Source organism: Neltuma alba, unplaced genomic scaffold (assembly GCF_004799145.2).
Source record: "Neltuma alba isolate B1F8T4 unplaced genomic scaffold, ASM479914v2 tig00000130_pilon, whole genome shotgun sequence".
Classification (NCBI taxonomy): domain Eukaryota; kingdom Viridiplantae; phylum Streptophyta; class Magnoliopsida; order Fabales; family Fabaceae; genus Neltuma; species Neltuma alba.
Window position 1 is genome coordinate 9193 of NW_021631929.1, and position 72089 is coordinate 81281.

The following is a 72089-nucleotide window of genomic DNA, read 5'->3' on the forward strand; positions in this document are numbered from 1 at the left end:
AGGAGTCTTGCAAACCAAAGTGTGTGAAACCATTGCTGGAATATCAGGTATGCATTTTGAAAATTTTCTTTTTGATGTTTAGGATTGGAGGCCATATCATTTCAATGACTAATCAGCTTTTGTCTCAAAGACATAAACTCAAGGTCCTTTTACTTTCAATCAGTTATAGACAGGGGACACTTGTGGCATCAAATGATTCTGAAAAATTTCACTTTTGAAATTTCTTATTTTATTTTGCACACACTGGTTGTGATATAGAGTAGAATGTGGGTCCCAGAGAATTCAGTTGATCAGTCGTTCACAATCGAGAAGGAAACCAAAATGAACATGAACAAAAATAAAGACTCATAAGGTGGGTAAACCTGTTTAAGATAATACAACATTTGGTTTTAACCAGTGAAATCCCACTAAATTCTGATGAAAAATCTGCCATGAGGAAATTTAGAATGACAGGGATGCTGTTGGTGTATTATAGGGTGGGTGCGTAGGGAATTGAAGATGACACTGAATGGATAAAATTTAGTTAATTAAGCAAAAAGATTGGATCTAGTAGAAGGGGCTAGTCACTCGTAATATGACAAACTAAGGTTCGAATTTCTATTGGGTGAGATGGCTATATTTAATACCCGATAGTACCTAAAAAAAGATTACCTCCAATAGGAGAATACCTGTACTTAGTAAAAAAATTAGTTAATTGTAGAACAAAAAGATAATCACTAACCATGGCAAGAAATAGGGAAAACTATTAGAAATGCGATGTAGATGTAGAAAACAATTATTTGGGCTGCAGCTCTCCCATTGTTTGGGCTTTGTTTTGCACCATGGTTATTTAAATTGGATCATATAAATCAACTCAACCAGTAAACCGGTGGTTTTACAAACCATTCAAACTTGTTTTCTTCACCTTGCTTTCAAAATTAGAAGTTGGAAATGCAATCTCAAACTTGGGATGGAAAGAGTGATCTTGTGGATTTTCCATTTCCCAAATCTTCACGCGAATGCAATTTTTGATGCTAGATAAAGTTCAATTCTTCTACTTCCTGCGTTAAAAGGATCCAACATGACGAATCTGGGCACAAACATTGCACAAGACAATATTTTGATTATTGGTCATGCATTGACAAATGTGTAAGTATCACTTTATAGAATATATTGAACAACGTTAGAGTCACATTCGTTGGTACTAGATTTTGTTGTGTTGCTTGAGACACGAATTAGTAGGATGAGAGTAGCGCGGGTTATCCGTTCGTTGGGTTTCAAACACTTTGAGTTAGTGGAGGCTAGAGGCTCTAGGGGGGTTTTGGTTGTTTTGGAATGATGTCCACCTTAAAATTGAAGTTTTGTTGCGACATTCACTGTTCCTTCGTTGTTATCGTGTTTGCTATGGTAATTTGGTACCATGGTTTTTCACTCCTGTCTATGCAAATCCTCATGAGAACCAATGGCAAGAGCTTTGGGAAAAGATTGATGAGATTGCTGGAAATACGATAGAGCCTTGGCTATTAGCCGGGGACCAGAACAAAATTTGCAATCACTTGGAGCAAAAAAAAGGTGGGAGAGTTAATGAGAGCAAATGTAGGTGATTTTGCGAATGGATTGAAGGTAATGCACTAACTGATTTAGGCTCTTGTGAGCCTTTCTTTACTTGGAAGGGACCTAAATGGCAAGGGCAAGAACGAGTTTTCTAGAGGCTAGATCATTGCCTTTGCAATGTTGAGTGGCAAAATTTGTTTCTAGATACAGGAGTCAAAGTAGGTATAAGGTTGAGTTCTGATCATCATCCCTTGATTGTTATTACTTGTCTACCGAAATTCAGTAGAAATGATGCTACTTTTCATTTTGAAGCAGCTTGGCTTTGTCATAGCAATTTTAAACCAATTTTGCAGGAACACTAGCCGAGAGGAGGTGTGGTGCAAGGTAATGTTAAAGATTTACAAAATGCTCTTGCTAGTAGGAATAAAGAGATTTTTGGCAATATTCAATTCAGAAATAAGCGATTGAATAGAAGAATTAAAGAGATATAGTGCGGTGCTAATTGCTTTGAGAACCTTTTTTGTGAAAATTGGAAAAAGAACTTGAAGAACAGTTGCTGGTTGATCTAAAGCTGGAAGAATTATTGTGGTTTCAGAAGTCTAGAAGTAGGTGGATCAGACAGGGTGACACTAAGTATTATCACAACAAAACCTTGGTGAGAAAAAGATGAAATAGAATCCGTAGCTTGAAAAATAACGCAAGGGCTTGGGTTGAAGAGGAAGGGACTATCTACAAACATTTTCAATATTTTTATGAGAAGCTTTTTAAAGAGGCTGTTGTTTCCAGAACTTTTGGCATGTGACTTGACAAAGGTGGGGTTATATATCAAGAAGTGAACTAGACAGAGTAGGAAGAAGAATTGATGATAAGGAAATAAAAAATGCTCTCTTTGAGATTAGGGGACTAAAAGCATTGGGAGATGATGGATTCCCTGCAATCTTCTATCATAGGAATTGGGATGTTGTAGGAGGGGAAGTGACATAGTTGATTAAGAAATTGTGGATGCGGCCTGAGTTAGTTAAAGATCTCAATAAAATCTTGTTTGTTCTAATCCCAAAAATTGAGAACCCTGAATTCACGTCTCTCAGTTTAGACTGATCACTTCATGTGATGTGTTGTATAAAGGATTAACTAAGTTGCTGGTATGGATAAAATTGCTTTCACCTTTCCAGGGTAGTTTTGTTATAGGCCGAAATATTGAAGACAACGTCATCATGGCTAAAGAAGTGGCTCATACAATAGGAAGGATGAAAGGCAAGAGAGGTTTTATGGTCACTAAAATTGACCTTGAAAAGGCATATGATCATTTAAACTAGGATTTTTTGTTGAAGGCCTTAGAGGAAATTAATCTACCTCAACATTCGAGCTTATATTTCCATTGTTGAGATGCAGATTATGTGGAATGGTAGTAAAAAAGAGGTTTTTAGACCATCTAGATGTATAAGGCAACGAGATCTCCCCTCTACATACCTATTTGTTTTAGCTATGGAGAAATTATCCCATATTATTGCTGACTCTGTAAATTGTAGAAAATGGAAGCCTATAAAATTGGGACGCAGTGGAACTTGTATTTCTTACCTCCTATTTGCAGATGACTTTCTTCTATTTTATGAGGCATCTGAAACTCAAATGCAACATGTTCTTGAGTGTATGGATCTCTGTGGTGCTACATCTGGACAGAAAATCAACTATCAAAAAACTACAATCTTTTTTTCTAAAAATGTGGATCCGTCTAAACAAAACCGGCTTTCGGGGCAGAGTGGTTTTCAGAAAGAGGATTTGGGCAGATACTTGGGTGCTAGAATCACCTACCCAGGAGCAAAATTTTAGTATCTTATTGACAAGGTTCAACAGAAGTTAAATGGATGGAAGTCTCAAACTCTTTCTTTGGTTGGAAGACTCATGCTGGTACAATCTGTTACTTCGCAACCAGGTTATTTTCAAATGCAGCATGATTTTATTCCAATTGGAATATGTAATGAAAGTGAACATATGCAAAGGAATTTTATGTGGGGCTCTGCAGATGAAAAGAGAAAGTTAGATGTTGTGAGTTGGGAAAATGTTTGTAAACCTAAGGAGGAAGGAGGATTTGGAATAAGGAGGGCAAAGGAAATGAATGACGCGCTGTTCGGGAAGATTGGGTGGAATTTAATCACTAATCCTGAAAGTCTTTGCTCACGGGGTGTGCTAGCTAAATATAAAAGGCAAGCTGACCTGATGAGAGAGGTGGATGTTAAAAATTCTGATTCTATTTTATGGAAGCGAGTGGGAGATATGTGGCTGACGTTAATCCAAAACGTTGGATGGGAGGCAAGAAGAGGAAATAAAGTGAAATTCTAGTCTGATTGCTGGCTAGTAAAAGAAGGCAAGTTGATTGATCACTGTGTAAGGGATCCAGAAAGTTTGGATATAGATCTTGTAATGGAGGGGGCTATTGATAATCAAGGAATTGGAATTGGCAGTGGTTGAATGAAGTTCTTCCTGCTCACATTGTCAATAGATGTCATGCTATCCCTCCTCCCTGTTTGGAGGACAGTAAAGACAGAATTGTTTGGCTAGAAACCCAGAGTAAGAGCTAGGTGGTAGCCGGCATGTATAAAAAAATTAGTGAACATGGAAGCAGGTCCAAGGAACCGAATATGGAGGCTCATTTGGAATTTAAAAGTGACCAGGAGAATCCAAGTTTTTCTCTGGTTGGCTGTTCAAAACCGTCTCCTCACTGCTAAGAGATGGATGAAAATATGTGGAGGAGATCCGAAATGCATGAGATGTAGGGTGGCTGCTGAGGATCTTCTTCATGTAATGCGAGATTGCCCTGAATCTAAGAAAATTTGGACTGCATTGGGTGTCCAAGCGGCGGATGGCTTCTATAATGAGACCCTTGCTAGATGGTTTATACGGAACTTGGATGGAGGAGGTGAGTGGAGTATGACGTTTGGAATATGCTGTTGGATGATATGAAATTGGACGAACAAAGTATTCTTTAAAGAAAGTTTTACTATGCCTACAAGACCTGATATATGTACCAAGAAATATGTTTGGGAATGTACGACTCTCACTGCGAAGGTAAATAAATTTGGTATGGCTAAGATTGAATCTGGATGTTAAATGGAAGTTTCCTCAACCTGGTTGGATTAAGTTGAATTTTGATGGATCCGCTAAAAGGTGTCCTGGACCCGCTGGTTGTGGGGGAGTTTTGAGGAGAAATGATGGAAGCTGGGTTTGTGGATTTGTTAAGAACATAGGCTGTGCAAATGCTTACACTGCTGAGCTATGGGAGGTCGTCCATGGGTGGGAGATTATATTGCGCAGGAATTAGGCATTTCCAAGTGGATCATTGAAGGAGATTCTCTGAATGTGATCAATCTTCTTCAAAATGCTTGGAGAGGAGAGTAATGCCAGAATAGAGTCCTCCAACGCGCGCTGAGGAATTTTCAGAGGAGGGTACAGGTTGTTTTTTCTCATCCGTATAGAGAGGGTAGTTTGTAGCTGATTGGCTTGCTAACTTAATTTTATCTCTTGGCTATTATTTTGTGTAAATTTGATAATGCTCCATCTAAAGGTATCTCTAATTTGTTGTTAAAAGACTTGGTGGGGGTTCCTACCCACATTCTTGTTTAGAGGATGAATAAAAGATGAGTCTGGACATATATATAATTTGAGCAGATTAAAAAAATAAGTTAAGTTAGTTATTTGTAATAAATAAGTGTTATTTTTCTTAAAATATTCTTGTTAATCAAGTGTATTGGCTATATATACTATTACTAAAAGGACTCCTTTGGGAAAAAATATACAAATATGAGAAACAAAGTGAATTAGGGTCTTATATTTAAGAGCAAAGTAAAAGTCAAATGAGGTTTTATATTAAGGATGAGAGGTAGTATTCTATTTAATGAGGTTCTAATTAACGTGGGGACGATAACTATTTCCATTGTTTTCCTTTACGTGTGGCTTCAACATATATGTCAATCTGTATTCTGGTGTTTGTTGAATAGACACAATAATTGTTATTATTTAGACATTGGTTAAAAATAGAGCAGACGGAAAAATACGATAGATTTATTTCTGCTGCTACCCCATAAGTAACAAACACAAAAATAAAATTATTAAATTAGCATGTGTTTTGCACTTGTACGTGTGTGATACTCAATAAAAATGATTTTTAAAATAACAAGACCATAACGTTGTTTGAAAACGTAAGTACATAAATATTCTTCTTAATCTATTATACAGTAAATCTTACATTTGTAAGCTGAGTACTAATATAACAAAATAGAAGCTTCAGGGATACTACTTATTATATTACTATTTATCTGAGTCACGATGGCACCTAGCCGCCAAGAGTAGTTGGCAATGTCGTGTTGAAAATTGTCGTACGGACAAATCTGGTTTGCGTGTTTGATTGCTGCTTCTATCTTAAAGGGATTGGTAAATCAAATTTAGATGAACCAAAAGTCCAAAACGCAACCTTCCCATTCATTAGATTATAATTATTTAAGTCAATTCGTGACTTCATCAATCAAATTAATGGAGGGTTCTCGTACGTTTTCTTTTCTTTTCTTTTTTCCTCAGAAAAACCGTAAATATTACTCTATTTTATAAAAAAATAAATAAAGAAAAATTGTTTAAAGGAACCAAGTAAAATCTAGGAGAAGCACGCAACTTGGCCAGCATATCATCCTCAGAGTTCTTTTTTCTTTCAACATGTTCATATTGAACCATTTCTCAAACAGACTATGATTCTCAACCCCATCTCATTTTATTAATAACTCATTTTACAAAAATTTATGAAGCAATTAATTTTTTCAATAATTCTCTTAGTAATTATTATAAATATATTTACGGTGGAATTTTGTGAACATTAAATACAATTTTATTAATTTTATTTTTAATTAATTGTATTATCTTTTTCTTGTACTATTTCTTTTATCTTTTTCCTTATTATTTCTCTTTATCACTAATATCTTATAAATAAAGGCATATTTGAAAAAAAAAAACTTCCCTAGTCCTAAATATAAGACCCACTTTGTAGTGTAAATTACACTACAAAGTGGGTCTTATATTTAGGACCGGAGGAGTAGTATATTTCTTATATATTTGTAAGAGCTCCTCTAGTCTTAAATGTAAAAGCCAATTAAGGAATTAAATGCAAAACTTTAATGTACTTTATCACTCATATTTATTATTTTTCAAACTAATTTATTTAACTTATAAATTGATATCTAATCTAATGTTACATAGAAGTAATAGATGAAGATCATGTCATATTAGTTAAAATTAAGTAATCTACTTAGCTTTCTTGATATATCTAAATTAGTTGAGTAGTTTTTATATTAAAGATAAGATGGGTAGTTTTTCTAATTCATGCATTATTCATAAAATATTATTAACAATATTATAACGGTTCTTATTACCAAATACCCCATGCAACCCAAAATCAATTTCAAAAAAGCTATTTTACAACAGAAACATATTAGAAAAATAATACAAGAATTGCTAAATTTGTGCACCAGACTCTCCAATAATTTTGCCTTAACCTTAAAATGCCTTTAAAACAGCCATGCGCGCAACCACAAAAAATCCCAAACTTATAAGAGAGTACAAGGTGGGGTTGGCGGTGCGGCGGATGTGGCGAGCGTTGCCTCGCCAGCGTTTGGAATGTTGATATATAGCACGTTTGGGGAAGGCACCGGTAGTTGAGTCATCTTTGAGGTTTTTGAGCGGAGGGTGGCTTCTCATGGCAATCGCTTTTGGCATCATAGAATTTTTAGATGAGTTCCGATCAGAAAACGAACTAGTGTGTGGATGTAATTAAATGTAGGGTGTTTGGATACCTCCAAATTAAAAAGCACTTTTTAAAAATATTTTTTCACAAGTCAAGATATAACTCCTCATACTTACTCTTTTTATCATAAAATTACTTTTAAAATTATGGTTCATGCTAAATGATATGCTTGTTTTCTGATGTCAAAGTGATGATTATGATTAGGGTTTTGTAATTATGTGTAGTTTGGTGGCTTTTTATTCAATAAAATGATAATTCAGCTGCAACAAACAATTATCCATATTGATGTGTTTTTATAGAACGATCAGTTTAAGGTTCTTATTATATATGAACGTATCAAAATGGTAAGATTAATTCTTTCTTTTGTACTCTTGGCTTTGATTTCTCATTTCATCATCTTGATGCCTTTTTCAGCACTGTGATGCACAGAATAGATATATGACTTGCAAGTTTTAGAAAGCTAAATTTGCATTTCTTTCTTGTAACCCTTAAATTCTATTGAATTGTGTAAAGCAGATTGAATGAATAATAGTAGCAGTAACAACAGTATTAAAAGTAATAGTAGTAGTAGAATTGGTATCAAATGAAATGTATAGATAACTTTTTTTTTATGGCCATGTAATTGGATGAAATTTGATTAATGCTGGGCCTAATTAGAGATAACCCTTTAAAAGACATTTTTAATATTCATTTAGACTATATCACCCCATAAAGAGAAAAATACAAATTCAAATTTTATGAAGTATGCTTATTAGGAGGGCTTTAACGTTATTATACTCCCCCTGACAAAAATTAATTTCAAGTACAAAGTGACTTGGGAAAACTATGATCACTTTATACCCCCCCCAAAAAAAAAATCATTTAGACTAGATATCTCATGCTTACGTGATCAAAATCCTCTTCTCTAGAACTAATGTATATGGGTTAAAAAACTCTAGTTAGAGAGATTAGAGTCCAAGAGGAAACAAATTTGCGACTCCTTATAAATCATATATATATAATATTTTTTTCTAATTATATTATATTAAATTATATAAGGGTTATTTTATGTTGACATTTCTATGTGCATCTCACTCTATCTTTGCCATCGAGATAACTTCAGGAGTGGTTAATTAATAACAATGAATGATATTGAGGGTCAAATATACGTGCTCTGGACATAATTTTTATAGGAGTACTAAAGCACACTAGTCTCCTTATTATTTTACCTTAATTGTTACAATCATCTCCTTTGACCCTCAAAATTCAAGAGAGTTAATTATTAATTCAACAGTTAGTCGGCCGTTAATTACATATTAAGACCAAAATTTTGAGATGAAATTTTGAAATATTTATTTATTAAAATTAATTAAGATGAAGAGGCAGAGGGAAAATTATTATGATATATTTTGCGGGAGGTGAAAAATCAATGTGCGTCAATGATACGAGTGAGTCGTCTCAACTATTTTCTTACTTGCCATTTTCTTTTTATTTAATAAATATTTTATATTTTATTTGTCGGAAACTTGCTCAAAATACTAACATTACAATGTCAGATTGACTTACTGCGTGGGTTAGCTTTAGATATCTCCATGAAGCAAACTTTCTAGACGCCCAATGGCCACGTGTCTTTTTTACGGGCAATGTCATTTGTTGTGTTTAAAATGACAACATTTTTGAATTAAAAAAAATAGGAGTCTTCCATATTGTACTTTGATAACTTTACTTTGTTGAATTATATATGTTTTATACATAAATGTTCTATTTACTATATTAATTTTTATTCAAAATTTACATTTTGAGATTATATGTGAATATTTTCATATATCTAATTAAATTAGATTATTTTAATTATAATGGACTTGATCCCTGTTCTAACTCTTGAACTACTGCTTGTGGGTTGAATAATCAATCTGATTTTCCATACAAAATTTATAAAATAGCGGGTTTTGCCTGAAACTTTTTATTTAAAATATTTTAAGCTTAAAAAAATTGTACTTGTGTCAATGAATAGTATTTTAACATATAGTCAAGACTCTTTTCCCAAGTCCTCACCAACATGACAGTCACGTCTAACAAGAAAGGAATAAAAGTTTAAGACACGCAATTAAGGGATAAGATTTGGCGAAATTCCTCGTAATTAATGTGATGAATTAAAGCTAGAATTTTGGCTAAAGGGAGTGTTCACACTTAATATCTAATAATGTCTCAAATAGAATTGTTTCTAATAAAAAGATATTATGCTTGGAAAAAAAAAAAAAGTTCAGGGCACTCTTGCTAGAAAGTTTCAGGGATGGTAACTTGATCATCTTCTATCTATTCTGAATGTTATTATAATAAGGGAAAACCATATTGAAGGTACCTATACTTTCTCTCAATTTTTAATTTGATACCTATATGTTTTTTCTCTTTAATTAAACATTTAATTTTATCTTTTTAGCAACATTAGCTCTTATAACTTTGTTCTATTGATATTTTTAGTCTCTACATAAGGATTAATGATGTTAATAGAGGAAAAATAAAGATTTAGTTAAGAACAAAAAACATATAGGTACCAAATTGAAAATTGAACAAAAGTATAGGTATCTCCAATATGGTTTTCCCTTATAATAAAGTATAATAGGTTTTTACTGTACATGTATCGTAAATATATCTTTACTTAGTCAGATATTCATATAAAAAATATATTTTTATTATAAATCTAATATAAATTTTTTTTACTGATTTAATATAATTTTTTTTAATTTTAGCCTGTTTACTTTTTTATTTTTAAATTATATGGAATTATGTTAGATTTTTTTATTTATACATGCTTGAAATCCGCTATTAATTTTTCAAATGACTTATAAATACTGACATGTATGGGGTGATAAATTATGAAATAAGATATTTTGATAAAATTTACAATTTACGCAGAGTGGAAAATTAATAAATAATTTCGTTCATATTATTAACCAGACTAGCTTTTAAATTTCACGGGGTGAAAGATTATGAAATAAAATAATGTGCCATTTCTATTTTTATTATGTATAAAAATAATAAATTTTAAAAATAAAACAGGTTTTTTTATATTTTTAATATGCACAGGATCATAAATTTTGAACCGCACGCTATTGCTTATATTTTATAATTTTTACTATGCCCGAAGGTAATAAATTTTCGAATAAAATATACAGTTTAGGTTCATGCACAGAGGTAACAAATTATAAAGTAGAATGAATTATAGATTTTACAATATCATTTTAACATGTTTTTTCAATTCATGTATTTAGGTTTTAATTTTCGCCAAATATGCATTTTTAAAGTCCCCGTTAATACATCCAATCCATTGGATCCTGACGCAACCCACTTAGTCAAAACCCGTGCGTCGGATTATCCAAATGAATCCTATCAAGACATTAAAGAAGCGCTTGGATGCTACTGCGGTTCATATTTTAGGAAGCCTTCTAAAAAGTCTTTTTAGTCCATTTCATAAGACATTTAGATAATTCTGATAAGAATTAAATATTTTTTTATTTATATGCTCATACTACTTCTAGTTCTTAATATAAGAATTAGTTTGACTTTTGATTTGGCCCTAAATATAAAACCCCAATCCACTTTGTCTTTCATATATATTTATTTATTTTTTCGAAGATAGTCGATATAGCAGTTATATATTATTAAAAGTTTTCATCAAATATTAAAACTAATATACTTGATTAGCAATGGTATTTAAAAAAACACAGCATCTATTTATTACACATAATAACTAATTCAACAAATTTTCTTAATTTACTCAAATTAATCAATTAACTTTTTTTGTATTAAGGACCGAAGGTAGTATTTAATAAGAATGGTGAGGGGATGAAAATTAATATAATGCTGGAATTAATATGATTAATAATAACATGGACCCTGAAACACCATAGATCTATAACCAAACCAAGCATAGACATACATAGAAGTAAGACCTATTTAATAGTATATAGTTTAGCTACGAAGCAACCTCCATTAATTTAGAAGATTCATAATAGATCAAGTTACCCAAGCAGTTGATCCACTTCCTGAATGAATCTCTTCATAGCATTGAGCGGTAAGGAGCATGGCACAACTATGCATTCCTCTCCTTTTCCATTCTGATATCCAACATAATAGCTTACCCCCTGAAAGTCACCAGCTCCGGTCGTCGGCGGTCCAGCGTACACGGCCTTACCCCACCCAAAATCCACATCTCTGAACCTAACACGCGAAATATCCGACGCACTCCATGTTCCACGCATTGTGAGGCCCGGTCGTCCTTTTATGACCATAAGATCAGCCACAGATTGTATATACTCCGCCGTTGCCTCAGCTTTGGCCTTCTTCACCAACTCTAAGGCATACCCTAGTGGATTTTCACAGAGCTTTCCTGCGGTTGTGACTGCAGCTGGATACACAAAAGCATTGCCATAGTAACCAGGTGGCAATAATGGAGGATTTGATTTGCCTCTTATGTTACTGACACACGTAAAGCGAACCTCCTCGGAGGACTCTAATTGCAATGCTTTAGTACGACAACGCCAGAGGAAAGCGGTAAGAGCTTCAAACCTCGTAGTGTGTTCACCATTATTGTAAGGGGAAAACAATTGACGGATGGCTTCTAGCTTTTTGGGTCCAAAGAAGAAAGAGTGGTGAACGATGCTTTCTTGGGTCCATATTGGATCATTGTTATTGGGGAGTTGGTCGTACTCACGATGCGTGCAAGTAACTCTAGGCGGATCCCTTGCTGATAGCAGCTCTCTCCGCCATACCGGAGCAACGGAAGGTGCACATGCGCCGCCGGCAATCTCTGCCACGGCGTTTAGGAATTGGAACATACCAGGACCATCACTTACAGTGTGATTTACGCGGTGGGCGAAGATGAATCCCCCACACTTGAGGCGCGTAACCTATACCAACATGTGCAACCATTAATGAGAGCATTCTTATATGTACTACTTCCCTTTTTTGTTATAAGAACTTGTTTGATTTTTAATTTGGTCATAAATATAAGACCCCATCCACTTTGTCTTTCATATTTATTTATTTTTTTCAAAATAATTCGTATAATAGTTGCATACGTTAAAGAATTCATTAATGATAATTCTAACTAGTATACATGATTAGCAAAGATATTTTAGAACAGACAATACCTATTTATAACAAATAACTAAATTAATTTTTTTAATCTTTCCAAATTAGTCAATTAGATTTTATATTAAAGACCAGAGGTAGAGAGAGAGTGTGTGTTTGTATAACTTAGATATGGTTGAAATCAAAGTGCTGGGGAAAGGGAAGACCTGGAAAGTTAAGAGGGGACAGTTGAGAAGTCCTTCTGAGCCAGGAACGTTATAAAGGAGTTCATCAAAGTATGGGAAGGGAGGGTGAAGAGGGTCACCGAATTGGTGAAGAGAGATATCAGCATCGGCCTCAACGAACATCACTCCTTCTCCATTACAATCCACCATAAGCTTGCGTCCAGCTCCTTCCCTGAGTCGACCTGCAAGTGGGTAGTAAAACACCAGAGCTTGAGCCAGTGCGTTCTTTATGACTTGAGCTGGGTCCTTTCCTCTCATGGACGTTTTGTGACCATAGAAGTGTATCCCCGGCATCTGAAATCGGAAACCATCTTGGTCATCTATGTCCGAAAGCAGTTTCAATTCATGAGGGGTGGGCTTCGCCGGAGCCACCAGTTCGGGTTTGCGCCGCCTCACTGTAAACACTAAATCACCGCCGGAAAACGCCGCGGGCAGAGCCATGTCATTAGACAAATTAACAAGATTGCAAATGGAAGAGGCGACCTAGTGCATGTGTTAATCACAATGAGCTATGTGTGGTGTTGGGTTTATTTTTGAGGGAGGTAGCAATATTTAACAAATATTTTATATTTTATTTCTCGGAAACTTGTTGAAAATACCAACACAACGATGTCTTATTAACTTACTGCGTGGGTTAGCTTTAGATATCTCCATGAAGCAAACTTTCTAGACCTCTAATGGCTATGTGTCTTTTTCACGGGCAATGTCTTTTATTGTGTTTAAAATGATAACATTTTGAATTTAAAAAAATAGGAGTCTTCCAGATTTGTACTTTGATAACCTTGCTTTGTTAAATTACATATGTTTATACATGAATGTTCTATTTATATATATATATATATATATATATTAATTTTTAGATAAAATTTTAAAAAAAATTACTGCTGAATTTTAAAATTTTAAATTAGTATTGGCTATTATATTCATAAAGAAAATGACTACACTCAAAAAATAAGTAACAACATATTTTTGTAGTAATTTCTGCTTTGAAAATTTGAATTATTTTATATATATTTAATTAAATTAAATTATTTTAATTATAGTGGACTTGATCCCGATTCTAACTCTTGAACCACTGCTTGTGGGTTGAATGATCAATTTGGTTTTCCATACAAAATTTATAAAATAGTGGGGTTTGCCTGAAACTTTTTATTTGAAATATTTTAAGTTTTAAAAAATTGTACTTGTGTCAAAGAATAGTATTTTAATACATCGTCAAGACTTTTCCTAAGTCCTCACCAGTCACCAACATGACAGTCACGTCTAACCAAAAAGGAATAGAAGTTTAGGACACGCAACTAAGGGATAAGATTTAGCGAAATTCCCCATAGTCAATGTAGTGAACTAAAGTTTGAATTCCGGCTAAAGTAACTGTCCATACTTAATACTACCTCCGGTCCTTAATATAAGATTTAGTTTGACTTTTATTTTGGTTCTAAATATAAGACCCCAATTCCCTTTTTCTCTCATATTGATGTTTTTTTTTTAAGGTAGCCCTTCTAACCATAATAGTTCTAGTCAATACACTTCATTAGTAAGGATATTTTAGGAAAGACACCACCTATTTATTACAAATAACTAACTTAACTTCTTTCCTTAATCTTTTTAAATTGGTCAACTAGCTCTTATAATTAGGATCGGAAGTAGTATCTAATAATATCTCGAACAGAATTATCTTTAATAAAAAAGATATTGTGTTTGAAGAAAAAAGTTTAGGACACTCTTGCTAGCAAGTTTCGGGGATGATAACTTGATCATCTTCTATCTATCTGTATATTATTACAATAAAGTATAATAATTTTTACTGTACATGTATAGTAAATATATCTTTGCTTAGTCAGATATTCATATAAAAAATATATTTTTATTATAAATCTAATATAAAAACGTTTTTACTGATTTAATATAATTTTTTAATTTTAGCTCTTTTACTTTTTTCTTTTTAAATTATATGGAATTATGTTAGATTTTTTTTATTTATACATGCTTGAAATCAGCTATTAATTTTTCAAATGACTTATAAATACTGAGATGCATGGGGTAATAAATTACGAAATAAGATATTTTGTTAAAAATTTATAATTTACGCAGAGTAAAAAATTAATAAATAATTTCGTTCATATTATTAACCAGACTAGCTTTTAAATTTCACGGGGTGAAGGATTATGTAATAAAACAATGTGTCATTTATATTTTTATTATGTATAAAAATAATAAATTTTAAAAATAAAGCAGGTTTTTCTTATATTTTTAATATGCACAGGATCATAAATTTTGAACCGCACGCTATTGCTTATATTTTATAATTTTCACTATGCACGAAGGTAATAAATTTTCGGATAAAATATACAGTTTAGGTTTATGCACAGAGGTAATAAATTATAAAATATAATGAATTATAGATTTTACGATATCATTTTGACATGGTTTTTCAATTTATATATTTAGGTTTTAATTTTGGCCAAATATGCATGTTCAAAGTCCCCGTTAATACATCCGATCCATTGGATCCTGACCCAACCCACTTAGTCAAAACCCGTACATCGGATTATCATAGGAAGCCTTCTAAAAAGAAATTTTAGTCCATTTTATAAGACGTTTAGATAATTCTGATAAGAATTAAATTTTTTTTTTTATGCATATGCTTATATTTAATAAGAATAGTGAGGGAATGAAAATTAATATAATGCTGGAATTGATATAATAGTTCAAAGTTCCCCAAGTGGTTGATCCACTTCGTGAATGAACCTCTTCATAGCATTGAGCGGCAAGGAGCATGATACAACTATACATTCCGCTCCTTTTCCATTCTGATATCCAACATAATAGCTTAGTCCCCGAAAGTTATCGGCTCCGGCGGTCGCGGGTCCACCGTACACGGCCTTACCCCACCCAAAATCCACATCTCTGAACCCAAGACGCGAAATATCCGAGACACTCCATGTTCCACGCATTGTGAAGCGCGGTCGTCCTTTTATGACCATAAGATCAGCCACCGATTGTATATACTCTACCGTTGCCTCAGCTTTGGCCTTCTTCACCAACTCTAAGGCATACCTTAAGTCCCGTATGACACGAAGCATTGAAAATGTGGGATAAAGATTACGATTACAATTGAAAATAATCATTAAAATAGTATTTAGTATAAGTAATTGCATATTACATGGGATTAAACAAACCCATAGAGATGGGATTGGAGAATACCACTTTTCCCTATGGTATTCTCTAATCCTATATATATGGGTTTAGCTAATCCCATATAACAAGCAATCTTTTATGTTAAATACCTTTTTAATAGGTTTTTCCAATTCCAATCCCAATCCCAATCTCTATCTATAATTTTCTATTCTTCCTACTAAACGAGATCTAAGGGATTTTCACAGAGCTTGCCTGCGGTTGTGACTGCAGCTGGATACACAAAAGCATTGCCATAGTAACCAGGTGGCAATAATGGACGATTCGATTTGCCTCTTATGTTACTGACACACAAAAAGCGAACCTCCCCCGAGGACTCTAATTGTAATGCTTTAGTACGAGAACGCCAGAGGAAAGCTATAAGAGCTTCAAACCTCGTAGTATGTTCACCATTATTGTAAGGGGAAAACAATTGACGGATGGCTTCTAGCTTTTTGGGTCCAAAGAAGAGTGGTGAACGGACGGTTCACATGCGCCGCCGGCAATCTCTGCCACGTCGTTTAGGAATTGGAACATACCAGGACCATCACTTATAGTGTGATTTAGGCTGTGGCCAAAGATGAATCCCCCACACTTGAGGCGTGTAACCTATACCAACATGTGCAACCATTAATGAGCATTCTTTTTGAACTCATTTTTTGTGCCCTATATCCGTACTTATTCTCATTTGGGGGATCGTGTCCTCCAGGTCTAGAGATTGACATCAATTGCTTGTGAACGCAACTGGCAAAACTGGACTTAGATAGGGCATCCAAAGCCAGATACCTTACAAATTCTTATATTTTAAATATCTTCTCTACAGTAATCATTTGGAGCCATGGCATTCCAATGACTGGATTTTTTTTTTTTTTTGGTAGGACCACACGGAAGAAGTATCTTTTGATAAACTTATGGATTCCAATATTGCATATACGCAAGACTGACCCAGAAGAGCATAGCGATATCGCAAATAAGTCATAATTAAAGTTGTGGACTTGTAATATCCTACTTACACAGGGCGATATGTTTTTTCTTTTTTCTTTTCTTTTTTATTGGATATTTAGGAGGAGTTTGAGTTTTTAGATTTGGTTCTTTGTATTTAGTAACTTCGTTATCGGATGCTTCTTGTAAGTTTTGTTGCTTGTTTATTTTGGCTCTGCTCGTTGCTCTGCTGTTTAGTTTTCAATACTGTTATTTCATCTTGGTGTTTTATTTTGAATATAGGGTTGAGGAAGAACCTGTTGATCCTAAGGGATATCCTGAGGCAAATCAAAGTGTGTGAAACCATTGCTGGAATATCAGGCATGCATTTTGAAAATTTTCTTTTTGATGTTTAGGATTGGAGACCATATCATTTCAATGACTAATTAGCTTTTGTCTCAAAGACATAAACTCGAGGTCCTTTTACTTTCAATCAGTTATAGACAGGGGACACTTGTGGCATCAAATGAGTCTGAAAAATTTCACTTTGAAATTTCTTATTTTATTTTGCACACACTGGTTGTGATATAGAGTAGAATGTGGGTCCCAAAGAATTCAGTTGATCAGTCATTCACAATCGAGAAGGAAACCAAAAGGAACATGAACAAAAATAAAGACTCATAAGGTGGGTAAACCTGTTTAAGTTAATACAGCATTTGCTTCTAACCAGTGAAATCCCATTGATTTCTGATGAAAAATCTGCCATGAGGAAATTTAGAATGACAGGGATGCTGTTGGTGTATTAGAGGGTGGCTGCGTAGGGAATTGAAGATGACATTGAATGGATAAAATTTAGTTAATTAAGCAAAAAGATCGGATCTACTAAAAGGGGCTAGTCACTTATAATATGACAAACCAAGGTTCGAATTTCTTTTAGGTGAGATGGCTACATTTAATACCCAACAGTACCTAAGAAAAGATTGCCTCCAATAGGAGAATACCTCTACTTAGTAAAAAAATTAGTTAATTGTAGAACAAAAAGATAATCACTAACCATGGCAAGAAATAGGGAAAACTATTAGAAATGCGGTGTAGATGTAGAAAACAATTATTTGGGCTGCAGCTGTCCCATTGTTTGGGCTTTGTTTTGCACCATGGTTATTTAAATTGGATCATATAAATCAACTCAACCAGTAAACCAGTGGTTTTACAAACCATTCAAACTTGTTTTCTTCACCTTGCTTTCAAAATTAGAAGTTGGCTAGGCAATCCCAAACTTGGGATGGAAAGAGTGATGTTGTGGATTTTCCATCTCCCAAATCTTCACGCGAATGCAATTTTTGATACCATATAAAGTTCAATTCTTCAACTTCCTGCATTAGAAGGATCCAACATGATGAATCTGGGCACAAACATTGCACAGGACAATATTTTGATTATTGGTCATGCATTGACAAATTGAGTAGAAATGATGCTACTTTTCATTTTGAAGCAGCTTGGCTTTGTCATAGCAATTTTAAACCACTTTTGGAGGAACACTAGCCGAGAGGAGGTGTGGTGCAAGGTAACGTTAAAGATTTACAAAATGCTCTTGCTAGTTGGAATAAAGAGATTTTTGGCAATATTCAATTCAGAAATAAGTGATTGAATAGAAGAATTAAAGAGATATAGTGCGGTGCTAATTGCTTTGAGAACCTTTTTTGTGAAAATTGGAAAAAGAACTTGAAGAACAGTTGCTGGTCGATCTAAAGCTGGAAGAATTATTATGGTTTCAGAAGTCTAGAAGTAGGTGGATCAGACAGGGTGACACTAAGTATTATCACAACAAAACCTTGGTGAGAAAAAGAGGAAATAGAATCCGTAGCTTGAAAAATAACGCAAGGGCTTGGGTTGAAGAGGAAGGGACTATCTGTAAACATTTTCAAGATTTTTATGAGAAGCTTTTTAAAGAGGATGTTGTTTCCAGAACTTTTGGGATGTGACTCGACAAAGGTGGGGTTATATATCAAGAAGTGAACTAGACAGAGTAGGAACAAGAATTGATGATAAGGAAATCAAAAATGCTCTCTTTGAGATGAGGGGACTAAAAGCATTGGGAGATGATGGATTCCCTGCAATCTTCTATCATAGGAATTGGGATGTTGTAGGAGGGGAAGTGACTGAGTTTATTAAGAAATTGTGGATGCGGCCTGAGTTAGTTAAAGATCTCAATAAAATCTTGTTTGTCCTAATCCCAAAAATTGAGAACCCTGAATTCACGTGTCTCAATTTAGACTGATCACTTCATGTAATGTGTTGTATAAAGGATTAACTAAGTTGCTAGTATGGATAAAATTGGTTTCACCTTTCTAGGGTAGTTTTGTTATAGGCCGAAATATTCAAGACAACGTCATCATGGCTAAAGAAGTGGCTCATACAATAGGAAGGATGAAAGGCAAGAGAGGTTTTATGGTCACTAAAACTGACCTTGAAAAAGCATATGACCACTTAAAACTAGGATTTTTTGTTGAAGGCCTTAGAGGAAATTAATCTACCTCAACATTCGAGCTTATATTTCCATTTTTGAGATGCAGATTATGTGGAATGGTAGTAAAAAGAGGTTTTAGACCATCTAGAGGTATAAGGCAACGAGATCTCCCCTCTACATACCTATTTGTTTTAGCTATGGAGAAATTATCCCATATTATTGCTGACTCTGTACATTGTAGAAAATGGAAGCCTATAAAATTGGGACGCAGTGGAACTTGTATTTCTTACCTCCTATTTGCAGATGATTTTCTTCTAGTTTATGAGGCATCTGAAACTCAAATGCAACATGTTCTTGAGTGTATGGATCTCTGTGGTGCTACATCTGGACAGAAAATCAACTATAAAAAAACTACAATCTTTTTTTCTAAAACTGTGGATCCGTCTAAACAAAACTGGCTTTCGGGGCAGAGTGGTTTTCAGAAGGAAGATTTGGGCAGATACTTGGGTGCTAGAATCACCTACCCGGGAGCAAAATTTTAGTATCTTATTGACAAGGTTCAACAGAAGTTAAATGGATGGAAGACTCTAACTCTTTCTTTGGTTGGAAGACTCATGCTGGTACAATCTGTTACTTCGCAACCAGGTTATTTTCAAATGCAGCATGATTTTATTCCTATTGGAATATGTAATGAAATTGAACATATGCAAAGGAATTTTATGTGGGGCTCTGCAGAAAGAGAAAGTTAGATGTTGTGAGTTGGGAAAACGTTTGTAAACCTAAGGAGGAAGGAGGATTTGGAATAAGGAGGGCAAAGAAAATGAATGACGCGCTGCTCGGGAAGATTGGGTGGAATTTAATCACTAATCCTGAAAGTCTTTGCTCACGGGGTGTGCTAGCTAAATATAAAAGGCAAGCTGACCTGATGAGAGAGGTGGATGTTAAAAATTCTGATTCTATTTTATGGAAGCGAGTGGGAGATATGTGGCTGACGTTAATCCAAAACGTTGGATGGGAGGCAAGAAGAGGAAATAAAGTGAAATTCTAGTCTGATTGCTGGCTAGTAAAAGAAGGCAAGTTGATTGATCACTGTGTAAGGGATCCAGAAAGTTTGGATATAGATCTTGTAATGGAGGGGGCTATTGATAATCAAGGAATTGGAATTGGCAGTGGTTGAAAGAAGTCCTTCCTGCTCACATTGTCAACAGATGTCATGGTATCCCTCCTCCCTGTTTGGAGGACAGTAAAGACAGAATTGTTTGGCTAGAAACCCAGAGTAAGAGCTATGTGGTAGCCGGCATGTATAAAAAATTAGTTATCATGGAAGCAGGTCCAAGCTAAGGAACCGAATATGGAGGCTCATTTGGAATTAAAAATTGACCAGGAGAATCCAAGTTTTTCTCTGGTTGGCTGTTCAAAACCGTCTCCTCACTGCTAAGAGGTGAATGAAAATATTTGGAAGAGATCCGAAATGCATGAGATGTGGGGTGGGTGCTGAGGATCTTCTTCATGTAATGTGAGATTGCCCTGAATCTAAGAAAATTTGGACTGCATTGGGCGTCCAAGCGGCGGATGGCTTCTATAATGAGACCCTGGATAGATAGTTTATAGGGAACTTGGGTGGAGGATGTGAGTGGAGTGTGACATTTGGAATATGCTGTTGGATGATATGGAATTGGAGGAACAAATTGTTGCTTAGAGAAGGTTTTACTATGCCTAGAAGACCTGATATATGTACCAAGAAATATGTTTGAGAATGTTTGGCTTTCACTGCGAAGGTAAATAAATTTGGTATGGCTAGATTGAATCTGGATGCTAAATGGAAGTTTCCTCAACCTGGTTGGATTAAGTTGAATTTTGATGGATCCGCTAAAGGGTGTCCTGGACCCGCTGGCTATAGGGGAGTTTTGAGAAATGATGGAAGCTGGGATTGTGGATTTGTTAAGAACATGGGCTGTACAAATGCTCCACCCAGAGGTATCTCTGATTTGTCGTTAAGAGACTTGATTGGGGTTTCCTATCCACGCTCTTATTTAGAGGATGAATATATAAAATTCCTTAAAAGATGAGTCTGGGCGTATACATAAAATTGAAAGAATAAGAACTTTATTCTGGGCCAGACCATGTCTCTTGACTTCGTCCAAATTAACGTCGGCGATGATAACTATTTCCATTGTTTTCCTTTATGCATGTGTGGCTTCAACATGTATGTCAATCTGTATTCTGGTGTTTGTTGAATAGACACCATAATTGTTATTATTAAGACATTCGTTAAAAATAGAGCAGACGTGAAAATATGATAAATTTATTTCTACTGCTACTCCATAAGTAACAAACACAAAAATAAAATTATTAAATTAGCATGTATTTTCCACTAGTACGTGTGTGATACGCAATAAAAACGATTTTTAAAACAACAAGACCATAATTTTGTTTGAAACCAAAAGTAGATAAATAGTATGATCTCCGCTTCTAAACCTAAAACCTAAATTACATTGTAAAATACTACCTCCGGTCTTAAATATAAGAGATAGTTGACTAATTTGAGGAGATTAAGGAAATAAATTAAGTTAGTTATTCGTAATAAATAGATGTTGTCTTTCCTAAAATATTCTTGCTAATAAAGTGTAATGCATAGAACTATCATTATTAAAAAGACTGCCTTGGAAAAAATGCATAAATATGAGAGATAAAATGGATTAGAATCTTATATTTAGAACCAAAATAAAAGTCAAACAAGATCTTATACAGTATTAAGGACTGGAGGTAATGTGTCTTGTATTCAGGATTAGAGTATTAATATAATAAAATAGAAGCTTCAGAGATACTACTTAGTATATTACTATTTATCTTAGTTATGAAGGCACCTAGTCGCCAAGAGTAGTTGGCAATGTTGTGTTGAAAATTGTCGCACGGACAAACTTGTTTTACGCGTTTGATTGCTGCTTCTATCTTAAAGGGGTTGGTAAATCAAATTTAGATTAACCAAAAGTCCAAAACGCAATCTTCCCATTCATTATAGTATAATTATTTAAGTCAATTTGTGACTTCATCAATCAAATTAATGGAGGATTCTCGTACTTTTTCATTCTTCCTAGGTAATATAATATCTTATCTGAGTCTTTTTCTTTCTATAAAAAAGCCGTAAATATTACTCTATATTATAAAAAAAATAAAGGGTTAATATAATTTTTAGTCCTTCAAGTTTGCTCTCATTTTAGTTTTGATTCATCAAATTCTAAACTATAAGTTTTGGTCCCTGAAGGGGCAAAATAATACAAGTTTTTATTAGATTATAGGGACTAATATTATAACTAAAAAGAAACTTGAGGGATAAAAATGTATGGTTTGAAATTTGATGGACCAAGAGCAAAATAATGATAAACTTGAGGGACCAAAATTTGTATTACTGCAAAAATAAATAAAGAAAAATTGTTTAAAGGAACCAAGTAAAATCTAGGAGAAGCCCTCAACTTGGGAAGCATATCATCCTCAGAGTTCTTTTCTCTTTCAACATGTTCATATTGAACCATTTCTCAAACAATCTACGATTCTCAACCCCATCTCATTTTATTTATAACTCACTTTACAAAAATTTATGAAGCAATTAATTTTTTTTCAATAATTCTCTCAGTATTTGTGATAAATATATTTACGGTGGAATTTTCTGAACATTAAATACAATTTTATTAATTTTATCCTTAATTAATTGTATTATCTTTTTCTTATACGTTTTCTTTTATCTTTTTCCTTATTATTTCTCTTTATCACTTATATCTTATAAATAAAGGTATCCTTGAAAAAAATAGTACATTTCTTATATATTTGTAAGAGCTCCTCTAGTTTTAAATGTAAAATCCAGTTAAGAAATTAAATGCAAAATCTCAAGATACTTTATCTCTCATATTTATTATTTTTCAAACTAATTTATTTAACTTATAAATTGATGTATAATGATAATCTAATATTACATAGGAGTAATATATGAAGATTATGTCATATTTGTTAAGATTAAGTAATCTTTTTATCTTTCTTAATATATCTAAATTAATTAAGTAGCTTTTATATTAAGGGATAAGAGGAGTAGTTTTTTTAATTCATGCATTATTCATAAAATATTATTGACACTATTATGACGGTTCTTATTACTAAATACCCTATGCAAGCCAAAATCAATTTCAAAAGAGCTCTTTTACAACAAAAGCATATTAGAAAAGTAATACAAGAATTGCTAAATTTGTACACCAGACTCTCCAATAATTTAGCCTTAACCTTAAAATGCCTTTTAACAAGGCCATGCATGCAACCACAAAAAATCCCGCACTTACACTGTGTATATATATAGCTTTCTCCGTCCCCTCTTTATCCAACACATCCAAGCAAAGTCGGTCCAGTTTTTAAGCCTATGAAGTATGAATCCCCCACCCATCGTTTTCCCCCCACCTAGATATATATATACAATCGTCGTGATGGTGATGAGACTCGTCGAGGTTGATAACCTACAAGGGGCCATATTGTTCCGAACCGCCGTTTTCAAAGCGAACGAGGGCTTGGTCTGGACGGTGTCGCTCTATGTGGAATTGATGAAGGAGGACGTTGGGACGAGGATCATCGTCGTATGTGTTGGCTCAGTCTGTGGAGCTTTGGCTATGGCCATCTGTGAGTTTGTATCCGCGTCTTCGAAGTTTGAAATCAAGGAAGCTCGGTTGAAAAGAGGAGAAGAATTGACGGACGACGAAACAAACTTACCATGCCCGCTTATGGCTGCCATGGCCGCAGCAGGTGGGTTCGCCTGCAGCGCTATCTTCCCGATCGTGGCGGCACCCATAAGAGAGTACAAGGTGAGGTTGGCGGCGGCGGCGGGTGTGGCGAGCGTTGCCTCGCCAGCGCTTGGAATGTTGATAGCTCGTTTGGGGAAGGCACCGGTAGTTAACTCATCTTTGAGCTTTTTGATCGGGGGGTGGCTTCTCATGGCAAGCGCCTTTGCCTTCATAAAATTTTTGGATGAGATCCGATGCGAAAAAGAACCAATCTGTGGATATAAATAAATGTAATTAATAATGTGGGTTGGTCACACACACACACACCCCCCCACGTTGAATGATGTATTTGTTGTCTGATGACAGAGTGATATTGTGATTAGGGTTTTGTTGCGTTTAGCGTTTTCTAGACCATGTGGACGTTTTTTTTTTTTTTTTAGAATACAAAGACAAACAAAAAGCTTGAGAAATAAAACTAGGCAGTACCCCTAGTAGTCAGATAGAAGCTTATTAGCAAAGGTATTGCTTTTATAGAAACACTTTTAAAGGAGTCAGCAGTATGGCGTTCACGAGCCAAGTAGTCTGTAATTATGTGTAGTTTGTTGGGTTTTTATTCAATAAAATGATATTTCAGCTGCAACAAAAAGAATTATCCATACTGATGTGCTTGTATAGAACCAATGTTTTAAGAACCGGACCGGACCGGACGGTCAAACCGGTTGAACCGTGACCCGGACTCGTTAACGGCTCGGTTTGGACCAAAAAACCGTTCATATAGTTGAGCCGGATTGGACCGGAGTTGAGTCGTTATTAAGCCGGAAACCGGAGTTGGACCGGGAACCGGAACGGTTTTCAGAAAACCGGACGGTTTTTTAGCTTGACTGAAAAAATACTAAAAATTTAAAAAAAAATAGAAGAAAAATAAAAAAATTGATCCCCTTAAATATCCTAATATATTTTTAGACTATTTATAACCATAGAGTATTATTTCATTGAAAATTTCATATATTGTGGTGTTAAAATCGTAAGTCGCTAGTCTTTTTGTTTTGATATTTGGTCTATCGTTTAAAAAAATATTTTGATTTGAATGAATTGATATTTGTAATATCATTAAATATTTTAAACATACATAAATTTAAATATATAAGGTTTTAGTCCATTTTCAATGATTTCATTATAATTTTAGATTATTTAAATGCATTTCTAAATTATTTAATAATTTGATATTTTTCATATATACTAATTATATGTATATAATATTGTTTTAAATTAATTATTGCATCACCGGTCTGACCAAACGGTCCGACCGATCCGACCGATTGAACCATGACCCGTTGATCTTTCCGGCTCGACTTCCGGTCCGGCTTTTAAAACATTGTATAGAACGATTAGTTTAAGGCCGATTTGGTTATTGTTATCAGCATCTTCCATTTACAGTTAATTTGGTGTGTCATGTGGAGGCAATTGATGCTTTGTGGGTGACATGCTTTAAACATTATAACATCCAACAAGATTTCAATACCCTTTGAGTTATATATGTTGTTAGGCTTTGGCTTGCTGCTCCAAAAACTCGCGGTGGCGTATCTCCTTGATCCCAAACAATCCTTCACCTTCAAAAGGTCTTTGTTTGACGGAACTTCCTCGGTTTCTGCAGGGTAGCTAGCTAGCATGTCAGTCCATGATGGACATTTGAATTGGATACTATTTTGCAAGGCTAATTCTGGTTCAACCTGACTTTGATTTAGACTTGTGTGGGTGGACTTCTGCTTGATTCATTGTGGACATTTGGTTCATTGAGCTTGAGTTTAGGCTACTCTACATTTATTTTCTTTCCAGTTTTGTTATCTTTTACTTTATGTTGAGCCGGCCTTTGTCTGTTGATTGTTTGGGCTTTGCTCAAATAATTTTTTCGTAACCAGCCGACCTTTTCATCTGTATTTATTTATCTTTTAATGAAATTGTCTTTTAATAAAAAGGGGGGGCCTATTTGGGAGCAACTCTTTATGAAAAGCACTTCTAACATTCACTTATACTAGAGCTCAATATCTTAGCTTTTTTATATGGCTAATTCCTTCCATTAGGATTAATATAATGGCTGTTAATTAAAAAAACTCTAGTTAGAGAGATTAAACGCAGGGTCCAAGAGGAAACAATTCAGGGCAAATGAATTTATTGCGCGAACTCCTTATAAATCATATATATTATTTTTTTGCCAATTTTATTATATAAGGATGATTTTATGTTCACATTTCTATCTACACATCTCACTCTATATCTTTACCATTTGAGATAGATTCAGGTAAGGTTATATGTATTTTATTTTTTAATTAATAACAATATGGGTAAATAAATGCTCCACGGCATAATTATTATAAGAGTACTATCAGTCTGTCACAGTATCACTGAAGCATGGTAGGCTCCATATTATTTTTCCTTAATTATTGCCAGAGTTACCCTTTTCACTCTCAAAAGTCAAAAACGATCAAATTTTTGTTAAAATTAAAAGTTAGTACATGGTTATATATGATACCAATATTCCTTTTATTTGTTCATTAATTCAACAGTTAGTTGACCATTAATTATGTTCCGACCGAAATTTTGAAATATTGATAATTTTAAAATTAATTAACATTAAGAGGCAGAGGAAAATTGATGATATATTTTGCAGAAGGTGAAAATGAATGTGCGTCAGTGATGACTAAGTCGTCTCAACTTCTTAATTTTTTTTTTGGTTTGCCATTTTCTTATTATTATTGTTATTTAAATATTTTAGTACGAAACTTGTTCAAAGAACCAATATTACTATGTCAAATTAACGTACTACGTGGGTTAGCTCTAGTTTAGATATCTCCAACAGCAAGCAAAGCTTTCTAGACATCCAATGGCTATATGTCTGTTTCATGGGTAATGTCTTTAATTTGTTTGATCAAACCCTTATTAGGAGGCAATGAATGCATATAATATAAGTCCCTTTGTTTTTAAAATTATTATTGCTTGTTTGTTTCATATTATTTCTCTTTATGTGTAATTTTAGATTTGAATTTCTTTATCGAAGCCTAGAATCATGCATTGGGCAAAATTATGTGGGGTTGTGTCACAAAGCATTTTAAATTCTTAGAATGGCCTGTTGGATTGGTGATCCAGAGAACTGGCTATTTCGCTGGTTCAATTGACCCCAACTAAATTGAGAATAAATAATAATTAATTTGGATTCTCACTGGAAAAGTATTCATATTATAATTTTCTATTTCATAGTATCTCAGATGGGATCATCTGTAGTAAGAGGATACTCATATGTTAAAAAAAAACGTCAATTGACTCCGGATTTTTTATGGTTGACCCGATACTGTCCAGAGAGTTGGCCGGACCATCAAGTTAGGTTTTATATAATTTTTTTTCCTATCGTGTTCAAAATGACGCCATTTGAGTTAAAAAAAAGTTAGGAGTCTACATATTTGTGGTCTGATTTTATTTTGTGGGGTTGTATGTGTTTTATACATGAATGTTGTATTTACTTATATGTTAGTATTTTATTTAAATATTACTTCTTAGAGTTGTCTATGAATATTTATATATATAATTAAATTATATTCTTTCATTATAATCGATTTTTTATAATGTTTTATTTTTTAAAAAAATATTTTTAATATAATTTTAATTTCTAACGACACTAATTTTGAATTTTAAATCATAAATAATTTTTTTATAAATAATTTTTAAATTTATTTTTTAATTAATATTGATAAGATATACAATTTAATGATATATGTATTATATTACATTATATTATATTATCTATATGTATTTTATATATTTGAATAAAATCATTTACAATTAGGCAAAAAATCTTGTTATTCAAAAATAACTACTATAATAAAATCTAATAAATTATTCTATATAAAAAATTAAATGATTTAGATAGATTATGATAAACAGTATTCTCCTACTTGTATATATATCCTATGTAATTTATTTTCTTAAAATTCTTTGTATACACCATTTGTTTTTGTATTGAAGACTAAAATCAATCTATATCATGGGTATTAATTATATCCTGATTAAATTTGATTGTTTAATAATTGAAATTCAAAATTTATTTCAATATTAACTTGCATTCATATAAATTTATTAAATTGTTATGAATTTCTATCATATATTATATATTTCAATATATTTTAGATAAGATAAAATTATTTCTTTCTTATATCAGTTTGTATAAGAAAGTTATTAATATTCTTATTATATTTTTTAATTATTATTAATAATCAAGAGGAATTTATTTTAACAAAATATAAACAAGTTGTCTAAGAAATTGTCTTTTTATTTTCAGTATATACATAATGATGACATGAATGATGACGATATCTTCATTAATAACAACTCCACAAGTATATCGATTTATTTTATAATTAAAAATGTTTTTAAATCATTATATTCTTAATTGTTATTATATAATTTTTGTAAGATTATAATTAAAAATAACAAAATTTAAAATTAGTGAAGGATTAGCGACGGAATGAAATTAGCAACGGAATTAGTGACAAAAACTTCTATGACAAACAATTTAGCTACGGAATTAGCGATGAAAATTTCTGACGAAAAAAATTCCGTCGCTAAATATTTACTGACGGATTTTCCAATGAATTAACGACGGAATTTATTGATGAACAAAAATTCCGTCGCTAATTTGTCACTAATATTAGCAACAGAAAAATTCCGTCGCTAATCCGTCAAAAAAATTAACGACAGAATTTTCGTCGTAATTCCGTCAAAAATTAGCGACAGAATTTTTTTTTTTGTCGCAAATTCCGTCGGAAATTAGCGATGAAATTTGTTTCCGTCACAAATTCCGTCGCTAATTAGTTGTTTTTTTTATAGTGGATGCATCTAGCACCTCGATTTTATTTTTTTAAAGTATCCAACACCCTAATATTATTTTTTTAGTTACATCCAATAATCTTCAGGGTGCTTTGAAATATCAAAAATAATATTAAAGCGTTGAATGCATCAAAAAAGATAAAATCGAGGTGATGAGTGCACCTAGGCAATAAAATTTGGGTGCTAGCTGAACCTTATCCATAATAAAATATAGGTATAGTCAAGACTTTTGCCAAGTCCCCACGAAACGATAGTCACGTCTAACCAAAAGGAAATAAAAGTTCAGGACACACTGGGAAGTTTCATGGATGATGACTTGATAATTTTTTTTATCTATATATATTATTATAATAAAATATAATAAGTTTTTGGGAAAATTAGAACAAAGCACCTATAGAGAAAAATATTTAGTGCAGAGGATCATAAAAATTAGAATTATTTTAAAGAACCATATATTAAAATATAATTTTAGAAAGATAAAATTGTCTACAACTAATCTTCTTATATTCTCTCATATGATATTTCAAAAATTGACAGTTAATGAGTTCCTTTAAATATAATTTTAGTCAATAAATTTTTATAATTTTATAATTTAATTAAAAATACATATATACAATTGTAAAATATTTTTAGCCAACATATATATTTAAAAGATTTTCACAAGCAAGTTTTAATAAATAAATGAAATTAAACATTTAAATTACTAAAAAATAAAATTTTATATTTATAAAATTAATTAAATTTATAATATGGTAATTGATTTAATAGCATAGGGAAAAAAATTAGAATATGTATTTTCAATTTTGAATAAAGATATGTTATATGTGATTAAATGATAATTATTAAATAATATTTGTGTTAAGGAAGGCTATTTTGGTCCAAATAATAAGTCAACACTATGATTTAATGGTTATGGATAAAAGTTAAATCTCAAAACAGGAAAGCTTGTGCAATATATATTTTGATTTTAATGATATTCATATAGGTTTTCAAAATAAAAATAAGATCTCTGTAATTTAAGTAGAAAGGATATTGATATATTTTACTCTTTTTTTTATTCTTAAATGTAAACAAAATAGGAGAATCACAAAGGCAACAAATAAAGTGAAAAGGGTAATTTGGTATTTTAAAATCTATATTTGAACAGTTGGTTCTTTTAAATAATTCTAATTTTTATGGTCTTTCTTACTAAATATTTTTCTCTATAAGTCCTCTGGTCTAATTCTCCCTAAGTTTTTACTGTGCATGTGTAGTAAAGATATCTTTAATTAATTAGATTGTCAAATATAAAAAATATATTTTATTATAAATCTAATGTAAACATATTTTTAGTAATATTTAAAATCATAATTTTTTAAAAAATTTTAGGTTTTTTTTTTTTTAGCTCAGAGCATCCTCAAGTCACTTTAGACTTGATACTAATTTTTGTCAGGCCAAGAATATAATGTTAAGTTTAAAGCTCTCCCAAAAAATGTATTTCTCAAGATTTAAGCTTACTATTTTAAGTAACAACTTGTGTTGATAAAATTTTAGCTTTTGAGGTAGCTAGAGACAAACATAAATTACATAACATTACCAAAAATAAAATTAATTCTCTCTGTCATCTGTTGTCGTTTTCGCCAAATATAGATTTTCAGGTCACCTTAATTGTGTCATGCAGTCAAAACGTGTGTCACGTGAATGCTAAAAAGACATTTACGAAGTAGTTGATATTATTTTGCGGATGATTTTCTAACCACCAATTTCACTAGAGGGAATCAGAGCTCATCAAAGTGACGAATGGCATCATACTTACCAAATCAGGACAATTCAAATTTAATATGGATGGTCTAGAAACTTTTTATAATTTGTATTTTTCTTAATTTTTTTATTTTAAAGGGTACAGAATCCAAGGTAAAAACAATATCTCAACTAATTATTAATTTTTTTCAAAAGTAATCTTTAATTTAAAGATTATAGATTAAAAAATTTAAATTTAAATCATTAAAATTGTATTTGAGTCCCAAAATATTCATACATGCAATGAACTCCGAACTAGTTGTCCAACAACTGCTATAATTAAGTTCTGCTACAAATTTTGATGCCACTTGGTAGTAGCCATTCCTCCTCGATTCAAACATCACTACCTTTCTGTAGTTTGTCTCTCTGTTTTTTTAAATGGTTTTCTTTTCGTATCACAAATTTTTTCAGATTGTAGGTAGCTAGAGTTGGGATTTAGTCCAATTCGAAGGAGGGAAAATTTCAATAAACCTCCTTTATAGCTAATTAATGTCAGTTACTTCCAAAAAATTCTGAAATTTTATTGGATCCTCTTAACCATAATTTTTTGTGCCAGAAAATAAAAATACTACTACCTCATTTGAGTTGCAAATCACAGAGTTTGTATTACATATCACTAAATTCTTGTTGTAGATAGCCGAATTTGAGTTGTAAATTCTTATAAATTTTATGAATGAATGAACAACTCAAATTCATCCATTTATAAAAAAAATTTTACAGTTTACAACAAGAAGTCAGCAATTTACAACTTAAATTCGGCGATTTGTAACTCAAATAAAGTAAGGATATTTTTGTTTTCTCATAAAAATTTTTTGATGCATTGAAATTTCAGAATTTTTAAAGGGTTGACTGATATTAATTGGTTACTGAATGGTGTTTATTGAAAATTTTCCTTGCGAAAGAATAACAGACTGATATTGATAACATGCGGGAATGGTGATATATATGCATATATGCAGACAACAAAGAAAAACCAACAACAATACACACCTACATCTAGAGTACTCCATCAATAATAACATGGATCCTGACCCACTTCATTAAAATAACGGACCCTCAGCGACAAAGATCCATAACCAAACCAACCACAACTATAAGCTATTAATAATTGAGGTAATTAAACCATGCACAATATGTATTTAACACAGCCCAAACGACCATGTAATTATGATAATGACGCTAGACTATCTGAGAAGCTTGTTAATTGTTCTAGTTGGCCAAGTACACGATCCAGTTCATGGATGAACCTCTTCATAGCACTGAGCGGCAAGTAGAATGGCACAACAATACCTTCCTCTCCTTTTGCATTCTCACATGCAGCATAATAGCTCGCTCCAGGAAAAGGACCGGCTCCGGCCGTCGCCGGTCCACCGTACACCGCCTTACCCCACCCAAAATCCACACCCCTAAACCCGAGACGAGACGTGTCCGACACGATCCATGTTCCGGGCATAACGAAGCAGGGTCGTCCTTTAGTGACCATAAAATCAGCCACAGATTGCATATACTCCACCGTGGCCTCAGCTTTGGCCTTCTTCACCAACTCTAAGGCATACCCAAATGGATTTTCACATAGCTTCCCTGCTGTTGTGACTGCAGCTGGGTACACAAAACCATTGCCATAGTAACCAAGTGGTAGTACTGGAGGGTTTGATTTGCCCCTTACATTACTGATGCACATAAAGCGAACCTCTTGAGAGGGTTCTAATTGCAATGCTTTAGTACGACAACGCCATAGGAAAGCCGTGAGAGCTTCAAACCTTGTAGTGTACTGACCATTATTATAACTGGAAAACATTTGGCGGATGGCTTCTAGCTCTTTGGGTCCAAAGAAGAAAGAGTGATGAGCGATGCTCTCTTGGGTCCATATTGGATCGTAGTTATTGGGGATTTGCTCGTACTCACGATGTGTACAAGTAATTTGAGGCGGGTCCCTTGCTGATAGAAGCTCTCTCCGCCATACCGGAGCAACCGACGGTTCACGTGCACCGCCGGCAATCTCCACCACGGCGTTTAGGAATTGGACTATGCCAGGACCGTCACTCATGGTGTGATTTAGGCGGTAGGCCAAGATGAATCCGCCACACTTGAGGCGCGTCACCTATAACAAAATGAGCGCAGATGCTTAAATATAAATCGCCATCATACGTTACAGGAAAAATTAATTTGTAAATAACTATTAACTCCGGTCTTTAATATAAAAGCTAGTTGACTAATTTAAATAGATTAAGAAAACTTGTTAAGTTAATTACTTGTAATAAACAGATGTTGTCTTTCCTAAAATATCCTGGCTAATTAAGTTTATTAGATAGAATTATTATCATTACAAGGACTATCTTAGAAAAAAATAGATAAATATGGGAGATAAAGTGGATTGGAACATATATTTAGGATCAAAATAAAAGTCAGATAAGTTCTTATAATAAGGACCAGAAGTAGTATAATCTTATATAATTTTAATTAATTAGGTCATCGTAGTTTCTTTATCAAGTCTTTATGCTTTTCTCAATCATATATATTGGTTTCTATATTCATAATTTGTTAATTTATAAGAGAAACAACGTTAGTAACTGATGACATAGCTCTTAACTCAACATGTACTTGAATTAATTTTATCTCATGGATGTAAATAAAATCAAAATCAATCAGGTTTTTTTAACCTCTCCAAAATCAATCAAATTACATATTATTCGTATAAAAGTAAGAAGTTAATTATGAGCATAATAATTTCTTAATTTTTAACTTGATACTCCCTCCGTTCCTTATTATAAGAGACATTTGATACTTATGCCATGTTCCTATATATAAGAGACATTTAAAAGTTGTCTCTACTTTTTTGTGTTGATTTCCTATTTTACCCATATTTATTGTTTCCAACTCACACTCTCTCTCCCTCTCACTTCTCTTTCTTTCAATAATTTAATTATTCTCTCTCATGCTCTCTCTCCTTATTAATGAGGGCATTTTTGGAAAAAAAATTATATTGATTGTTCTTAACTAATTTTAACTGCTTTTTTGATCAACGTAATTCGGTTATTCGTCTCTTATAATAAGGAACGGAGGGAATAATAACTAAACTATTTTTTTAAAAAAATCTTTTTTATGTTATATTTTGTGGTAACTTTTCATACGGTTTCGTTTCGTCAGCATCCACAGTAACTCTAATTAGAAGATTCTTAATATAATGATCGAGCTGGAAACTTGAAAATATTTAATAAAAAACATAATTCCCTGGTCAAAAAAATAAAAAAACGTAATATATATAAATGCTAAAAAATCACATGAAATTATGAGAACTGACGGACTTATTCGACTTATTTTATAAAAGCGAGGAGGATGATATATATGGTAGAAATCAAAGTGTTGGGGAAAGTCATTAAGACCTGGATGATTAGGAGGGGACAGTTGAGAACTCCTTGAGAACCAGGAACGTTATAAAGCAACTCATCAAAATATGGGAATGGAGGCTGAAGAGTGTCACCGAATTGGTGAAGACTAATATCAGCATCGGCTTCAGTAAACATCACTCCTTCTCCATTACAATCCACCATAAGCTTCCGTCCATCTCCTTCTCTCAGTCGACCTGCAAACGGGTAGTAAAATACCAGAGCTTCAGAAAGTGCCTTCTTTATCACTTGAGCTGGGTCCTTCCCTTTCATGGAAGCTTTGTGACTGTAGAAGTGCATAAATGGTATCTGAAATCGTAAACCATCTTGGTCATCTATGTCGGAGAGCGGTTTCAATTCACGAGGGGTGGGCTTCGCCGGGGACACCAGTTCAGGTTGGTGCCGCCGCACAGTAAAGGCTCCGTCGCCGGAAAGTGCTTCAGGAGGAGCCATATTATGACACGAACAAAATCACAAAGGGAGGAGATCAGAGTGAGAGTTTTATTGTATGTTTGATGAGTTTATTTTTGAGCGAGGTGGCAATATTTATAACGGCGGATGGGATAATGAAAAAATCGAATTGTTGTTTGTGGCTGTGAATTTGTGATAATTTGCCTCTGCACAATTCTCCAAGAAAAACAAAACCAAATATATGTGTGTGTGTGTGTTGTCGTTTAGTACTAGCATTTCAGCTTGTGAACGCGTCCCGAGTCTCCTCTCTTGTTAAATTAACGCGGTGAAATATCTTTTTCATAGGCGTTCACAATTTTGAAAATATTTGTGGTACAATTATGTTCTAAAAACATATTTTTAAAATTAAAAGTAGTTTTGTTCTTAAAGTATTTTTCAAGAGTAATTTTAATCTCACTTTTAACTTTACATTCAACATCTTAAAATGTTTTTTTAGTACCAATATAGCACTCAACACCCAATATAATTTTTTTTGCTCAGTTTTTCCTTTAAAGTATTTTCTAAATTAATTTTTTTGTTCAATTTTTCGTACTCATAGGTAACATTTTCAATGTTCAATTATTCAATTTTTTGAATAGTATTAAAAGCTCGTAAAACGAGGATTGAAAATATGTAAGCTTATTATTGAAAAACTGAAAAGCTTCCACGGAGTTTTTACGTCCTGAAAGTAATTAAAGATTAAATCACCCGAAAAAAAGAAAGTAATTAAAGATTGTAGGTAAAAACATGAAAGATAAGTATCGCAAATATTTAAAATAACCACTAAAAAAATTTGGAAAACATCTCATTGAAAATGTTAAGAACAAGTACTAAAAATATGGAAGATGAACACTGAAAATATGAAGAAAAAAAAGGAGTAATAAAAACATTAACTAAAAAAAGATATTTTAAGGAAAAATTGAATAAAAATTTATTTAAAAATATTGAATGCTATTAAAAAAATATTTTAGAATACTAAATATACCTTTATTTTTTTGTGTGTGGATATTTTACAGAATTATGGGCAAGGTTAAGATTGCTTCTAAGAACATTTTAACAGCACAATTATTCATGAAAAAAGTACTTCAAAGACAAATTTACACTATAAAATATTTGAAGACACTAACTGCACCTGAAAAAATAGGGGAGGAAATTTCTAGGAATCTTTTTTATTTTTGGCATATCTAGGGAATTTCTAGGAATCTAGCCTAAAAGAAATACGATCATTGAGCTTGAGTGGGAAGAGATGTTCGCCCGTCATTTTCTTCGCATTAATTCTCTTTGAATTATGAACTCGATAGAGTTGATACAAAAAAAGGACAGCATCCTACATCCTTAAAATCCCCTCCAATACTTTTTGTAAAATTAGAATAATAAATAAAGACCGTAAAAATGATACATTTTCAAATCAAGATTTATCACAACACTTTAATAAATTTTAACAAGAATTGACTTGCAAATAACAGCATATTTTTATGAAAATGCCTGATTTGAGATTTTACAATTTTTACAATCTTTATTTATCATTTTTCTTTTTTATAAATTATAATTTTTTGAATAATTCTCATCCTTTTCTAAGCTACACTTTGAACATATATGAATTTAATACATTTTTTATTTTATAATTAATTATATGTACTTTTTTTCTATACATTCTTTCGTCTTTTTATATACCCACTTATTCTCTCTCACTTATCCTCTCTATGACCCAGGGCATATTTTAAGGGGAAAAAAGAATAAATTTATTACATATTTATTAAATTTGAACTAATTTTTAATTTATATGATTTAAATATTTATAACTTATTTTTTTAACCAGAAGTTATGAAATCGTTAGTATTTGTCTCAGGGTGTGTTTGGTACGAGGGATTTGGGAGGGATGGGAGGGAAGGGGAGGGATTTTAATCATTTCCCCTTGTTTGGCAACACACAAATTTTAGGAGGGGAGGGAAAATTTTTTAAATTTCCCCTCCCCTCCCCTCCTCAACCTCCCCTCCAAAATTGGGAGGATTTGGAGGGAAAGGGTAATATTTTGTCATATTATGACCATTATGCCCATATTTTGTCATGTTGTGACTATTGTGTCTATATTTGTCATGTTGTGACTATTATGCCCACGCCTTAAATAAAATAAGAGCAAAATTGTCCATATTAAAATATTTTCCCTCCCCTCCTCTCTTTTTTTATAAATCCAAACAAGATAATATTAAAATCCTTCCACTCCCCTCCCCTCCTCTTCCTTCCATTAAAATCCCTCCCCTCCCCTTCCTCTCATTGAGCCAAACATACCCTTAGTGATTCAAATAGAGAATGAGATAAAGCGACGTGTGAAAGAACGTACGTACAGCCAAAGTCATGTGGTTAGTTGAATATTTGAAATACGCATGAGGTCCTTTCGCAGCTGCCTTATTGATTTCATCGCCTTTCCCACCGTCCCAGAGTGTCCTCTTTATTGTCATTAATTCTTAGTATCGTTATGTCTAGATATTTCTTATTTGTGTGGTCTATGTGGCTTAATTAGATAGGAATTGACAAATAAATTGAGTAGTTTTTAATTGGATTATTATTATTGTACACTAATAACTCGTGATTTAATTAGCTTGTTTAATTACTGGTTGGCTGCATTTGATGTGTTCTATGTTTGTTGATTGTGCTATACCTCCCATTCTTAATATAATATTTACTTTGTAATTTAAATTGCGCTACAAATTATGTATACGAGAGTGTGAACGCAAGACAATTTAATTATTTCAACGTAATTAAGTACCTTAAATGGAGTTTAAAATAATATTCTTTTTTCGCCTAAGATACATCCAACATCCTAAAATATTTTGTAGTGCATTCAGCATCCTAAAATATTTTTTATGTGTATTTAGTACCTCAAAGTCACTTGAAAATATTTTTTGGTGCATCCTGCACTAAGGCAACAAAAAACACTTCAAGGTGGTGGACACACATAAAAATATTTTGAGATGCTAGATGCATTAAAAAATACTTTAAAGTATTAAATATACCTGAAAAAAAATATTTTGAAGTGCTGGATATATCTTAGTTTTTTTTTTTCCCTCTTTGTTTAGAAAGAATTTGTAGAAATGGTGTGGCTGTGCAGAAGCCAGCAAGCCCCTGTCAGTCATCGCGTCACTATGTGATGTGGTCCTCCCCGCATGGCCGCGTATGGAAAAAGCCTGTCGTTTGGGACCAACGTATGTGTGTACCGCGTTTGCATGGCTTGATTTGTTGACGTCCTCACCCTGCTGTGTGGTCACTATTTTACACACACACACACATTTTATTTGGGACACTTTCAAACACTAAAGATAAACACTAAGGACATACTCATTTAGTTTTATTTATAAGGAAGTGAGAAGAAATTTTTGCCCTATTTATGAGGTAGAGGAAGAATTTTTTTTTTTTTTGAATTGAATAATTTTACCTTTCATTTATTATTATACTGATATTGTTCTCATTAGGCGAAGAGGTACAAGGTATATTAATAAAAGGAAAAACTAATTTGACGGTCCTTATAGTTTTTATCATCAGTTTGGAATCAGATCCTAGTAAAAAAAATTTTCCTTTTTGTTAGATCTTTAACTTTCTCCTATTAGGTCCATTAATCCCTACAGTTAAATATAACAAACACCGTTATAACTTTCCGTTAAATCTTCTCCTCAACCCCTCCTAACGTGTTCCCAAGTCATGTCCATATAGCTCACAGGGGTAAGGTGGGAAAACAGGGAATGAAGGCAAAGTAGAAAAGAGAAAAAAGCAAAGAACCTTAAAATGAGGGTTTCGTACCAAGTTCATTTCTTTGAGCTTGAATTGCTAAGATAGAATATTCAGAGTCCAGACTAAGGGGAAGCAAATTTGAGATAAGAGGATCGCAAAAAATAGAGGAACAAATGAAAAATAAACTAAATCCAACAATAAAGTAAAGACAAATTCTATAACTAGCATAGATTCAATTTAACAAACAGCTTAAAGGGAGAGAGACTTGCGCAGATCCAGTTAAAAAAAAAAAAAGGGAAGAAAGTGGAAGTGGGTAAATATATCAGATGAACAGGTGGGACGCAGCTGGAATTCAAGGTGTTTTCACGAGTTTGATCGACGAGCTCACACTACTCATATCGGTGAGGTCGCGAGAACGGCGGGGAAGGAGAAGATGTCGATGGGAAGTTATAACGGTGTTTGTGTTATTTAATGGTAAGGATTAATTGACCGGAGAAAAGTAAAGGATCTAATAAAAAGAGAAAAAAAAACCATAAAAACCTAATTCTAAACTGATAAAAAGTACAATGACCTCCAAATTAGTTTTCCCAATCAATAAATATAGGGATATAGTTAAAAAAATTGTTAAATTTTAAATGAGAGTTAATAAAATTTATTTTTTTTAATTTGTGTGAAATATTTTAGAAATAATTATAAATATGACTAGATCAGTAAAATAAAACAGTTCTTATACATTAATAAATATAGTAAAATACTTCAACCTCATTTCTATATAAACTAAATTACTGGGAGCTTTCTTTTATTTTGAAAACCTATATGGACATTCTTTAAAATCAAAATATAAGTTGCATAAATTTTTCTTTTAATTTGATATTCAACTTTCATCCACCAAGCCGTTAATTGATCATAGCATCATAATGTTAACTCATTATTCTGACCAAAATGCCCTTCCTTAACACAAATATTACTTAATAAATATCATTTAATCACATATAATGTATTCTTATTCGAAATCAAAAAGATAATTTTGACATATAGTTTAATATTTTTATTAAAGATTGTTACCATATTACAAACTTAATTAATTTTATAAATATAAATTTTATTTTTGAATAAATCTAAATATTTAATATCATTTATTTATTAACATTTATTTGTAATGCAATCTTTTAAATATATATTGATTAAAAATATTTTCAAACATATATATATGTATTTTCAATTAAGTTATAAAGTCATAAAAGGATATAATTTCGAGAATCATATATTGATATTATATAATTAAAACTTTTAAATATATTTCTTAAAACATATCTTTGTTAAACAAATTACTCAAATTTTTGATCAAGTTGTTTGTTCAAATTTGAAGTTACCTAAATTTTGTCTAATTTTAGTAAAAATATTAAATAAATCATTAATAAGTATAAAAGTTAAAAGATATATTAGAGATTTAGCATAAATAAGAGATAGAATAGTAAACAAGATTTATTCTAATATGGTTTTTAATTAAAAAATATACTTCAAGAATATTTACAAAATATTCTTTTAACTGATGTTAATGATTTGGACTAAATTATATAGTTTTAAAATAGAAGAGAAGTCTATATAAATAATCAAGCCAAAACAAAAGATGACCAGAGCATTTTACTCTAATAAATAATAACACAGACAATATGTGCACCAGCACGGATTTAAAAGAAAAACAGACAAACAATACACGCGTGTATTTAAGTAGACTCGGTAGGTATTTGGTATATGCAAAAAAATAATTTAATAAATGTTTTTACTGAAATTGAGACAAAACTTTTCTCTTCTCATATATTATAAAATAACTTTTAAAATTATAGTTTAATTTTTACCCACACAACAATAACATGGATACTGACCCGCTTCAGCCAAGGGCCCTGAAAGGAGAAAGGATAAGGATCTATAATCAAACCAACCATGCACAAAACACACACACACATATCTGATGAACCCTATTCACCAAAACAAAATTGACTTTTAATGGCGAAACAACTTAGAGTGTAATAATTAATAACTATCGCGACAGATATTGATAACTTATGCCTTATATTTTTATAATGCACTGAGAAAATATGTTATTAGTAATTGCTGTGATAGTTGTTAATCATTACATATTAAGTTGTTAATAACTGCTCTTTCAGTTATCAATATATACTTAAAAAAATAAGAACAATTTAGTAATTAAATAAATAAAATCTCTTATAATAAGGTCTTTTAAGACTTTAGAATAATTTGATAATTTTAAGAGACATTTTTATATTTAATTGTTTCCAGTGAGATTTTATTGTAATTTTTTCACAGAGTAATTTATTAGATTAATTGTGGTCTGTGTCGGTTTTACTTTTCATGTGGATATAATTGTGGCTCAGCATTATTTTCGGCGTCTCCGCTCTCGTGATTGTGAAATTTCAAATTGGCGTTGCTTGTGAAATTAAGCGGTGTGGATGCAATTAACAACAATGCGAAGCAACAAATGACATGGCAAAGGTGACGTCACTATGAGTACCTACAATATAAGAAAATTACTCATACAATCCTACTTAAACTTAAGCAATTTGAAAGTGACACGTAGAGTAAATTTGAGTTATATGAAATTTGAGTTCATTCTAATTTAATCCCAGAAATTCTAAACCAGTCATTTTTTATCCTTAAAATGTTTTTTATGCGCTTAAATTTTTTTTTTAATCGTTGAGAGGGTGCTTTTAATAACTGATTTTAAATTTCAAAAACTAAAATCAAACTAGAATCAAATGGCAAAAAGATAGAAAAAGAAGCTTGAAATTGTAACATTTTAATTCAAGTACCTAACACTTTAAAATAAAAAAAAGTGAAATCAAATATAAATTTTGAAATTCAAGAAAAATTACACAAATACTCCTTTATTATTTTCTAAAAATGTTTGGAGCGCTTATCAGAACCCTCAATGGCAACCGGCCATTGGCCACTGACGGTGGTAGGTTGGCTTTTGCCCGTCCTTGTTGGAGCCCTTATTATTTTCTAATTAATTTACATGTTGTTAATCCCAACTCAAAATTTATTATTTCACAATCAGAACTTGTTATTCTCAGATGAAGTGTTCTCATTTTCAATTGATTTATATGTTATTTCACATGTGATGTATCATGGAAAAAAATATGTTGTTAATTCAAATTTCAGACTTGTCACTTCACAACTAAGACTCGTTATTTTCAGATAAATTGCTGTCATGAGTTAAAACCAAAATAAAAGAGTTAATTTTTTTTGGCATAATAATGTTAAAAAAAGCTTCTTAGCCCAGTGCCTGGATCAGAATATAACATTTTAAGACTTTTTTTCCTGTTTTTTTTCAATCAAATCAAATTTCATGCACGTAATACGATATATCCATGCAATTATTGGTGAAGCGGGTCAGGTCAAGATATATGGCCTGTATGTATGTTAACTACTCTTCTGATCATAAATATAAGACTTTTTTTATAGTATAATTTATACTACAAAAAAGAATCTTATATTTAAAACCAGAGGAGTATTTAGGAAGGGATGATAGGACAGTCTAGATGCTGCTTTAACTCGTTTTACCTATGTACTTTATATATTGTATAATTATTTTTAAAAAGATAATTCAAACGCCTCCTCAAACCATTCCTAAATTTGTTTTTTCTAATTAAACATAAAATCTTCGGCCAAAATAAAATTAAACATAAAATCTAAATTTAGTGTTCAGTCGGAAAAAAAAAATTCTAAATTTAGTGTCTTCTAAGTTTATAATTATTTTTTCATACTAATTGTACATAACGAGTGTGCAATTCCGTCAATAGAGTAAGAAGTAATTTAAAAAAATAAACATATATATACTGCAAATAATTAAATTAAGTAATTTACTTAATATTCATTAGTTATTTAATCCATATGTTTAGAGTAAGATGGAAGATAAATTATTACTCCCTCCAGTTCAAAATATAAGCTCAACTTTGTTGGATGGGCTTAGTTTTTTTATAAGATAATATTTACCTTTGTCTAAGCATTTAATGAGTTTTTTTTTCCTTCAAATTTACCCTCATATATTCTCTTTCTTTTATTTATTTTCTTCATTAACAAAAGTATATATGAAAAAAAAATACATGCCTGGCATATTTTTGTTTTAAACTGATTTTATTTAATTTCTTAATAAACGTAAATAGATCAAGTTTATCTTATATTTTGAACCAAAAGAATAGTGTTTATATAAATTAGCGTCACTAACTAATTCATACATGTTCTTATCCAAACACATAGAAAAACAGACAACAGCAAAACAGCACACACATCTTGACTTGATCACAAATGACATCAACCCTGAGCAGCTTCATTAAAAACAAGGGATCCGAAACGAAAAAGATCTATAAGCAAACCAACCAAAATTATACAGCAGCTACAAGCAACGCTGGATTATTTTTGGAAGCTCGATATCTTGAATGAACCTCTTCGAGGCATTGAGCGGCAAGTAGTATGGAACAACAATGCCTTCTTCTCCTTTTGCATTCTGACACGAAACATGATAGCTTACCCCGGGAAAGGGACCGGCTCCGGCCATTGCCGGCCACCATACACCGCCTTACTCCACCTGAAATCCACATCCCTAAACCGGAGACGCGAAACATTCAACACAATCCATGTTCCGGGCATAGTGAAGCAGGGTTTCAGTGATCATAAGAACAGCCACAGATTGCATATACCCCACCGTGGCCTCAGCTTTGGCCTTCACCAACTCTAGGGCATACCCAAATAAATTTTCACAGAGCTTCCCTGCGGTTGTGACTGCAGCTGGGTACACAAAACCATTGCCATAGTAACCAAGTGGTAGTAATGGAGGCTTTGATTTTCCCCTTAGATTACTGATGCACATAAAGCGAACCTCTTGAGAGGGTCCTAATTGCAATGCTTTAGTACGACAACGCCATAGTAAAGCCGAGAGCTTCAGACCTAGTAGTGTGTTGAACATTATTATAATGGGAAATCGTATATCATTTGACGGCTGGTTTCTAGCCTTTTGGGTCCAAAGAAGAAACTTTGGTGAACGATGCTAGTTAACAAATGAGAATGAAAAAAAATACTAAGTGTCATTATTAATGAACAAAGTACAAAAATACTCTTATGGCTAACCAAATCCCTCACTTGAAAGATTAACTAACAACCCAAAACTATTGAGACTAAGGAGGGAAACCCAAGTTGTTTTCCCTCTCATTGGTGAGGATAACATATCCTACACCCTCTACAACATCACATTAGACCCTTTTATATAGAGTCTATTTCAATTAGCTAATGACACTATAACCATTTCTGATATGTCCCTCTCAAGCTGAACACCTCTAAGAGTGATCAACTTGCCAAACACAAGAGCAAAAAATAGGTATACAAATTCGATGTGAAAAATAACATGATATCTTCAAGCACTCTACTTTCCACTTGTTGATTCTCTTCATACATGCATGAATCTGCAAGTTAAGAAAATGTTTCCACTTGCATAATTGGCTTGCTCCCAAGAATTAATGCCAACTAATCCGCCCCCTATCAACTTCAATTTCAACATCTTGTGCCACATGTCATTTGTCCACAATTTGTCTGCCTGGCCGAACCATATTCTTCTTCACTTCCTCATCCTATGCCTTGTACTTTTCTGCCTCCTTGAAAGAATTAATGAAATAAATGCAGGAACTTGTCCTGTACAACTTTTGGAAATCTTCTCAACGTCCGGCCAACATGCTGGATTCGATTTTCCTGCAAGTCTCCTGTCCTACTTCTTCAACCATTCTCTTCCTTTAAATCGTAATCAACCATGCACTTGAAATCTTCAATGTTTGCACCTATCTTTCCAATTGTTTCCGGATCACTAAGGCAACCCAAATACTTCAAATATAAAGAGCAACTCTGTGGAACCCAGTAGTTTCATGTGCTTTTGGTAACTGATCAGCTCCCAATGAACATGCATTGAAACCAAGTAGGACTTCAGGTGTCATGAGCTGCAAAGCTGTTGATGTCATGGGGAAGAGGTATTAAAATCTTCAAACGTGCTGCAGGTCAATCCAAAGTCCGCAAGCATGAACAAATGATTACGAAAATTAATGAGTATATGTTGTGGTTTCAGATCTCCTATGAGAATGATAACACGCTACAACCGAGAGTATCTAATGCAGAAAGTCTTTTGCTTCTGAATCTCTACAGTTCTTTTGTTGCCTGACAATGTTTTCATGGTGAGAAGATGAAGTCAAGCAAATGAGAAGGAGTGCGTCCTTTAGCTTTAGCAATTCCAACGCTTTCTCTGTATCAGTATCCGTTCAAAAAAAAAACTCTGACTCCAAAAATAAGAGTACATGTCAAGCAGAGGAACGTGTCCTTCTTTGGATGGCATCAAGAACTTGGTTCTCAGATTGGTCGTCCAAAGGAAAAAGAGTGAATGCATAACGAAAACAACTCAATGAGATTATCAAACTGGCCATGAATTTCCCCACACTGACGCAGGGCATTTCGCCTGTTGCATGTTATGCCAAGCTCCAAGATCTCCCTCTGGAGACCGCAACAATGGTGTGTTGAAGAACTTGTAGGTGCCGTGGGTCTTGCTAGTTGATTGGAGGAATCGCTTGACTACCACAAGTTAATGAGAAACACACATCCGTCCCTGCCGACTAACACATCTTCTCGGCAACACCCAATCATACCCTGATATATGGCATATGGTAGAAAGTAAGTAAATGATATATAATAATACTGGGGCGGTTATTACAGATACAGGTCAGCCGGTCCTATTGAGTTAGTTACAGGTTTGTTATAGAGAGAGAAAGATACGTTGCTGATGTGGGCTGTTTGAGGGAAATATATTGATGTACCGTCCACTATTGCGTTTTCGTGAATGAAATATTCTCTGTTTTCTCTCTATCTGCTATCATAAGGGTATCAGAGCCCTCTCTCCGGTCCATGATGCCGGAGACGCGATCCTCCGAACGTCTCGGTGACATTGAACAGAGACTAGATTTGCAGCAAGGAACCATCGACTCCATTACCGTCCGCTTGGACAAGCAATCTCAGGACCTTTCTGATTTGCGGAATGATCTTAAAACCTCTTCGGCCAGATTTGAGCATTATTTTAAGGAAATCAACTCTAAACTCTCATCTCTCTCGGAACATGGGAAACGACCATCAGTTGGGGAGGGGGCCTCCCACTCTGCTACACCGCCCCGAATGCCCACATTTGGCTCGTTGAATGAGTTGTTTCAGCAGCCGCCCTCTTCGTATGTCATTCCAACCAAGCACAGTCGAGTTGAGTTTCCCCGATTTGACGGTGACGACTTCAAGGGATGGGCCTACCGCTGCCGTCAGTTTTTCGAAGTCGACGGAACACCTGCTGAGCAGCGTATACGCCTCCTCTCTATTCATCTGGAAGGGCACGCTCTTTGTTGGCACCAGACTTTCATGCGTCACAGAGCCTTTTCCGATGTTAGTTGGGACGAATATTTCAAGCAGATGGAAGCTAAGTTCTCTGATGTTAAGGGCGAAAATCCTCTGATCACCCTTAAACTGCTTCAGCAAGGTACAGGCCTCGTAATGGACTATGAGAAGAAGTTTGACGAGCTTTTGTGTGAAGTGGACATACCAGAAGAGGTGGCCATTAATCTTTTTATTGGAGGCCTACGACCAGACATCCAGAAGCTTGTTCTGAACTTTGCGCCGACGACCTTGGCGAGCGCTACTAATTCCGCTAGAATGCAGGAGGTAGCAATTCAAGCTCTTCACGACAATGCCCCGAATCGGCGTTCACTGTTTTCTGGTAGGGCTGACTCAAGCAAATTCTCTGGGCTAGTGGGCTCTAAGCTTGGGCCGGCCAGTGATGGGTCGATTTCTGAAAGGTCCACAGTTCACAGTCCGGTGGCCTTTAAGTCTTCGCCTCCATCAGCGCCTCCCTCGTCATCCATAGCTTCCTCTGTATCAAAGCCGACTAAGCACCTGACCAAGAAAGAAATGGATGAACGAAGACGGAAAGGCTTATGCTACTGGTGCGCAGAGAAATATACCCCGAGCCATAAGTGTAAGGAAGCGCATCTGTTCTCTCTTCTAGTCGATGAAGATGACGACCATTTTGAAGATGCTCTGGAGATGGTACCGTCGGAGTCTACTGGAACTATTAATGCTATTGAGGGTAAGGAAAACACCGTCACCTTGAAACTTCTCGGGCGCATAAAAAATCAATCGGTGGTCATTCTGGTTGACACTGGCAGTACTCATAATGTCATCGATGCTACCATGGCTAAACGTCTAAACTTGAAGGTTCATGAACGCCCCACGGTCACCTTGACAGTAGCAGATACTCGTAAGGTCAGCGTCACCAAATATTGCCCCTCGCTGCTATGGGAAATGGGAGGGTTTGAATTTCGCGATGACTTTTTAGTCATGAAGATTGGAGGCTATGATGCTATTCTGGGCACTCAGTGGCTGCGAACGTTGGGTAAATTCTCCATGGATATGGAGTTGAAACTGTTTGAATTTCACCGTGATGGCCGACTCGTTGAGTTACATGGGGTGGGCTATTATGGTAGTCTGGTAACTGAAGAACTCTGGTCCCCTAAAGATGTCATGGTCGCTCAACATGTCTTCCTGATTCATGTTCCCTCGCACCTATCATTAGATTTAAAGCCGAATGCTGAACTTTCTGAAACACAACAAGCTGAGCTGCAACTATTGTTGGAACGGTATAGCAGAGTATTTGATGAGCCATGTGAGTTGCCTCCCTCTCGGCGATTCGATCACTCCATCCCTCTCATTGACAACAAACCAATCAATTGCAGGCCTTATCGGTATGGGCCAATGCAGAAAGCTGAAATTGAGTCTCAGGTGCAACAAATGTTATCTCACGGAGTAATCAGAGAGAGTAGTAGTTCTTTTGCGGCTCCTGTCGTGCTGGTGCAAAAAAAAGATGGGTCCTGGCGATTTTGTGTGGATTAGAGGAAGTTAAACGCAGCTACAATAAAGAACAGATTTCCAATTCCTGTAATCGAAGAGCTTTTAGATGAGTTGACTGGCGCGACTTACTTCTCTAAACTAGATTTACGTGCGGGTTACCACCAAATTCGGATGAGGGAAGATGACGTAGCTAAAACTGCTTTTAGGACTCATGAGGGCCTGTATGAATTTAGGGTCATGCCTTTTGGGCTTACAAACGCCCCTGCTACGTTCCAAGGATTGATGAACCATGTTTTTAAGGCTTTCCTTCGAAAATTCATCCTGGTTTTTTTCGATGATATCCTAGTCTATAGTAAGGATTGGCCTGCTCATCTGGACCATTTGGAGACTACTTTGAAAACGTTACAGCAACAGCAATTGTTCGCTAAAGGCTCCAAGTGCACATTCGCAGCTCGGCAAATTGATTATTTGGGTCATATTATATCAGTCAAAGGGGTGCAGGCAGACCCAAAGAAGTTGGAGGCCATTTCATCATGGAAGGTCCCTGGTTCTACTCGTGAGCTGCGTGGTTTCTTGGGCCTCACAGGTTACTATCGACGATTTGTAAGGAAATATGGTGAGTTGGCAAGACCTTTAACCGAGCTGTTGAAAAAAGACAAGCAGTTCCAGTGGACTCCTGAAGCCCATTCGGCCTTTGTTGCTTTAAAAAATGCAATGGTCTCCCCCCCAGTTCTTGCTCTGCCCAATTTTCAGGACACTTTTATCATTGAGACTGATGCGTCTGGTCATGGGTTAGGTGCTGTGTTATCCCAGAATGGTCATCCTCTAGCCTTTGCCAGTAAGGCTCTTCCACCAAAGAAGAAACCATTATCGGCCTATGAAAGGGAACTCCTCGCCATTGTATTCGCTGTCAAACAGTGGCGATCCTATCTGTGGGGTCAGAAATTTATTATAAAAACCGATCATTTACCATTGAAGCACTTGCTGGAGCAACGAGATCTGAGCCAGGAGCAATTTAAATGGCTTCACAAATTATGGGGCCTAGATTATGATATTGTGCATCGCAAGGGGAGTGACAATGCTGTTGCCGATGCACTGTCACGTTTTTCTGAGGGAATTAGTTGTGCTCTCTCAGTTTCAACACCTGTCTCCCCTTTGTATGACCGGGTACGCAATTCATGGTTGATAGACGATGAACTACAGAAGCTCATTAAGGAGCTGGAACAGAATCCTCTGTCTCATCCTAAATTCGCGTGGCAACACCATATTCTTAAACGGAACGGCAAGCTGGTGGTGGGGGCTGACCGTGGCTTAAGAAATGATCTCTTATCTCATTTCCATGCAGATGGTATTGCGGGTCACTCCGGTATGCACTCTACTTTCCAGCGTTTGGCTTCAATATTTTATTGGAAGGGGATGGAAAAGGACGTGAGGAATTTTGTCAGAACATGTGTTACTTGCCAAAGGTTCAAACCGGAATTGGTTGCTTCCCCTGGCTTACTCCAACCTCTTCCGATCCCTCAGCATATTTGGTCTGAATTGTCGATGGACTTCATTAGTGGTTTGCCCAAATCTCATGGTAAAACAACCATACTGGTAGTTGTGGATCGGCTTTCCAAAGCTGCCCATTTCATGGCCCTTAAGCACCCTTTTTCTGCGGTGGATGTGGCTCAGGTCTTCATGGATAATGTGGTCAAACTACATGGTTTCCCCAAATCGATTGTCTCTGACCGTGACCCCATTTTTTGTGGTAGATTTTGGAAGGAGTTATTCAGACTGTATGGCGTTCAGCTCAAGTATTCTTCTGCTTACCATCCACAGACAGATGGTCAAACGGAAGTCCTGAATCGTTGTCTCGAATGTTATCTTAGATGCATGACTGGTGACTATCCTAAACAATGGGTCAAATGGTTACCTTTGGCGGAACTGTGGTATAACACGACGTATCACTCAGCAACAGGAATGACTCCCTTTGAAGCTGTCTATGGGGTGGCTCCTCCTACTCATCTACCATACATATCAGGTGATTCTCCAAACGACCTGGTTGACAGGGCTTGTATGTCCCGAGAATTAGTTCTGCAAATTCTGAAACAACACTTACTTAAGGCCCGGCACCGCATGATCAACTCTGCTAATAAGCATAGAACCGACCGCCAATTTGCTGTGGGGGATATGGTCTATTTGAAGCTTCACCCGTTTCGAAGGAATTTACTCAATAATTCTTCTTTGCATAAGCTTGCTGCCCGTTACTTTGGGCCCTTCAAAATCCTCAAGCGTGTGGGTACTGTTGCCTATGAACTGGAACTGCCAGCAGGAACGCGAGTTCACCCGGTTTTCCACGTTTCGCTCCTCAAGAAGCATGTTGGTCCGGTGGGTCACGTGTCTCCAGCTTTACCACCTATTGACGACCAGGGCCAGTTTATGTTGGAGCCGGGGGAGATTCTTGGTAGGAAGATCGTTAAGCGCCACAATCTCCCAGTTACCCAGGTCTTGGTTCGTTGGAAGTTGACTCAACCAGAGGATGCCACTTGGGAGGATCTTTCTGCTATTCAACACCAATTTCCGCATTTCTCCACTACCGCACCGCAAGCTCCCACCGTCCTTGTGGACAAGGATCTTCCTTAAGGGGGGGAGTATTTGATATATGGCATATGGTAGAAAGTAAGTAAATGATATATAATAATACTGGGGCGGTTATTACAGATACAGGTCAGCCGGTCCTATTGAGTTAGTTACAGGTTTGTTATAGAGAGAGAAAGATACGTTGCTGATGTGGGCTGTTTGAGGGAAATATATTGATGTACCGTCCACTATTGCGTTTTCGTGAATGAAATATTCTCTGTTTTCTCTCTATCTGCTATCATACCCCGACACCATCGATGGCGGAACTGCCAGTGAGAGAGGCAACTAAATTCTGCTTCTTGGTCTACATGTAAATTGTGAATACCTTTAGGTCCTTGAGCTCTCAAGAACTTTCTCTTAAGGCATGAATGGATCTTGAACATCAAACTAGAAAACCGAGAAGCCTCGATGGTGAATAGAGGGAACAAGAAGGACAACTTTGTGGCGGCGAGTGAAGAAACATAGGTGGGAAACCATCTAGCGAGCAAGGAAGAACAATATTGTGAACGAACTGAATTCAATCAAGAATTTCCCAACCCATAATCTGATCCCTTCCGTAGAACATCAATCTCACCAACCGTTTCTTGATTTCACAACTAGGTACGCTAGCCCTCAATTGCCAGAATCTTGTAACCCATTCTGTCCGTTAGTCTTCGACAGCCTCAATCCTTCTCCCCTGTGCGAAGTGACAGAAAAGCAAAAGACCATTGAAGTGCGCATCACCGATGCTCGTGTAGCAGCAACCTCATTATGGCTCTTGGATCTTCCATATAATGTGAGTTGCTAGCTCCTTTATAGAGGAATTGCGGCAACAGAGCCGAAGAATCACGGTGCTTTGCCAATAGACTATGATGACACTCCGAGATTTCTTTGAAGGTGGCTTCCACGGCGACGAGTGCAGCTTTGACGGCAACTGGAGCAACCTCTGAAGGAGGATTCGACGGCTACTGGGTTACAAAGCGGGCTGCAACAATGAAGACGAGTTCTTGAAAGATTGGCCATGGCACAGCAAGAGGGGAAAAGCAAGAACTCAGGGTAGAGGTGACAGAACTCAGCTCAAAAAAAAAAGGGTAGAGGTGACAGAACGACATCGTTAGCATTGAGGATCTGTTTAGCTGGCAGAAATGCAACAAGAAACAAGAATTGGGCTTCAACAACGGAAGCAACAGAACCAAGTGCAACAATTTAGGCCCAAAACAACCAGAGCTCATGATACCATTTTAAGTAATGAGAATGAAAAAAAAAAAAAAAACCAAGTGTCATTATTGATGAACAAAATACAAAAACTCTCTTAGGATTAACCAAATCCCTTACTTGAAAGATTAACTAACAATCCAAAACTATTGAGACTAAGAAGGGAGACCCAAGTTATTGGGGACTTGCTCGTACTCACCATGCGTGCAAGTAATTCGAGGTGGGTCTCTTGCTAATAGAAGATCTTTCTGCCATACCGGAGCAATGGACAGTTTACTTGCACCTCCGGCGATCTCCGCCACCGTGTTTAGAAATCAGTGGACAACACCAGCACGGTTGTATTACTTGGGACAAAATAGATAAATATTGGGAAGGAGTCTTATATTTAAGACCAATTAATTGTATCTCTAATTAACTATTATGTTAACAAATTAAGCTGTCCACAATAATCGTTTAGCAATATAACAACAAACTCCTACAAATTTCATAGTTATTTCAAGAAATGTAACAGGCCCTTATTTTAGGTTATTTACAACAATTATTTGGTAATTGACTACAAGAAAATAGCTATTAAAATTTACTTCTCAAGAGGACAAAAAACATCACCGAAATAATCAAATCAAAGTCTTTGGTGTAATCTCTCCACCCCAACCCCCACACACACACGAGACTGATATAAGCAACGGCCTAGATAGCTGAAATCAAAGTCATGGGCAAAAATGAAGACCTGAATGATTAGGAGGGGATAATTGAGAAGTCCTTCAGAATCAGGAACATTATAAAGAAGGTCATCAAAATTTGGGAATGGAGGTTGAAGAGGGTCACCGAATTGAAGAAGACTGATATCGGCATCGGCTTCAATAAACATCAAGCTCCTTCTTCATTACAATCCACCATAGGCTTGCGTCCGGGCTCCTTCCCTGAGTCGACCTGCAAGTAAAACACCAGAGCCTAGGCCCAGTGCGTTCTGGATGACTCGCGCTGGATCCTCTCCTTTCGTGGAAGCTTTGTGACCGTAAAAGCTGTATCACGTAAATTAAACCATCCTGGTCGTCTGTGTCGGAGAGCGGTTTCAATTCACGAGGGGTGGGCTTCGCTGGAGCCACCAGCTTTGGTTGGCACCGCCGCGCAGTAAAGAGTACGTACGCCACCGGATAATGCTTCAGGCGGAGTCATGTTGTCACACAAACAAGATTGCAAAGGGAGGACACTGAGAGTGTTATTGACAATTATGTATTTTTTGATGAGTTGGGTTTATTTGTGAGTTGAGGTATCAATATTTAATAAATTATGATTCTTTGAATAATTCTTATCCTTTTCTAAGCGACACTTTGAACATATATGAATTTAATACTTTTTTTATTTTTATTCACAATTAATATATGTATCTTTTTATCCATGACATATTTCGAAAGAAAATTAAACAAAAAATAAATTTCTTACATATTTATTACATTTAACTAATTTTAATTAATTTTTTAATTTATATAATTGGATTATTTATAGCTTGTACTTTTTGTAAATAAAAGTTATGAAATCGCTAATGTTTGCTGTCTTTGTGATTCAAATAAAAAGGAAGGACAAGAGAGAAAACAAAAGGATTGTTGTGAATATAGCAAGAGAGTGTAAAGTGTGAACCGAAGACAATTAAAGTATTTCGACGCAGGTGCAGTTATAGATTTTAAAATCTTTAAATATGGGGTCCTTCTTAATATATGCTCTTGCCAAAATAACAGTCATATAAAATACCTAACAGTTCCACGTCCCAAGATGTTATATATTTAAGTTTTCTGGTAAGGCTACGTGAATTATATGGGTATTTGTACATGATGCTTTGTTTCTCATAACTGTCACGTATTTCATAGGAATATGTGACAATTTTACTTAATGACCATCACGTAAAGCTATTTTTCATTTTAAATAGGCAGCCCCCTCATTGCAGTATTCACAAAACCAACATATGCAGTCAAATAGAATCAAGAACCAAAGTGTAACAGATAACAACTACTTAAATTACACACTGCAAAAGCTAATTAAGTGATATAGATTAAACTATATATGTACATAATAATAATAATTTATATTCTCAATAATCTAGTGCCTTTTTCTTTTCTTGTTAGTATCGGCTTTTCCTGCAATTCTCAATAATTAAGTGATAGGCACATTATATTAAAGGACTAAGGGCGAACGAAAATTAAGTATCCCAGAAGAATATAAATGTAAAATAAAGACATGATTGCCACTGAAATTTCAAATTTTAGATATATTTACAATTACAATTTGATGAGATATTTATTTTGATATTAATATTCTTTTAGGGTTCTCAATTGTAATTCTAATTTTCGTTATATTATTCAAGGGGTTGAGATATATGCTAACGTAAAGACATTAAATGCAGCCGGCAAACTAAAATATAATAATCATATATGTGCTTGTTTCTTTTTGAAGAAGGGGCAAGCGAGAGCTTGATAAAAGGCAGAGATGATATTTAGAAATTAAGTTTCAGATGTCATCTTAAGAATCCATAACCGGTTGACCGCAACAACACGTGCCAGCCAAAAATAGCTATGCAAACCCATTTGGTACTTCTGGAATCATATATGTGCTACTTGATTTCAGATATATATGCTTTGAACTGCATCCATTGAGTACCCATAGAATGTAGAAAAACTTCCCCCAAAAAAAATGATAGTTGGATTTTCAAAATTTTAATTTTAATGTTTTTTACATCTAGATTTTTTAAATTTGGAGATGAGAAGAAACATAGCTTAAAATTCGTTAAGCTAACTAGACACAATGAAAATTCATTTATCCCTTTGATTCATAACAAATTACTTCAGATATGCCTGGTTGGTTGAACTCGGGTGAGGAATACAAATTTTGAGATTACATAACAGACTCATATGCTGGTAACAGAGAATATATTTATATATACTCAAGTATGATATGCATAGGTTTGAAGTGTGTAAGGTGCTTCCCACTATTGACTCAAATAGGACCCGGAACGACAGAGATCTATAGCCAAACCAACCATAATTACGAGCTAAAAATCAAAGCAAAGCATGCACAGTAACATAGTAATTTAGAAGCTTCATAATTGTTCAAGTTTCCCAACTAGTTGATCCACAGAACCAGTTTCAGTGCTCATCATTTTGATAAGCACCTTAGGCTTATTGGATCTGGACTATCTATATTTGATTTGAATGGTCCAGATTTAAAATCTTTAATTAATTATTTTTAATAGAAAAACCAATTTTTTTGAAAGAATTATAGTTAAGAGATTATTTTTATTTTAGATTCTATATATATTAAAATAAGTACTTTGAACAAATAAAAATTAAAAAAATCAAATCTGGACCAAATGAGATATGGATGATATAAATCTAATGAGCTTGTAATACTTATCAAAGTGATGAGTGCCGAAACTGGATCCATTGATCCACTTCGTGAATGAACCTCTTCATAGCACTGAGCGGCAAGGAGCATGGCACAACTATACCTTCCTCTCCTTTTGCATTCTGACATCCAACGTAATAGCTTACCCCCTGAAAGTCACCAGCTTCGGTCGTCGCCGGTCCACCGTACACCGCCTTACCCCACCCGAAATCCACATCCCTCAAACCGAGACGCGACGTATCCGACACAATCCATGTTCGGGGTTTAATGAAGCAGGGTCGTCCTTTAGTGACCATAAGATCAGCCACAGATTGCATATACTCCACCGTGGCCTCAGCTTTGGCCTTCTTCACCAACTCTAAGGCATACCCAAATGAATTTTCACAGAGCTTTCCTGCGGTTGTGACTGCAGCTGGGTACACAAAACCATTGCCATAGTAACCAAGTGGTAGCAATTGAGGCTTTGATTTGCCCCTTAGATTACTGACGCACATAAAGCGAACCTCTTGAGAGGGTTCTAATTGCAATGCTTTAGTACGACAACGCCATAGGAAAGCCGTGAGAGCTTCAAACCTAGTAGTGTTTTGACCATTATTATAATGGGAAAACAATTGACAGATGGCTTCCAGCTTTTTGGGTCCAAGGAAGAGAGAGTGGTGAGCGATGCTCTCTTGGGTCCACATTGGATCGTAGTTATTAGAGATTTGCTCGTACTCACGATGCGTGCAAGTAATTTGAGGCGGGTCTCTTGCTGATAGAAGCTCTCTCCGCCACACCGGAGCAACCGACGGTTCACGTGCTCCGCCGGCAATCTCCGCCACGGCGTTTAGGAATTGGACTATACCGGCACCGTCACTCATGGTGTGATTTAGGCGGTAGGCCAAGATGAATCCGCCACACTTGAGGCGGGTCACCTATAATAAAATGAGCATGTGCTTAAATATAACTATTCATCATTTTTTGCAGGAAAATTTAATACACAACCTTCTGTTATTTTACGTAATTTTAAGTAAGCATTTGTAATTTTTATTAGGTTCTTTCACTTTCCTCAACTATAGGTGTTTTGTTCTTATAGTCGTAACTCGTTAATTTGTTAAGAAAAACAATATTAGTAGTTGATGACGTGATTCTCACTTAACATACACCTGAATTACAAGCATAATAATTTTTTATTCGTATGTTGATGGTAAATAAATGGGAGAATGACAAAAACGGAAGCTGAAAATTATTAAATCTCAAATCAAGTTTGGTAATTTTAATATTGATAACAAATTTTTGTTTGACATTTACAAATATTCAGCTTCTTTTTTCATCATTTTTCCTAAATAAATTTTGGTTTTTAAATTTTTTCCTTTATTTTGTATTTTATGAAAATTCATATCTCCCTTAGTTAGCATCAACATCAGTTCTAATTAATAAAAGACCAAATTATACATTTGATCTTTTAACTTTATGTAAGATTTCAATTTGATCCTTTAATTTTAAAAAGTATACTTTTAATCCTTTAATCCTAAAATTATTAGCTTTAAATGATGATTTTTTGCAATAATCATTATTATTTTGAATATTAAACTTAATATATTAGCATTTAATAATGTTTTATCAGCATTCAATGACTGAATATCATCATTTTTTAACAGTTTTAGGATTAGAGTACTAAAAATTTACTTTTTGAAGTTAACAGACTAAAATAAAACTTTATGTATAGTTAAAAGACTAAAAGTATACTTTAACCTTAATAAAATATAGTGAATAATGACTATAATTTTAGAAACTGTGCATATGAACCTAATTGAAAGTTAGCACATATAACTGCTTAAAAATCGTGAAGCTATAATAACGAATACCGAGCGGATTCATTTTCCTTATTTCATAATGGCAAGGAGGATATATATGTAGAAAACCAAAGTATAGGGGAAAATTCAAGACCTGGATGATTAAGAGGGGAGTGTTGAGAACTCCTTCAGAACCAGGAATGTTATAAAGCAACTCATCAAAATGTGGGAATGGAGGTTGAAGAGTGTCACCGAAGTGGTGAAGACTAATATCAGCATCGGCTGCGGTAAACATCACTCCTTCTCCATTACAATCCACCATAAGCTTCCGTCCATCTCCTTCCCTCAGTCGACCGGCAAATGGGTAGTAAGACACCAGAGCTTCAGAAAGTGCCTTCTTTATCACTTGAGTTGGGTCCTTCCCTCTCATGGAAGCTTTGTGACCGTAAAAGTGTACCAATGGTATCTGAAATCGTAAACCATCTTGGTCATCTATGTCGGAGAGCGGTTTCAATTCACGAGGGGTGGGCTTCGCCGGCGCCACCAGTTCAGGTTGGTGCCGCCGCACAGTAAACGCTACGTCGCCGGAAAGTGCTTCAGGAGGAGCCATGTTATAACACGAACAAAATCACAGAGGGAGGAGATCAGAGCGAGAGCTTTATTGTATGTTTGATGAGTTTATTTTTGAGCGGGTTGGCAATATTTATAACGGCGGATGGGATAATAAAAAAATCGAATTGTTGTTTGCGGCTGTGAATTTGTCGTAATTTGCCTCTGCACAATTCTCCAAGAAAAGCAAAACCAAAAAAAAAATATGTTGTCGTTTAGTACTAGCATTTCAGCATGTGAACGCGTCCCGAGTCTTCTCTCTTGTTAAATTAACGCGGTGAAATATCTTTTTCATAGGCGTTCACAATTTAGAAAATATTTGTGGTACAATTATATTCTAAAAACATATTTTTAAAGAAATTTTGTTCTTAAAATATTTTTCAAGAGTAATTTTAATCTCACTCTTAACTTCGTATTCAACATCTTAAAATATTTTTTAGTAGCAGTATAGCACTCAACACCCAATATAAATTTTTTTGTTCAGTTTTTCTTTTAAAGTATTTTCTGAATTAATTTTTTTGTTCAATTTTTCATAGTCATAGGTAGCATTTTCAATGTTCAATTTTTCAATTTTTTGAATAGTATTAAAAGCTCGTAAAACGAGGATTGAAAATATGTAAGCTTATTATTGAAAAACTGAAAAGCTTCCACGGAGTTTTTACGTCCTGAAAGTAATTAAAGATTATATCACCCAAAAAAAAGAAAGTAATTAAAGATTGTAGGTAAAAACATGAAATATAAGTATAGCAAATATTTAAAATAACCACTAAAAAATTTGGAAAACATCTCATTGAAAATGTTAAAAACAAGTACTAAAATATGGAAGATGAACACTGAAAATATGAAAAAAAAAAAAAGAGAGTAATAAAAACATTAACTAAAACAAGATATTTTAAGGAAAAATTGAATAAAAATTTATTTAAAAATATTGAATGCTATTAAAAAAATACTTTAGAATACTAAATATACCTTTACTTTTTTGTGTGTAGATGTTTTACAGAATTATGGGCAAGGTTAAGATTGCTTCTAAGAACATTTTAACAGCACAATTATTCATGAAAAAAGTACTTCAAAGACAAATTTACACTATAAAATATTTGAAGACACTAACTGCACCTGAAAAAATAGGGGAGGAAATTTCTAGGAATCTAGCCTAAAAGAAATACGATCATTGAGCTTGAGTGGGAAGAGATGTTCGCCCGTCATTTTCTTCGCATTAATTGTCTTTGAATTATGAACTCGATGGAGTTGATACCCAAAAAGGACAGCATCCTACATCCTTAAAATCCCCTCCAATACTTTTTGTAAAATTAGAATAATAAATAAAGACCGTAAAAATGATACATTTTCAAATCAAGATTTATTACAACACTTTAATAAATTTTAACAAGAATTGACTTGCAAATAACAACAAGATTTATTACAACACTTTAATAAATTTTAACAAGAATTGACTTGCAAATAACAACATATTTTTATGAAAATGCCTGATTTGAGATTTTACAATTTTTACAATCTTTGTTTATCATTTTTCTTTTTTATAAATTATAATTTTTTGAATAATTCTCATCCTTTTCTAAGCTACACTTTGAACATATATGAATTTAATACATTTTTTATTTTATAATTAATTATATGTACTTTTTTTCTATACATTCTTTCATCTTTTTATATACCCACTTATTCTCTCTCACTTATCCTCTCTATGAGCCAGGGCATATTTTGAGGGGAAAAAAAGAATAAAGTTCTTACATAGTTACATACTTATTAAATTTGAAATAATTCTTAATTTATATAATTTAAATATTTATAACTTATTTTTTTAACCAGAAGTTATGAAATCGCTAGTATTTGTCTTAGTCATTCAAATTAGAGCTGGGAATCAGGGCCGGCCCGGCCCTCCCCGGCCCTCCAGGGCCGACCCTTCAGGGTTGGCGGGCTTAAAAGGGCCGGCCCTCCAGGACTGAAATTTTAAAAATACCCCAATTTGTTAAGCCCGGCCTTTAAGGTACAGGGCTAGGGCCGGCCCGCGGGTTTTTGGCCCGTTTAAGAAAAAATACTATTTTTTATATTTATCATATTTTTTATAAAAATATAAAAATAAACCAATGAAATTATTAATAAAAGACATAAATATGAATAAAATTAAATCACAAATATAAAATATTATCATATATAAATATTCATCAATATCTAAGAACATCTAAAACATTCGTTAACAAGATAACAACATCTAAAAGTTTTATCTATAATGCAATTGTGCAATAAATAAATATTATCATTAATCTTTTGAAACTTCATCATCACTATAATTAATTATTTTTCTTCATAAGTATGCTTTTCTTTCGTAACAAAAATATCAAGTTTTTCTTCTTTATAAGAATTTTATTTTTACATTTTGCAATATAACTATTATTTTACTTTAATGTGAGAAACATTGTTGTTAAAACTCATGAATTGCTAATTCAAATTATAGAATCACAAGTTATATAAGTATAAAAATATTCTATTATCAAATATATATATATAGTTTAAAAATATCAACGCATATAATATAAATCAAATCATTATTAAAGTTCAAATTAACCCATTTTTTAAAAATTTAATTGGATAAATTATTGCCTAAAACTAAATTTAATTTTAAAATGATAATAATAACTAAACATTTGAAATATTATTAACAATGTAAAAAATTAATAACATTAATATTATATAAAAAAATTTTAAAAATAAAAAAAAATTATAAAAGGCCTTAAAGGGGCCGGCCCGCGACCCTCCAGGGCCGGTTCTTTTAAGCCCTTGGCCCTCCAGGGCTTATTTCTCATTTTAAGAGAAAAATATCAAGTCCGGCCTTCATAATTTCAGGGCCTAAAAGGGCCGGCCTGACGGGCTCGACCCGTTTTCCCGGCTCTAATTCAAGTAGAGAATGAGAGAAAGCAACGTGTGGAAAGGAGTGTCATTATAGCAAGAGTGTGAGGTGTGAACTGAAGAACGTACGTACAGCCAAAGTTATGTGGTTTGTTCAATATTTGAAATACGCATGAGGTCCTTTCGCACCTGCATTATTGATTTCATCGCCTTCCCCACCGTCCCAGAGTGTCCTCTGTATTGTCATTAATTCTTAGTATTGTTATTTCTAGATATTTCTTATTTGTGTGGTCTTTGTGGCTTAATTAGATAGGAGTTGGCAAATAAATTGAGTAGTATTTAATTGGATTATTATTATTATTTTACACTAATAACTCGTGATTTAATTAGCTTGTTTAATTACTGGTTGGGTGCATTTGATGTGTTAGATGTTTGTTGATTGTGCTATACCTCCTATTCTTAATATAATATTTACTTTGTAATTTAAACTGCGCCACAAATTATATATACAAGAGTGTGAACGCAAGACAATTTAATTATTTCAACGTAATTAAGTACCTTAAATGGAGTGTAAAATAATATTCTTTTTTGCCTAAGATACATCCAACATCCTAAAATATTTTGTAGTGCATTCAGCATCCTAAAATATTTTTTATGTGCATCTAGTACCTCGAAGTCACTTAAAAATATTTTTTGGTGCATCCTGCACTAAGGCAAAAAAAACACTTCAAGGTGGTGGACACATAAAAATATTTTGAGATGCTAGATACATTAAAAAAATACTTTAATGTATTAAATATACCTGAAAAAAATATTTTGAAGCGCCGGATATATCTTAGTTTTTTTTTTTTGGCCTTTGTTTAGAAAGAATTTGTAGAAATGGTGTGGCTGTGCAGAGGCCAGCAAGCCCCTATGAGTAATCGCGTCACTATGTGATGTGGCCCTCCCCGCATGGCCGCGTATGGGAGAAGCCTGTCGTTTGGGACCAACGTATGTGTGTACCGCGTTCGTAGCTGTAACCATTGCCATAGTAACCAGGTGGTAGTAATGGAGGCTTTGATTTTCCCCCTAGATTACTGATGCACGTAAAGCGAACCTCTTGAGAGGGTCCTAATTGCAATGCTTTAGTACGACAACGCCATAGTAAAGCCGTGAGAGCTTCAGACCTAGTAGTGTGTTGAACATTATTATAATGGGAAATCGTATATCATTTGACGGCTGGTTTCTAGCCTTTTGGGTCCAAAGAAGAAACTTTGGTGAACGATGCTAGTTAACAAATGAGAATGAAAAAAAATACTAAGTGTCTATTGATGAACAAAGTACAAAAATCCTCTTATGGCTAACCAAATCCCTCATTTGAAAGATTAACTAACAATCTAAAACTATTGGGACTAAGGAGGGAGACCCAAGTTGTTCTCCCTCTCATTGGTGAGGATAACACATCCTACACCCTCTATAACATCACATTAGACCCTTTTATATAGAGCTTATTTCAATTAGCTAATGACACTACAACCATTTCAAACATGTCCCTCTCAAGTTGAACACCTCTAAGAGTGATCAACTTGCCAAACACAAAAGCAAAAAATGGGTATACAAATTCGATGTGAAAAATAACATGATATCTTCAAGCACTCTACTTTCCACTTGTTGATTCTCTTCATACATGCATGAATCTGCAAGTTAAGAAAATGTTTCCACTTGCATAATTGGCTTGCTCCCAAGAATTAATGCCAACTAATCCGCCCCCTATCAACTTCAATTTCAACATCTTGTGCCACATGTCATTTGTCCACAATTTGTCTGCCTGGCCGAACCATATTCTTCTTCACTTCCTCATCCTATGCCTTGTACTTTTCTGCCTCCTCGAAAGAATTAATGAAATAAATGCAGGAACTTGTCCTGTACAACTTTTGGAAATCTTCTCAACGTCCGGCCAACATGCTGGATTCGATTTTCCTGCAAGTCTCCTATCCTACTTCTTCAACCATTCTCTTCCTTTAAATCGTAATCAACCATGCACTTGAAATCTTCAATGTTTGCACCTATCTTTCCAATTGTTTCCGGATCACTAAGGCAACCCAAATACTTCAAATATAAAGAGCAACTCTGTGGAACCCAGTAGTTTCATGTGCTTTTGGTAACTGATCAGCTCCCAATGAACATGCATTGAAACCAAGTAGGACTTCAGGTGTCATGTGCTGCAAAGCTGTTGATGTCATGGGGAAGAGGTATTAAAATCTTCAAACGTGCTGCAGGTCAATCCAAAGTCCGCAAGCATGAACAAATGATTACGAAAATTAATGAGTATATGTTGTGGTTTCAGATCTCCTATGAGAATGATAACACGCTACAACCGAGAGTATCTAATGCATGCAGAAAGTCTTTTGCTTCTGAATCTCTACAATTCTTTTGTTGCCTGACAATGTTTTCATGGTGAGAAGATAAAGTCAAGCAAATGAGAAGGAGTGCGTCCTTTAGCTTTAGCAATTCCAACGCTTTCTCTGTATCAGGATCCGTTCAAAAAAAAAAAACTGACTCCAAAAATAAGAGTACATGTCAAGCAGAGGAACGTGTCCTTCTTTGGATGGCATCAAGAACTTGGTTCTCAGATTGGTCGTCCAAAGGAAAAAGAGTGAATGCATAACGAAAACAACTCAATGAGATTATCAAACTGGCCATGAATTTCCCCACACTGACGCAGGGCATTTCGCCTGTTGCATGTTATGCCAAGCTCCAAGATCTCCCTCTGGAGACCGTAACAATGGTGGTTTGAAGAACTTGTAGGTGCCGTGGGTCTTGCTAGTTGATTGGAGGAATCGCTTGACTACCACAAGTTAATGAGAAACACACATACGTCCCTGCCGACTAACACATCTTCTCGGCAACACCCAATCATACCCCGACACCATCGATGGCGGAACTGCCAGTGAGAGAGGCAACTAAATTCTGCTTCTTGGTCTACATGTAAATTGTGAATACCTTTAGGTCCTTGAGCTCTCAAGAACTTTCTCTTAAGGCATGAACGGATCTTGAACATCAAACTAGAAAACTGAGAAGCCTCGATGGTGAATAGAGGGAACAAGAAGGACAACTTTGTGGCGGCGAGTGAAGAAACATAGGTGGGAAACCATCTAGCGAGCAAGGAAGAACAATATTGTGAACGAACTGAATTCAATCAAGAATTTCCCAACCCATAATCTGATCCCTTCCGTAGAACATCAATCTCACCAACCGTTTCTTGATTTCACAACTAGGTACGCTAGCCCTCAATTGCCAGAATCTTGTAACCCATTCTGTCCGTTAGTCTTCGACAGCCTCAATCCTTCTCTCCTGTGCGAAGTGACAGAAAAGCAAAAGACCATTGAAGTGCGCATCACCGATGCTCGTGTAGCAGCAACCTCATTATGGCTCTTGGATCTTCCATATAATGTGAGTTGCTAGCTCCTTTGTAGAGGAATTGCGGCGACAGAGCCGAAGAATCACGGTGCTTTGCCAATAGACTATGATGACACTCCGAGATTTCTTTGAAGGTGGCTTCCACGGCGATGAGTGCAGCTTTGACGGCAACTGGAGCAGCCTCTGAAGGAGGATTCGACGGCTACTGGGTTACAAAGCGGGCTGCAACAATGAAGACGAGTTCTTGGAAGATTGGCCATGGCACAGCAAGAGGGGGAAAGCAAGAACTCAGGGCAGAGGTGACAGAACGACATCGTTGGCATTGAGGATCTGTTTAGCTAGCAGAAATGCAACAAGAAACAAGAATTGGGCTTCAACAACGGAAGCAACAGAACCGACTGCAACAATTTAGGCCCAAAACAACCAGAGCTCATGATATCATGTTAAGTAATGAGAATGGGAAAAAAAAAAAAAACCAAGTGTCATTATTGATGAACAAAATACAAACACCCTCTTAGAATTAACCAAATCCCTTACTTGAAAGATTAACTAACAATCCAAAACTATTGAGACTAAGGAGGGAGACCCAAGTTATCCTCCCTCTTATTGGTGAGGATAACACATCCTACACCCTCTACAACATCACATTATACTCTTTTATATAGAACCTATTTCAGTTAACTAATAACACTATTACCCTTTCTAACGATGCTTTCTTGGGTCCATATTGGATCATTGTCATTGGGGACTTCCTTGTACTCACGATGCGTGCAAGTAATTCGAGGTGGGTCTCTTGCTAATAAAAGCTCTCTCTACCATACCGGAGCAATGGACAGTTTACTTGCACCTCCAGCGATCTCCGCCACCACATTTAGAAATCAGCGGACAACACCAGCACGGCTGTATTACTTGGGATGAAATAGATAAATATTGGGAAGGAGTCTTATCTTTAAAACCAATTAATTGTATCTCTAATTAACTATTATGTTAACAAATTAAGCTGTCCACAATAATCGTTTAGCAATATAACAACAATCTCCTACAAATTTCATAGGTGGGTAAGATGATTATAGGTGTTCTATGTCTGGGTATATTGTGAGTGGGTTGAAGGTGGGCTTACTCTGTCTAGGCATGGTTCAGGGGAAATTGATAAGAAAGATGAATGTTAGCATGGCTAAAAACCTTTGCAATGAAATAGAAAAATATGTTGTCAATATGAGTTGTGACAGTTGTCAATATAGCTCCTTGACTTGTCAATAGTAACAATGTTGTGCAGATTTACATTAACTGATTTTTTAAATTTTTTATACAAAGGACATGATCTTTGTAATATCCTAAATTTTATTTTAGGATTTAATAAAAAAATTCAAAAAAAATTAAAAAATAATAATATTTTATTATTGTAATAAAATAATAATATTTTAAGTAAAAAAAAAAAACAGCTTTCCACCGAATTCGGTGGAAAGCTGAACATTGAATAAAGAAGAAGAAAGTTGGGAGTTGGGAGTTGGGAGAGAATTTATTAGGGGGAGCTCTCCCAAATAAATGTGTGGGGCAATTCAATTTTTCACCGCGCAAGAGAGGAAGAGAGAAATAGTGTGTGTGAGAGAGAGAGAGAGGAGTAGACCAGTGAAGGAAAGAGCAAGCTTTGAAAATAATTTATATACATAAAATTACTTTTTTTCCATCAAATTTTCTTCATGAATATTTTCTATATATTTTAAACTTTCTAATGACAGTATTATTATAGTGATTAGAGAAAATTTTGAGACTTACATATGTTGTAAGTATTGAGTTTTGACAATAGATGACTATAGAAATTTAGAAGTAAATGAGTAGTTAATTTTAATCGGTTTAAAATTACCCATTTGTTAGTTTTTAATATTTAAATTAATTTTTTTATTTGAAAAATCTGTTATATATGACATATATCATCTTTTACATATTAAATTTAAGTTAAACAATTTATTTAGGTTTTTTGACATATTATTGAGATTTTAATCGGTTTAGTTTTATTTATTGGATGACTGGAGATTTTAAAATAATTATTTTAGCTAAAAATTTTATTATTTATGAAAAAAATATATATTTATATGATAGTTGTACCATTAAAATTTTAATTAGATCATTTATTTATAAATATTTGAGGTACTATTAATTTTTTGATGGTTCAATTTTGAAGTTTAAATTTTAAATGATATTTTTTTAGAATTTAGAATATAATAATTTCATATTTAGAAATTTTTAAAAAAATTATTAAAGTAAATAATTCGGAGGTTGTAAATGAATAATTTGGCTTGTCAAAAAATTATAAGTTAGTTCTAAAATACTTAATTTTGGGTTATGAGAGTTGTAAAAATTTAGAATGAACATTAAATTAGGAATTTAACTAATATATATTAGTTAAATTCAATTCATTTGACACAATCATAATTTAATTACTTATTATTTATGAAAAAAATTCAAATATATTGGTAAATATACATATTAACATAAATCTCTAATATAATCTATTTAATGGTTTTTTAATTTATAATATTATATTTTATAATAATAAAACATTTGAATTTTATTTTTTTCGCCTGGAATAAATTTTGTAGCAGTTCATAAACCGCTAGAAAAATTACAAAAAGCAAAAAAAAATTTTACAAAATTTAAATTTGGTTCCACTTAACGCCAAATTTCTAGTGGTTAAAAATTGCTAGAAAGTTTTGGTGCCAATTTGAAAATTTTGTCTTCTGGCAAAATATATTTTTGTCCAAAACTTTCTAGCAGTTAGCAACCACTAGAAAGTTTTGGCACCAATATGAAAATTTTATTTCCCGAAAAAATATAATTTCATTCAAAATTTCTAGAACCGCTACAAATAAACGTTGTCACATTCTCCTGCACCTGCTTGTTTTTCCTAGCAGTTAGCGTAACCGCTAGAAACTTTTTGGCGTTTTGACCATACTGTGCAGCAGTTTCCTTAACTACTAGAAAATTGTTTCTTACACTTGATTTTCTAGCGGTTTTTTTAACCGCTACAAATATTGTTTGTTACAGTTAAAACTGCTAGAATCGTCGTAATTTAACTGCTAGAAAATACATATTTTTTTGTAGTGTATGTAAACTTAATTAATTAATTATTTAGCTTATATTAATATGTGGTTATATTAATTGTGTAGATTAATTATTAGTTGAGCAAAAGATTGACCTTGTGGTAATTCTTAAAGCTATTACTTTGATGAGAGGTAACTATTTTTCACTTGTTATATGTGCTAATATATTGTTTGTAAGTATTTTACTATTTTAGAATAATGATGTGTTATTTGGAATTCAAGTAGATATGCTATAACTTTTGAGTTATGAAAATTGTCTTGTGGGATTTTTGAAATTGTGATTGAGAAATTGAAAAAATATATAATTTATATCTTATAGATTATACCAAGAAAAGATTGAGACATTTTTTATTATATTATGAATGATTGGTTGTTATTTGGATATTGGATCGAGCTCTATTCTACCACATGGTGCACATCAGCTTCCTTTATCCCTAAAGTGAGGGATAGACCTTTAAGACTTCTTATTCTTCCCCCAAAGTGTGGAATAGGCTTATATGTCTGATTGATCCTCTATAGTGAGAGATAGACTTATGTGGACTTGTGCGTTAGCCCCATAATAAGGGTTTGGATGATTAAAATTATCTAAATATACATATTTTATATTTCCATTGATATATCTATATTTATTGAGATTTAATAATTGTCCCACTTGACACCTCATGAGCATATGTTAGTATGTATAATAAGTTAGAAAGCTGGTTACTGAGGCGCTTGTCTCATCTCATGGTTACTACTATCTTCAGGTGATTTAGGTGGTGGCCCATTAGGAAAAGTTCCAGAGGCATATTGTACTGTTATAGCATGTATAGACTCCCTACTTTTGTTCTATGTGCTGATTTATTATATATTGCCACATATGGCTTATCTATTCTAATATTATAAACTAATACTTTTAATTACTACTATATGATATGAGAAGGCCGTTAAAAGGCCAGATACCTCTAAAACTTTGCAAGTGACACTCTTTTAAAGTGTTGACTTTTGACTAATGAACTTTAAAGCTTATATTAAAATAATTTATCAGTTCATATGTTTGAAAGTATGAGTTTTGTTTGAGCTAACAGTTGAATGGTATTTTTGGACTTTGGAAGTCCAAAACCCAAGTTAATAATCATGATATAAGTTTATTTCTTTTAAACATGATAGTGATTTTAAAATTTTAAGATTTCTTGTTTTTTTTATTATGGTTAGTCTTTCAAATAAATTGTTTGATTTAATATAAATGGGTTTTGAAAGAACAGTCATCACAACTTCCTATGCCCTTAACTCATTGGTAGAGGTTACAAAAAGAGGAAAAATAGGCAATGAAAAAGGGTGAGCAGTCACATGAGCTAAAAGAAAAAAGTGGCAAAAATAAAAGCCACTTTAAACATAGACAAATGATGGTAAAAGATTTTTTTTGTAAATAAAAATGACATGAATTTTTTTTTTGGTAAATGTCACAATACACTCAAATAGTTAGTTTGATACTGAATACATGCAATTGTCTATTTTTTTTAGTGGGTTATGAAAGTGGTGTAATTACATATATATGAAGTTGTAAATGAAAGTTGGTTGTGTATTACATTCTGATACATAATATCATTATCCCCACCCTTCATTGTCAATATATTTTTCGTCACTTGTCACTCGTGGCACTATCAGTTGTTAAAAAACAGGGCAACTTTCAGTAACTGTGGGTGCATATCACTAGGGACAAAGGCGTCTTTTCACAATTCAACAAATTGCATTCAAGTCCCTTTGAGACTTCAGAATCATTACCAAATTTTTTAGGACCTTTTTGTAGTATTTTGTGTTACATAGAATCTTAGTGTCGTTTTCCTATTAAGTATTTCAACGTACGTACAGTTACGTGGATTGTTCAATGTTTAAAATATGTGGTCCTTTCACACCTGCATGGTTTCATCCCGTCCAGGTTTCGATTATTATTATTCACAGATACTCCTTATTTTGTGTGGATGGCACTATATATGGAATCAAGACTTTTGTGGTTTAATTAGATTGGAATTGACATATAAATTGTGTAGTTCTTAATTGGATTATTGCACACTAATTATAACTTGTGATTTTATTAGGTTGTTTGATTACTGGTTGGCTGCATTTGTTGTGTTATAATTTGTTGATTGTATTTGTTTCAAGTGTAAACAGAGGGTTATGGAATGAACAAAAGAGAATATTTATAAATAAAAAAACACACACACACACACACAAACTTTATAACAGTAATTGTATAAAATTCCTATTTCTTGCACTGGCTGTGACTTTAATCGGTATAAAAAATATACTTTTATTTAGATAATAACAAAACAAGCATTAAAGTCATGTTTGCTACGTTGGTTACAAGTTTTTACTCCCTTCAACTCTCTGTTTTTTTTTGGATAGATTTTTCCTTCACCTCTTCGCACTAGTTAAATGCAACTTAGGCAGAAAATCTTTTTCAATTACTGTAAAAGGATTTTGTTTAATACCCCGGTGCGTGAAAAGGAAAGTGAGAGATAGCTACTTACACGATTTTACACTACATGCAAGAGTGTGAACTCAAGACAATTTAGGATTCATTTGAAATTATTTATAAATAACTTTTCATTCGTGATTTATAAAGCATGAAATAAGTATATGAAAAAAATTTTATTTAGTATTTAAAAGACTTTGTAGAGACATTAATTTGTGTGGCTGTGCAGAAGCCAGCAAACCCCTATCAGCTATTTAAGGATGCCCTCGCCGTGTGTGATCACCATTATTTAAGAATTTGTTTGGGACTTTTATGTTTAACGAGGCAAAATTCACTACACATATTCAGGCATTTAGCTCATATAATACAAAATTACTTAAAATCACTTAAATTCATCTCATATTTAGCTCATGAGAGTGAATTATGCTACCAATCAAATCACTTAGAATTTAAGACATATATATATATATACGCATATCTTTTGATGGATTGATGATTTGATGATCTTAAGAGTTAAGACTTTTAACTACATTTTGATATTTATGGGCTGATTTCTCATTTTGATTTTTTTCCCCACTAAGCACAAGTATTATCCTGTTAGAGGCAATGGGTATATCTTTCAATAGAAATTCAAACATGTACCATGTTGTCAAGAACTAGTTTTAGAAATATGTTTGGGCCAAACCCAACTTTTCTGCATTTCGATCCACTCATGTGGAATAATTGGTCATGTGAAAAAAGCAAGAGTTGGTTCGGTTGATAAAAAGTCGATAGGTTCATAATTTATAAGGTCATAAGTTTGAATCCCATTACCAATATGAAAATTTTGTTTGTGAGTAATCTGTAAGTACTTCTATAAGTGTACTCTTTGAGTTTAGAAACATGTCTTGGCATTGGTAAGCCCCCAAAACCTAATTTACCTAAACTTTGTTATAACCAAAAAAAAATCAGCACAAGCAGGTATTAGCTTTTTCAAACACGTTAATTTGGTCTGCTAGGCGCATTGGTCTGCTACATCCCCTTTGTGTCATTCTTGTAACTTAGAGGTTGAGGATATCTTGCATGTGCTTTGGGATTGCCAGTATGCTGTATGCTACACAGGTGTGGTTACAACTCGTGGATTCTAAATTTCATAATGCCTCCTTTGCTGTGTCTTTGAGAGAATGGACGAACTTGAATCTTAAAAAGGAATTAGGAAGACATTTGTCTTCAAGATGGAATCTTATCTGGGGAGTTGCTTGCTGGAAACTTTGGCTATGGCGGAATACTACAATTTCTATGGATGATTTTGTGAAATCAGCAAATCCTGCATCCACTATTATGCGGACTTGGAAAGATAAATGAAATTCGTACTGTAGGGAATGTTCACAAGCCCTTGGTATGCGCAGCGTTCTTGAGTTAAACGAATGAACTGTGTATAAAGGTCTCAAATTAGCTTGGGATATGGGTTTAAAAAGATACTTCTTGAATCTGATTCAAAAAATGTGGTAGGCATAATTGTTGGAGATAGGAACAAGTCCATCTACAGTTTCTTGATCATTCAGATTATGAATATGCTAAAGCTTCATTGGGAGGTGAAAATGATCAAGCACATTCCCAGACAGCAAAACCGAGTAGCAGGCTTTCTTGCAAAGGATGGGTTATTCAAAACTATTTTTTTGGCTTCGTGTCCTTCTCCTCTGAGGGCGTTGGTTTCTGAAGGGTGTTTGGGATCTAGATCCCCACCTACTTAGTTTACTTTTTTTTTTTGGGCCTTGCCCTCTTGCATAACAAAAAACAAAAGGTTAATTTGGAAGAAGTGTGCCGATCTCAATGCATTAATTCTAACCTGCCTCCTACAACATTAGCTTTTATATATGTTGTGCCGTACGTTTTCTTTACTTCTTTATGGGATGTTTCTTATCATACTTCCCGTATCACAAGTTATTTCGAAGGCCCGGCTTTCCTCCTCTCCCCTTACCATACTCTTCCCGTTCTCTACCCAAAACTACACCGTTTTGGGTGTAAAAATGGTGGCTGATTCCCTTTTTCTTTTCTTTTTTTTTTTTTCCAAATCAACATTTTTAAGTGTGAAGTATTTTTCAGTAGCATACAATATTCTAAAATAATTTTTAGTATATGTGCCATTTAAACACATTTTTCAGTAGTGCTCAGTATCTAGCAAGATATTATTTTTAAATGCATTCAGTACCCTATATTATTTTTCTAATAATAACATCCAATACCAAAATTAGCTTAGAATACCGTGCGTTACTGAAAAAATACTGTAGGTTCAACTTACTAGAAATTAGGTGCTATTGAAAAAATATTTTAAGGTATTAAATACACTAAAAATTATTTTAGGATACTAGATATTACCGAAAAAGACTTCAGAATAATGGATATTGGTTTTAAAAGAGGAGAAGTCATTCTCCATTTTTACCTAAAACGGTGTAGTTTTTGGGAGAGGAGGGGAAGAGGAAGGTAAAGGTAGAGGAGGAAAGATGGTTCCTTAACTCCAGACGGGTTAGGGTTAAGCACAATTACTGGAGGAATCACATGCTAAGGACAGAATAAAATACTTGCGTATTAGTAGTAATCTTTTTAGATTAATTATCTGGGTTTTATATTAAGAATCGGAGGTAGTAGTTGCTATTGAAACTGCTGCTTTGCTAACTTCATGAGCCATAACAGCCTGTTGATGATTCCTCTGTTTCATGTAGATTATATTATATTACCTCCGGTCATTAATATTAAGAGTTAGATAATTAATTTAGAGAGATTAAAAAATTTATTTTAACTAGTTATTTGTAACAAATATATGTTAACTTCCTTGAATTCCCCATATTTAATCATGTACATTGAAACTATACTTGTATAGAAATACTTATAGTCAATAGAGATATTTTTAAGAACACATTATAAATTTGAAAGACAAAGTAGATTGAGGTATTATATTTAGGGTTACTAACTAACTGTTATATTTAGAACAGAAAGTAGTATTCATTAAAATTAAGCAACCGCACAGCCTTATTTCTGAGGGAAGAAAAACAATTTACATTGTAAGAGCTCTATGGGATAGTGTAACTGTTGAAAATAAAGACAAATACTCTTCCGGTTCTTAATATAAGACCTAATTAACTAATTTGAGTAAGTTAAATATGTTAGTTAAATTAGTTAATATAATATATTCTTTCTAAAATACCCTAATTATCTTTCTTGATTTCTTCCCTCATTCTCCTACTTGATTGTTGTTTAGAGAATATTAATAGAGTTAATTTAGAAAAAAAATTGATAAACATGAAATAAATCTTACATACTATCTCTGGTCCTAATTATAAGAGCTAATTGACTAATTTGAAAAGATTAAGAAAATAAGTTAAATTAATTATTTGTAATAAATAAGTGTTGTCTTTCCTAAAATATTCTTACTAATCAAATGTATTAGTTAGAACCACTATTATAAGAATGACAATTCTAGAAAAAAAAAATACATAAATATGATAGATAAAATAGATTGGGATCTTATATTTAGAATCAAAATAAAAGTTAAACGATGTTTTATATTAAAGACCGGAAGTAGTATAGTACTAATATC

The 72089-nt window shown here is 34.0% G+C and overlaps 7 protein-coding genes across 7 annotated transcripts in view; 3 read left to right on the plus strand and 4 right to left on the minus strand.

Annotated features, from left to right (window-relative positions):
* Window positions 1-1146, plus strand: part of LOC114748441 (cytochrome b-c1 complex subunit 6-like) — a 1924-nt gene extending 778 nt beyond the window's left edge. The window contains exons 2-3 of the mRNA XM_028936877.1: window positions 1-47; window positions 1024-1146. The exon at window positions 1-47 is cut by the window's left edge and continues 38 nt beyond it. Of these exons, the coding sequence (XP_028792710.1) occupies window positions 1-47; window positions 1024-1146 (170 nt within the window). The remainder of the gene's footprint in view (window positions 48-1023) is intronic.
* A 9998-nt stretch (window positions 1147-11144) lies between these two features.
* LOC114748271 (benzyl alcohol O-benzoyltransferase-like) lies at window positions 11145-13144 on the minus strand. The gene is made up of 2 exons (XM_028936660.1): window positions 12598-13144; window positions 11145-12207 (listed from the first exon to the last, which is right to left on the minus strand). Exons 1-2 carry the CDS (start codon window positions 13054-13056, stop codon window positions 11320-11322), a joined length of 1347 nt encoding a protein of 448 aa, XP_028792493.1. The 5' UTR covers window positions 13057-13144; the 3' UTR covers window positions 11145-11319.
* Window positions 13145-23646: 10502 nt separating this feature from the next.
* On the plus strand, window positions 23647-24225 carry LOC114748598 (vacuolar iron transporter homolog 3-like). The gene has a single exon (XM_028937064.1). The coding sequence runs from the start codon at window positions 23647-23649 to the stop codon at window positions 24223-24225; it is 579 nt and encodes a 192-aa protein (XP_028792897.1).
* A 7325-nt stretch (window positions 24226-31550) lies between these two features.
* LOC114748087 (benzyl alcohol O-benzoyltransferase-like) lies at window positions 31551-34482 on the minus strand. The gene is made up of 2 exons (XM_028936470.1): window positions 33978-34482; window positions 31551-32695 (listed from the first exon to the last, which is right to left on the minus strand). The coding sequence occupies exons 1-2, from the start codon at window positions 34431-34433 to the stop codon at window positions 31760-31762; spliced, it is 1392 nt and encodes a 463-aa protein (XP_028792303.1). The 5' UTR covers window positions 34434-34482; the 3' UTR covers window positions 31551-31759.
* A 10634-nt stretch (window positions 34483-45116) lies between these two features.
* Window positions 45117-47135, plus strand: LOC114748689 (uncharacterized). Its single transcript, XM_028937172.1, has one exon. The coding sequence runs from the start codon at window positions 45117-45119 to the stop codon at window positions 47133-47135; it is 2019 nt and encodes a 672-aa protein (XP_028793005.1).
* Window positions 47136-54190: 7055 nt separating this feature from the next.
* On the minus strand, window positions 54191-56723 carry LOC114748179 (benzyl alcohol O-benzoyltransferase-like). The gene is made up of 2 exons (XM_028936569.1): window positions 56235-56723; window positions 54191-55219 (listed from the first exon to the last, which is right to left on the minus strand). The coding sequence occupies exons 1-2, from the start codon at window positions 56688-56690 to the stop codon at window positions 54314-54316; spliced, it is 1362 nt and encodes a 453-aa protein (XP_028792402.1). The 5' UTR covers window positions 56691-56723; the 3' UTR covers window positions 54191-54313.
* A 14397-nt stretch (window positions 56724-71120) lies between these two features.
* Window positions 71121-72089, minus strand: part of LOC114748867 (benzyl alcohol O-benzoyltransferase-like) — a 2327-nt gene continuing 1358 nt past the window's right edge. Inside the window, exon 3 of the mRNA XM_028937365.1 lies at window positions 71121-71201. Within this exon, the coding sequence (XP_028793198.1) occupies window positions 71121-71201 (81 nt within the window). The remainder of the gene's footprint in view (window positions 71202-72089) is intronic.

Coding starts and splice junctions, on each gene's coding strand:
- LOC114748271 (XM_028936660.1), bottom strand. CDS start 13,056: ATGGCTCTGCCCGCGGCGTTTTCCGGCGGTGATTTAGTGTTTACAGTG. Junction 12,208..12,597: donor GTCCCCTCTTAACTTTCCAG/GTCTTCCCTTTC, acceptor ATGTTGGTATAG/GTTACGCGCCTCAAGTGTGG.
- LOC114748598 (XM_028937064.1), top strand. CDS start 23,647: ATGGTGATGAGACTCGTCGAGGTTGATAACCTACAAGGGGCCATATTG.
- LOC114748087 (XM_028936470.1), bottom strand. CDS start 34,433: ATGGCTCCTCCTGAAGCACTTTCCGGCGACGGAGCCTTTACTGTGCGG. Junction 32,696..33,977: donor GTCCCCTCCTAATCATCCAG/GTCTTAATGACT, acceptor ATTTTGTTATAG/GTGACGCGCCTCAAGTGTGG.
- LOC114748689 (XM_028937172.1), top strand. CDS start 45,117: ATGCCGGAGACGCGATCCTCCGAACGTCTCGGTGACATTGAACAGAGA.
- LOC114748179 (XM_028936569.1), bottom strand. CDS start 56,690: ATGGCTCCTCCTGAAGCACTTTCCGGCGACGTAGCGTTTACTGTGCGG. Junction 55,220..56,234: donor CTCCCCTCTTAATCATCCAG/GTCTTGAATTTT, acceptor ATTTTATTATAG/GTGACCCGCCTCAAGTGTGG.